This window comes from Cyanistes caeruleus, chromosome 6 (genome assembly GCF_971803275.1).
Source record: "Cyanistes caeruleus chromosome 6, bCyaCae1.hap1.1, whole genome shotgun sequence".
Taxonomy (NCBI): Eukaryota; Metazoa; Chordata; class Aves; order Passeriformes; family Paridae; genus Cyanistes; species Cyanistes caeruleus.
The window spans coordinates 34,348,542-34,411,964 of record NC_141706.1 but is presented as its reverse complement, the minus strand read 5'-3'; the positions used below and the strand labels follow the sequence as shown (position 1 = coordinate 34,411,964).

General features: G+C 39.7%; 1 protein-coding gene across 4 annotated transcripts; it reads right to left on the bottom strand.

Moving 5' to 3' along the window:
- Positions 1-5,024: 5,024 nt before the first annotated feature.
- Positions 5,025-62,808, bottom strand: MAP3K9 (mitogen-activated protein kinase kinase kinase 9). 4 transcript variants are annotated; one of them, XM_086895121.1, is made up of 12 exons: positions 61,994-62,427; positions 56,571-56,984; positions 34,194-34,374; positions 26,845-26,993; positions 23,311-23,486; positions 19,745-19,985; positions 18,485-18,607; positions 17,579-17,732; positions 11,904-12,016; positions 10,431-11,246; positions 9,748-10,085; positions 5,025-5,225 (listed from the first exon to the last, which is right to left on the bottom strand). In XM_086895121.1, the coding sequence occupies exons 1-12, from the start codon at positions 62,292-62,294 to the stop codon at positions 5,214-5,216; spliced, it is 3,018 nt and encodes a 1,005-aa protein (XP_086751247.1). In that variant the 5' UTR covers positions 62,295-62,427; the 3' UTR covers positions 5,025-5,213. The 4 variants fall into 4 exon arrangements, with proteins under 4 accessions (XP_086751247.1, XP_086751248.1, XP_086751249.1 ...); XM_086895122.1 differs by lacking the exons at positions 5,025-5,225; positions 61,994-62,427 and adding an exon at positions 62,753-62,808 and having other exon boundaries at positions 6,007-10,085; XM_086895123.1 differs by lacking the exons at positions 5,025-5,225; positions 61,994-62,427 and adding an exon at positions 62,679-62,747 and having other exon boundaries at positions 6,007-10,085.
- Between the last annotated feature and the right edge of the window lie 615 nt (positions 62,809-63,423).

The window sequence follows — 63,423 nt, the reverse complement described above, 5'->3', positions numbered from 1 at the left end:
TACAGAGTTTGGAGTTCCTTATGAAGTACCCAACACCCTCCACACAGTGATTTCAAAACAAGCAGGAACTATCCCACATCTCAAAGGATCAGACATGGGGGCATGATCTTACACTACAGAAATCTACTCACCTGGTTATTCAGATTTACAACATTGTACCTAGGAAAGTCAGGTCACCGATTTTTGCATCTGGTTTGAAATAGTAGCAGGAGCAAATCCACAATTAATAAGGCAAAAGAAAGAAGTAGCTTATAAAAAGAAGGAGGAAATACATTCTCCGGCTGAGAAATTCTTGGACTTTCAAAGCCACAGAAGAGACATTGTTAAAAGCACAGGTATTTTCCCTGATTTTTCCACCACTGTTGCCTGCTCACTCCATATAAGCCCCCCAAACTTAAGTGAGGCAAAATATCTCAGATATTTCTAGTCTGTCCTGAATTTATGACAAAGAAATCAAATATAGCAGCACAATGTGCTGTGCCAACAGTTGACAGACAAGAATCCTAGAACTCTAGTAAAAGTGGTGGATATTGATCACTGCTGAACTTGTCAGGTCTGTCCACCAGCCTGGAGGGATGCATTTGTAAATTGAGAAGAAACACTTGAGAATAGGCCTCAGGTTAAACTGCCATATGCACACACAGCCTCCAGTCACCACTTACTGTCCCTTTACAGCTAGCAATCTGCTAATGCAGAAGTTGTTGCTCTTTCACCCCAGGTCAGAAAACATTCGCAAAGCTTACCTTTGCTTATGGTTAGAAGTAGCAGTAATAGGCATGGCATGTGCAGCCATGGAAAGGCCACAAGAGTCAGCAATCAAACCAGCATTTACCCAGGGACTTGTTGAGGAACATTTTCCTCAGGTTAACTGACTCCTTACTCTGACAATCAAGGTAAGAACCTGGTCCTTCACCATCAGTCTCTAGACGACAATCCCCCAATTCAGAGTAAAAGAGCTTTGCTCAACTGGGGTCTTGTGCATTTTGACCCACAAATACATTCCACTGACTTCAATGATGTTTAAGTATTTGATGAAGAGCTTTCTGAATTGAGGCCTCTTCCCTTTTAACTTGAAAGGTAATTACCCTTAATACAAACTTTTATTACTAGATGCTCGTGGGTTTATGTGGTATCTTCTTATAACTGCCAAAAGTGATGGGAACCGGTGCCTATGGACTTTAGGTGGATCTAGGTAAATTCTGCAGTTCAAACCTAGCCATCCTCCAAAGAGATCTATGTTGCAAAAGAATCGATCCTACTCTCTGCCTAGATCACTGGCCAAATTCAAGCAGTTCAACTGGCAAACACTCCTAAGTATGCCTTCTTTTTTTACTTTTCCTGTGGCTATATTCTTTACAGTCTAGGGTACCTGGATATTATAGCTGTCAAGACAACCTTGAAAACAGAGCAATGGCAGAACTGATGGAGTAACAACTGCTTGAGATGCAGTGTTAAAAAGTCAGCTCAGAGATATTAGCTGCTCTGCTCAGATACAAATGCTAACCCTGTTGACACTGTAAGAGCTGCTCACTAAAGCATGCAAGACAGAACAAGCCTACTATGAGTATCTGCGCAATCAGTTGAGGGTGACAACTGATTTTGTGACATTGATTGGGCCTGTGAGAAAACAAATTACCCAAGCTGAGAATTGGCCACATTCACAAATTCCAAGGAAGAACCTCTGTTCACCTCCATATAGTTAGACTCAAGAAACTCAGTGTGCAACTGAGCTATGTCAAACAATAATCAGAGGCCAGGTTTGTTCTGTAATTCAATTGCTGCTAGAAGCATTCTTATCAATGAAGCTTGGAAAAAAAAACAACATGTCTTCCTGTGCCATTATAACCTCTCCAGCTAAGATCACAAGACAAAAAAGATCAAGAGCAATGTTTCTTCTCTCAGACCTATATACCTCTCCAAGACAAGGAGTCCAGCTTTATCCAGCCACAACATCTGTTCTTGAGAAAATGCTGAATTGAAACAGTCAAGGTAGAATGGGAGACAGTGTTAATCAGTCTGAAATAGCATATATAAAATTAATTTTTCTTGTCTTAATGTTGAGGTTTCAGCCACATTGAACATTCTCACTAGCTATCCCAGCAACCAAAATTTGAGTATGGACAAGACCTTACAGATCTATTTCTGATTAATGAAGGGCCTTCCCCCTGCCTTTCTCCATGATTATTTTTCAAATTGCTTATTTTAAGCAAATACAACTTTAGCATTGCTCCTGCAGGTTTGTTCTAAGCCCCCTTTTTCTAGCTGTGCATCCATCTGATCCATCAGCTACAGACAGCAGCCCATTTGAAGCTGGGTTAATAAATCCACTATACTTCACACTAAAAATGTGTCACAGTTCCTTAATATTAGTGCTATTATTGGGCTGCTTGCACATTATTAGCATTCAGATACAGTAAGGACTGTATTAGGAGCTAATACACTAAGAAAACAGTACTGCAAATACAGGAAAAACATCAGGATCATGTACAGCTCCACTTTAAGAGCACACGAGATTATAAAAAAAAAAAAAAAAAAAAAGTTTGGAAAAGAGACTATCATTTTTAAATGCAGTAGTGACCAATATGAAATCTCCACCTTTTTGTCTCTGGACAATCAACTCTTCCACGGGTTAGAAAACATTGAGAAAATTGCCCCACTTTGTCGTTTACTGTTTATTTTAGAGACATAAATATCTAAAGCAAGTATAATCTTAACTTCATAAACTGAATAGCTGGTTTTACTTTTCCATCAGGTATTTCCATGTCAAAGAGCCACAGACAAGTTTGCCTCTGCCTTCCCATCTCATTCCAACTTTAACTGTATGCTTAAAGCAATTCTTACCAAAACTTAGACTTTCTGCCCATTCTATCTCTACAAATGAGGTAGTCCAGGGTAAAACAAAACAAACCAACCAGAAACTGGATAAGCTGGATGGGGCTTTGAGTAACCTGATTTAGTGGAAAGTGTCCCTGCCCATAGCAGGGGGACTGGAACTAGATGACCTTTAAGGTCCCTTCCAACCCAAACCATTCTGTCAAATTAAGTAACTATACATTCCTCAAATTCTTCTTTATGACCCAACTTACCTATGATGCTAACAGTTTACCAAGTAGCTAATATCCTTCTGTCCTCTGACTTAGATTAAGAAGGATAATTTCACTGTCTTAATTCCTGCCAACCTCCACTTCCACTTCACCCAGTTGTATCTTAAGCTTTTAGCTTGGAAATCTTTTAAGTCAAAGCACAAAATGAAATGTGTATGGTTTTCTGCCTTACACTTGCTAGTATGGCAACAAGAATAAATAACTGACAAAGATGGAATGGGGCCAAAACCCTAATGGAGAAATAGGGAGAGGCAGTGATAGCGCACGGTTCAGCACAGGGGTGTAAATGGGAGGACACAAAACGTTTCCTGTGATGGTATTTGGCCTCATGTCAGAAAACACAGTACTGAAAGCTACAATTAGGAGGTCCCTCCAAAAAACCAACCTCAAGCCCCAGCAAAGAGACATGTGAGATGGAAGGCACCTCGGCATACAGGATGCACCTAACACACACACACACACACACACACATACATATATATATATATATATATATTATGTATTTGAGAGGCTTAAAAACCAAACCTAAAATAAACAATATCCCCAAACAGAAACTAACAAACAAAACCACAAAGCTCAAGAAGCCATTTTCAGTAGGAAAATAATGTTCCTGATCAGAAAAAGGAAGTTTTTTGACTTCTGTACAAAAAGAACTAAAATGTATTTCTTGTATACAAATGTTGATGAAGACTTTCCAGTTGCAAAAAATGGGAGGTCCTTGTTAGAAAGGAACAATAATAATTCCAGTAGCTACATCAGACCCAATAACCAGTGGCAAGTTACTTGTTAATCAAGCACACAGCTCTTAGCCTGGGAGTGACTACTTCCAATGTAAAAAAATAAAGTTGATGTAGATAATTTCAGAAGTTGTATTCACCTCTGACCAGTGACAAAACTCTTTAAAAAAGCCAAGCATGGGAAAAACCAAAAGCAAATGCACATTTTAACTGCAGCATGATTTTCTACTATTGCGTTCAATAGAGGGAGCACCAGAATAAGCCAAAGATTAATTTCCATAATTTCTCATGAAACTGTGAAAGTGAGGTTATTAACAATAAGTTCTTCTTAAGACTGTATTGTTTGTTTAACACCAAAAAAAGAGAAAAAGTAAAATTTAAACCAAAAACTGGATTGAAAATAAGAGGGAAAAGAAAACAAAATTTGGTTTAAGATCCTTCTTGTCTGGCTAGCTACCATATTAGCTGGTTGTGCAAACCACTGTATTCTAGTATTAAAATAGTAAACTTAGGAAAAAACATAAGAAGGCATTCTTACCTATAGGTACCTTAATTATATCATTAACCAAAGATTCATGAAGTCTAAAAGTTACACTCTATGACAGTGACAGTATATTTTGGTTCTTGTATTTGCTATATTTATTGCTTGTTTGCAAATACGTTTTAACACATGTCTATCTCCTCACTTTTAATGTCCAGCTTTACTCAAATAGTAATCTTAAATGAGTTTTAAACATGGAAGCTAAGAAACCGTTATTCAGTGACAGGATAAGGATCAGAAATCTTTCCAAACGTAAATGCTCTTGTTTCATATTAAAAAAACCCCAAAAAACAAAAACCACAAAGCCAAAAGGAGGATTTAAATCAGTCTGCAAGATATGACCCTTCCTATTCACCAGAGTCGGTAAGAGTTCTTGAGAGTATCTCCAAAATACGTGGAAAAGGTTAGAAAGCAATAAGCATGTTTTCCAAGAAGCATTTAAAAAAACCCAAAAAGAAACAAACCTATATACATTAGCTTAAAATTACTTGCAAAAATAACAGGCTACCACAGAATTTTGGGACATAGGAGTAGATTTGGTTCCATACATCCAATGAGACTCCAGGTCCCATATTCATCCCACAGAGATGAATTAGCTTTCAAATAAAAATTAACCTCAAGATAGAAAGGCGACTCAAGGTCGGAGGTTTCCTGTCATGTTTTATTTAACAAAACATTCCAAAGGCAAAGACCTTTCTTTACTTGACCATTACTGCCTCACCTTCAACAGAATGAGAGATATCCTGTTTTGTGACATATCGAAGCAACATCTCTACGCAGTATTGTCAACAATGTCTTTAAGATAACAGCATGCTATGAAGAGGAAGGCAACTACTCCCATTCCTAGAGGTACAGAAAAATAATTCATCATAAAACCATGCCAAACCAGAATAGGTCTTTCCTCATCAATAACAAAAAATTCACTTTTAAAATACTCATTTTGTTAAAAAATTTTTACAAAAGGAGTATTTTCACCAAGGTTCCCTGCCTCATACTGAATATCAACCCATTGCAATAATAAACTGGAGAGAAAATATGTATAAAAAGTTACATTTGCACCTCTGAAATGACTGAGAGGAGATTAAGACCTATTTGCTGGTTAAACAGACCACTTTGCAGTCTGTAAGAAGCAAGAGTATTCAAAAAGAATCTGTAACTATTTAATCACCTTAGTTTTGATACAAAAGCTTTCTTCTCTCTACTTGTCCCACACTCAATTTCTATGAAACCAGTAGAAATTTATCAAAACATTTGTCATTTTTTGCACTGGTTGCTATGTCTGTGCCTTCCTCCCAACATTACAGGAAAACTAAACAGGCTACAAGGACAGCATACTTTGAAGGGCTGACAAACTTCTATTTCCCAAATCAGCACATCAATTACATAAATAAGCGATACTCACTGCCAGCTGACTAAACAAAAATACAAATATATTTCTAAACCACAAACATTTCTCTCCTATACAATCTCATTATTACTATCAGTTAAAAAACTGCCACTTCCTCTTTGTAAGGCCTGTATTCAAACATATTTTTCTCCATTCTTTTGTCATTGTTTTAGACTGCTCAGTGACTTGCACATGATCTTTTTTTCATTTTCTCAGACAAAATAAAAGTGCAACTTATTCAGACATTTAGAAAACAATACATTTATTAGAATTTTTTTAAAGTAAGATTTTCACCATCTTCCTCAAGAACACTATGAGAAAAGCAGGTCAATGACCAATATTCTGACACTGTTGTTTCCCAGACAAATGGGACTATTGGAAACCAATAGGAAAAAAAAGATTTCTGAGCTGACAGGCCCATACCTTCTAACTGTCTAGTGGACTATAGTCGGCCACTCCTTTGGAGATTTGGAGAACCTCAGCTCCCACAATTGGGAAGGAAAACCTCAACAGATTAAGAAAGCAGGGAATTCAAGACAGGATGGGACAGATGGATATGGAGAGAGGTCTTGACCAAGATTAAATATGCACACAGCCTCTGGGCCTCAGGACACTGGCTTTTGGAGTGTATAAGGTAAAATACCTGACAACTCTTTGTCTTGAGAACCCCCTCTCTGCCTGCCAGAGAATACCCCACCACTACTGAAGTCAGGAGCCTTGTTCCCACAACTGACTCCTCTTGCCTGATACCTCAGGTTGGCCACTGGAAGACAGTTATGGGTGGATGCTCAAAGACTGCCTCAGGTTAATTCACATGCTAGATTTAATGAAGATAATTGCATCTAAGAAAGGTTAAAGAAAAACCCAAAGAAAAACCACAAATTAAACACATACCAACCAATATGCTTCTAACTAGTCTGTCTGGCAGCTTTGTAGTAATAGTATCTAGTTTGGTAACCCTGACCTGGATCCTTGACTCTTGTCATCTGTTCTACCAAGTTATTTGATGTAGCCATGTCCACTTGGTATTAGGGAAGATACTCTTTGAAGCAAAACACTTCTCAAAGTTCAGCTACATAGCTCCTTCACCAAGTGATTATATAAAAGGGGGAGGATCAAGGGGCGATTTAAGTCTTCATCCTCAACTTAAAAAGAAGAGGTGACAGAACAACTTGCCTTTACGTTTGTCTTTCCTGGGAACTTGACAGAAACCTTAGAAGTTCATGTGGTGAAATCAACTGGCCAGCTATTAGAAAGTTTAGCAGGCTGAGTTGTATCAGGTGACCTAGAACAGTGGCCCCCCATTTCTTGCAAATAAATGGATTTTAAAGATTTCTGTTCAAATGGAGCTATTTCAGGTGATGCCTTTGCAGAGCAGATGATACTCCCTATGACATTTATAATGATACCTTTTGGAGAGAAAACATTACATTTCAGAACAGCTGATTCAGTTTTGTTCCAGACTTTTAAAAATTATAAGGAAGACTATGAAAAATAGATTATTTTAATGTCCTTCTTTCAAATCCCTCTGACACAGCCTCTTACTCAGATTACCTTAAGGTTGATTTATAGCACAATCAAAATTAGCAATCCGTTGGATGAGTTTTGTCTTTTTGCTAGTGTCTGGATCACAAATTTAGTTTTCAGGAATGAAAAGCAAAAGGATGCTTAAGAAATCAATAATGCTAAAGGTCTAAATTTAACAAAAGAGTAAGAAATGTAAGTTTTCTTTAAGTATCTGAATCCCACCTTGCCTTATAATACCTTGTCTAAACCAGCTTCAATATCTAGTGTAGCACCATTAAGGCTAGCTCTGGAGCATTTAACAGGGAGGACAGCAGAAAGTAATTCTGCCATTAAGCATTTTCCATGGAATATTATAAACAAGAAATATGTGACCTTTCAAAACAAAACAAACTGTAATTGCTTGAAAAAAATAGGGCACTTGACTAATGGGAACATGCCAGTTTCAGTCCTCACACAGAACTAAAAAGCCTCACATACAGTTCTTCCCCACACATGCTGGTTTTTAAAATGAGGTTCCAAACATCTAAACACACAGGTTCACTGTGCTGACAGCAGCAGGAAGTATTCAGCTCTACTGCCTTCACAGCAGGACTGTGACAGAACAACCTGTAAGGACTGGACTGCCCCAACAGGCTGAGCACTGCACTGGCAGCACTGCACTGGCAGCACTGTCAAACAATTATTTGCAACCAAGTATCAGCAGATTTGCAAAACAAGCACTGATCTGTACAAAAACAGTGAACAGACATGCTGTACCCTGCAATAAAGCAGACTACCCTATTACACTCATATAAAGGCCACATCCCTTATATATAATGCCAAATTTGGGGAAGATTGAAGCTCTCATTACAGCCAGTAAGACATACCTGCAGTGGCACAGACACACTTGAAGTCTTTGTACAGAAAACTCTGAGCATAGGCACACCCTATTTGTGTGACTTCCTCCTTTCAGACAGGGGTCTGTTCTTGCTCTAAATCTAGGAGTGTTTTAAATATTTGAACAAGAATAAAGTTCTACATATCTATAGTGCCTTTCACTCAAAGATCTCAAAGGAGTTTATACCTATAATATATGTCCCAACCCCTCCCCTTGTGAGGTAGGTATTATTCCTATTATTTACAGATGGGGAAATTCAGGCACAGAGGTTACATTATTTGCCCAGGGTCACACAGTGAGTCAGTGACAAAATAAAACAGAATCCAGATGTTCCGATTCCTGTTCGCACAATCCAACTATTAACAACCCTCATTTTCAAAACAGCCTTAAACAAGTACCAGTGTGCATAAGAACAGTCTTGGGTTTCATGGGTCACTCCTACAAGGCATAAGAAAGGAAGAAAAAAAACAGAAAGAAAAAGATCTGGAAACACATAATTTACTTCTGCAAGCCAACACAACTTTAAAGAAAGTTTCTGCTAACTCCCCTCCCAAAGCTGAGGCAACTTGACTATGAGCCTGAGAAACAGGGTGGGGAAAAAAAGAGACTGATGGAATGGAAGTCTGAAAAAAAAAACAAAAACAACAAGCTAAACAGCTATGCCACAGGCCTTCATCTTGAAAGCACAGGGTCATAAAAAAAATAGGGCTGAGAGGGACCTCAAGAGACCACTGAAGTTCATCCAACCTACCCTGAAGCCAGGATCAACTACACCTACTTGTTTCCAACAGTCTGGTTCACCTGCTCTCAAAGACCTCCACTGGTGGAGACGCCGTGCCCTTCCCCTGCCATCTGTTCCACCTTACACTATCACATGAGCAAAAGAGGACAAACAAGTCTTAAGATAGCTACTTCTGCTCTTCCAGTGGGGGTATGATGATTCCCAGGCCTGTCTAATGATCTGAATGTATTTCAGAGAAGGTAGTCTCCAGATACTTATTTGTTTCTGTTCTGGATTCCTTGGGAAAACATCAAACATTGATGTCTGCTGTAGTGTAATAGTTGAATATTATTTGAAAATACTGATTAATACCAGGATAGATACCAGTATACTTACTGCAAGTGCCAAATCCTACAAGGTCAGTAACAAAAGACTTTGATATGATAATTTAAGCTCATTGCAGATTCAAACTGCAATAAGAGGGCAGGGAAGACTACAGAAAAACCCCACAGCAAAAGTCAGCAGCTCAGAGTAGCCAAGTTTCACCCAAATGCAGACAAAAATCAGGCAGTTGACAACACATCTTCAGCAGAGGCAGCACCATATGATCTCTGTAGCATCCCTCCATCTCATCTGTTTTCAAAGTGCATTCTCAGTGCAAAAAGTAGGATTGAATTTAGAGGGGCTCACTGCCCCCAGTGGTTTCATATTAAGACCAGAATTCTTGCTTGAGTTCATATGCTGCAGCTTTGTGTGTGTTAAGTTCACTTCTGCATAGCGGAATGGTGCTGTCCTGGCTCTGCCCCTCAGCATCTATGTCCAATAGTGTCCGCTCCTCTGCAGGAGGACCCACCTGGAAAGGAAGCAGTGCAGGCAGTCCAGGTCTCTCTTCTACAGTGCTGCTGCTACTAGCAAAACAGGAGTCCAGATTGCTTGGAGTATCAGTACTTGAACTGTTGGCAGAAGATTCACCCTTGGCATTGCTGGGTGACACAAACCACCAGGGATCAAGCCGCTGCCGACTGGCTGCAGGACGTGGCCGGGGCAGGAACTCCAGTGTCTTGGGTCTTTCCAGTGTGGGATCCTGCTGTGCATTCCATCGTCTCGGGGTTGGAGGAAAAACAATGTTGGGGTCTGGCAGGCGAGGGACCTCACCGGGATCTCTGCTTGGACTAGGTGTTTTTAACACACCTATCCAAAACAGACAGTGTAAGAGAAGAGGGAAAAATATGTTAGATGTCACTGCTAAGTGGTTCCTACAGGTCTTAGTTTATTGTATATACAGTGCAAAAACATATTCAAAGCAGAAGGCCTCCATTCATAATCTACAAACTCTGTATCTTCAATTATGGCAATCTGAAGATGGTGGAACCAAAACCATTACTGCATTATTCTGTTAACTATCTGTGCAAAAATAACCTCCACAAGCAATTCATGTGGGCTGAATTAATCTGGTCATCTCAACGAATGTATAACCAACCAGTAATCATACTTCTTCTATCTTTATTCTGAGAAGGAAGATGGCTGAAAACCTACCTGCTCCCAGTGCTCCAGTTAAACAGCTGCTGGAAGGGCATCCACTGGTTGGGCACCCATTGACAACCAGTCCACTCCCTTTGATGGCTCCATCAGAAGGTGTACGCCTGTGTCCGCTTTGCTGGGTGTGGGAAGAGACTGTCACGTGTGTGGGAGTCAAGGATTGGTTGGGGTCTTGTTTGAACCTCTCTATCTGGACATTGACCAGTGGGTTTGTAATGGCTGGCAAGGGAGCCTTGACTGTCACTGGGCTGACAGGCATCTCATAAACCACAATCTCATCACTGTCTGAGCGCAGCAGGGACCGGGTGGAATTACATTCAGAAATGGAAGACAGGGAAAGAAGGGTGAGGGATGTGGATGGCTCGCCTAGCAACAACAGGGGATCATCCTTCTTGAAGATCTTCCGGGAAGGGGGACTAGTGCTCCTGCGTGGGCGTCCAGCTCGCTGAAAAATGCTATCACGTTTCTTCTTCTCTTCCTTGGGCACCTCTGGCTCTTCCTCAATCAGCAGCTGACATTTCCCTGCTTCTAACAGGTCAAAACCCAGGCCTGCAGCAGCCAGCACTGCTCCACAACCAAGCAATGCAACCTCACATCGCTTGTGGTGGGAGCTGCTACGTTTGAGGCTGTTGGTGGGTGTCAGCTGTGGGGTACTGGTAGCAGAGTTTACAGGGGTGGATTCCTCATTGGCATCACTAGAAGGGCCATCCCACTCTTCATTCTTCTGAAATGGGATGCAGAGGTATGACTGATTGTGCACAGGTGAAGGGTGCACTTTGCCCTCTCCATTAAAACATTCGCTGTCCTCATCATCTGGAAAACAAATGAAAATAAGGGTTTGTGTCAATGTAACATTTTACTGGTACATTTCATTGTTTCATAAATATACTTCAAAATAAGCTTCTCCTCAGAAGATGCAACTGTTCTCATACACATCATTCATCAACTCCCAAATACAGTCTATTGTTTCCAAATAAGATAGGCTGAGAGAAGTAACTGGAAACACTATCAAGGTGAAAGAAACTAGTGAAGCATTCATCCAGCTGGGATTAACTGCATAACAGCATTTCAAAGGCAACCTACACCTCAGTAACTTCTAGAGTAAATTTATGTGTTTGTGAGTGAGAAGCAAAAGGTAGAAAAATTTTAAGGATTGCTCCTTGTAAGTGAAGGTGTAAGCATGCTGAACATGTAAATATCATTATTCAGGAAAGGAGCTGAGAGACAGCATGGAGCTAGAGGAGAATTAACAGAAGCTTGTTAGCTTGACAGAGGGAGAAGCCCAAGCAGTGAGGAGAACAAAAAGAAAATCATGAAGGAGAAAGTGGACACTTGACAAAGAATAAAAGAAAAGCAGATACCAAACAAAATGAAAACTGTAATTGCTGTAATGTGAAGGTCAGGAAAGAGGTTCATTGAAATGTGAATGAAAGCGGGGATGAGAGTACCAAGTTCAGGGAATTCTTTTACCCATCTCTGCTAAGCTGGTGAATCCTGGGAAAGCAGGTGCAGTTCTCTGGATCTTCCCAAGATTTGGTGCACTGGATGACCACTGCTTGCATCCTTCTACCAGAGCTTTCAGACTGAAAATAGTAGAATGATGTGAGAAAATGTACCATGCTCACAACCAGTTTCCATTCTCCCCTTATATATTCTCTATTAATCTACTTAAGAGTATACATGTATCCATCTTAACTACATAGATCTGATTCTCCTGCAACAAGAAATTTTGTGATGCCTTTACAGCACTTTAAAATAAAAAATAAAGTAAAAAAAAGTAAAAAAAAAAAAAAAAGGTAAAAAGGTCAGTTCCTTGTTTGTTACACTGTGGCGGTCAAAAGGCCTCTGCTGATAACTAACAAGCTAGGAATGCAGAATAATAGAAGGCACCACTACAAAATTCAGATTAAACGTTTTCTTTCTAAATCAAGGCATAATCTTTTTAAATCTTGATTTCTTTTTGCAATCAATCTTACCAGGGCAGGTAAAAAATAAATTGTTCAGCAAGAAGAAGGCAAAACACCTCCAAAAATGTTTTCATGTGAAACACAAATGAACAATGAAATTCAAACATCACTCACTAGGACAAATAAAATAATAAGCTAAAGTCACTGTAAAAGCCATGTCTCTGTATTATAAACCCCAATATTTTTCTTACAAAGAAAATGCTTTACTGAAATACAGTTAAAAGCATAAGTTCTAGATTATGGGGAATAAAGCCCAAGAGAAGAACCCAAACCCAAATCCCTGCTTTGACCTGTATCTAAAGATATGTTACCAGGTTCCTGAACCTATTAGTAATCTCTATTCACAGACTTTCATTATCATCATCCTGCACTAGTTTCATGACATCAGACATGTCAATAACTTTGATTAGCAGCACAACGTCCTGATATATCAATATTCAAAGTTTTATTATTAATTTATCAACATAATCTCAACTGGAAAATTTCTGGTGCCTTTCTCCACAAACTCCAACATGAAACATCAGTGTTGGTGAAAAGCTACACACTTAGGACAGGTAGAAATTACATGGAAGGAATAAAAAGATCTGTGGATAGTCTGAATGATTTCAACTGGACACACAAAAGCATTGATTTGTTATTGAAAGAACAGAAAACTGGAAGATCTCTTCCAGAACCATTACTAACTTGCATTGTTTTTGCTAAGACATGTAATTCACTACCATCATTCCCTTAAAGGGAAGTTCAACCATATGTAAGTTACCTCTCATGATTCTTATTTTCTACCAGAATAATTATGCATTTCTAAGACAGCTTCCATTCCAGGATTTCAAAAAATTATTATATTGGGGTATTTTTTTGCCTTGGTATGAGTTTTTCCTCTGCTCTCTACCCAATTAGAGATACTTGTCACCAAACTATACTGCAGCAATAGCAAGGCCACAAGACCTAAATTTGATTCAGCATGTGATCAGTTGGTTGATGACTGTGGTACAGACATTACAACAAAAGCATCCCCTGCAGTCTTCAACTGCATTGCAAGTCCATCCCCATTAACCATTCTGGCACATGCAGTACCTTGCTGCAATCTTGAATCCAAGCAGCACAGCACTGAACCTTATTTGTCAAGGCAAATAACCACAGGGTTTTATAACAGATATGCCATTCAGTGTGTGGGTCTGTTCTGATTTACTCCCTCCCTAGTATACTCAACTGTATAACACAATACACCAAATAACGTATGTTGGATCTAAATTACTCAGGTACGCAACATGCCTACCTAGGTTACATACTATAAACAGAGATGCATATTAAGGGAAAGCTGGTGAGTGAAAAGGAACCATGTTAGCAGTGTGAACACCTCCAAAACTGAATCTCAAAGCTCTTACAATACAGCTAGAGAACTACTGAAGGAGATGAAATTTCCACAGAACTGGGAAAGCACATACTCAACTTAGTTTCTCAGAACAATCTTCCCTTGCAAAGAACAGACTGAATGTTTGCTGTTACTGTTAAAGTGCAGCTCAATCTGAACAGGAAGATAAATAGCTACCAGAATAATTTCAAGACCTGCTACTTTTGCCTTAAGGTTATAAAATTTTCATCCTTCTCTTTTATTTTTTGCTCCTTCTCTTTCCATTACAATTACAATCCTTCTCTTTCAATTACAAGCAGACCTCAAAGACCTGTCCAGAAAATTGCTGCACATCATTTTAATTAGACAGTGGTGTGCATTTCAAAACAATTCAAAACCTGCTGACTTAGAGAATGTTCCTACTAGAGCAGTATTGTCTGCTACTGCCCTAAGGAAAGAGAAAATGGAACGATTTGAAAGCACTAGTCCTAAAACTAGTATTTTGGTATTTCAATCACCAACATAACAACTCAGGAACCTAAAGACTTCTTACTTGTAATCTATTCATATTAACTAACCAGAAGGTTGTTACTTACTTTTCTATATTATGACTAAGTCACTTTTCTGTTGCCTTTTTCTATTGGGAAGTCAAAGGCACCTCTTTTTAGGAAAGGTAAGATGAAAAGTTTTGTTTGCTCAGCAAATTGCAAAAAGCTTCCCTACAACTGTAAGGCAGCATCTCTGGTGTCTTAATACCATTCTGTAATATCATGTTAAGACATTAATACAATACCGCAGTGAATAAAAAAATGTCTGTTGCCAGGCTCACCCCCTAAAGCTTCCAAGACTTTAAGAGATAACTGCTAAAGGATTTTAAGCCACGTTCACTATCACTTTCCATAAAATTAGTAACCTGTGTGAAAAGCAGGGTGACCATCACCCATGCCATAGTGTGTGACTAACCAATGCCAAGTTTAAAGACAATTAAACTTCACAGTATATCCTTGAGAATATACTGTAAGATCACAACTGAACTGCCACAGAACTAGCCCAACATAAAGCTTCATCCAATCTCTGCAATTCAGCACAAAACCCTTCAGCTGCTGTTCATATTCTTTATGTTCAAACATAAATAGGGAAGTGTGAATAATCACTGTACCATCTTTTCATGACTGCCTTAACTTGGGTTAAGACTAACATCACCAGTTCTGAGGGCTCACAATGCTATTCTAGAATAAAGGTGGAGAATACATGGAAAGTGATAAAAATTATGAAGATAAAAGTTCCATGGATCACTAAGTCCAGTCCCATAAGCAGCAGTAATAGCAGCACTTATGCTACCAGAATGGCTTTATAGAGAATACTTGAACTGGACTTCTCTGTCCTATGTTGAGCTCTTCATTTTACCCCAGTTTTCCCAGGGTTCACTATTTGTGTCGGCCCTGTTTCATATCTTTATCAATTATCTGGATGAGGGGATTGAGAGCACCTTCAGTCAGTTTGCAGTGACACAAAGTCACGTGGAGGTGTTCATCTGCTGGAGGGCAGAAAGGCTCTGCAGAGGGATCTGGACAGGCTGCATTGATGATGAATCAAGGCCGACTGTGTAAGACACAATAAGGTGAAGTGTTGGGTTCTGCACTTCAGTCACAACAACCCCATACAATGCTACTCATCCCCATCAATGGGGATGAGTGGCTGGAAAGCTGCCTGGGGGAAAAGAATCTGGAGATGCTGGTCAACAGGCAGTTGAACATGAGCCAGCAGTGTGCCCAGGTAGCCAAGAAAGCCAAAGGCATCCTGGCAGCGAAGTGATTATTCTCCTGTATTCAGTGCCAGCGAGGCTGCACCTCAAATCCTGTGTTCAGTTCTGGGACTCTCCAGGAAAGACACTGAGGAGCTGGAGCACATTCAGAGAGGAGCAATGGAACTGGGGAAGGGTCTAGAAAGTCACTCATTTGAAGAGCAGCTGAGAGAGGTGGGGCTGTTTAGCTTGCAGGGAGCTGGGGGAGACCTTATCACTGTCTACAACGCCCTGAAAGAAGGGTCTAGGCGGGGGGGCAGGGGGATGTCAGCTTCTTCATCCAAGTTACAAGTGACAGGACAAGAGAAATGGCCTCAAGTTGCCTCAAGTAGACCTCAGGAGAGGTTTAGATTAAGTATTAGGAGAAATTACTTCACTAAAATGTGGTCAGGCATTGGAATAGGCTGCCCAGTAAAATGGTGAAATCACCATCCCTGGAAATGTTCAAAAGGTGTGTGGATGTGACACTCTGGGAAATGGTTTACTTGTGAACATGGTAGAGGCTAGGTTAATGGTTTGACTCAAAGGTCCTTCCCAACCTTAAATATTTAATGAAGTTTTATCTCCTTACCCTGTAAAATTAGAACTTAAAAATACTAAAAAATATAAAGAACTATCTTTTGAGTCACTAATATTTACTGCAACTCTGCTCCCCTTAATTTAAAGTCTGCAGTCTGGCATGATCTCAGCAAGGAGTGGTTCACTGTATGCTAGCCAGACTGCCCTCTCAGCAACACTCTTACATTTCAGATACTCTGCAAAACTCAATATCCATATTGAGTCTCCTAGGAGAGATTCTGAGTACTACAGAACATCTCAGTTGTAGAGAGAGCATGAGCAACCACAGTTTGCAAGCAATTCCTTTCCTGTTGTCTGTGCCCAAAAACAATCAGTGCTTCAGACTGTACAGCAATGAGCAGAAAATGGAAGAGGTCTATTCCCAGAATTCTAAGAATTTGATTTCAAGGTAGAAATGTTTTCTTCCAGCTTCAGTGATCTCCCACCCTTTTACATAAATAAGGATTGTAAAGTGTGACATCTGTTTTAATTCCTTAGAATGCTATCCTATCCTTCAGTTGTACAGTAGGTAAACCACAGGCAGCAGTCAAAGAAGCTTTTTCCATATTGTCCTGACAACCTATCTTGAGTATCTTAGAGAGAGAACATATTTTAGTAGATCCAGGCCATCTTGCAGGGGGCTACAATACTGAGGCACTATGCAAACATCAGTTTTTCAGGCATTTCACACCTGAACACACAATAGGAAAGATAAAGATTATAACCAGCTATTTTATTTTCCCTGCTAAAAACCATGGCAAGAGTCAAACCATCAATTTATCAGGGGGGAAACGTTCAAACTCTACTAAAAATTGCCAAGCATTCTTTTAGAAGGCCAAAACAGCCTTCTGTTTAAAGCAGCATTCCAGCAATGATTCACTGGAGTTCAGGAATAAATAATTCAGACACACAAAGGGGGAAAAAAAAAAACCCAAAAAATGCCACAGAACAATAACCTATAGAAACAGAGGTACAACCTGTATTTCTGCAAAAATCACTTTCAGGATTGATTCACTCAAAGTACATGTCTTTTTCAAAAGACTGAAGAGAAGATATTTGCTTGGCTTTATCAGATACTTTTTATACACTAGCATTTAAAACAAGAAAATGAGAATCATAAGAATCTGAGAATCATAAGAGAGAAGCAGTTTCAGATATTATTTGAAACTACAGAAAGTTGAGCCTTGAAATAAAGAAAACCTACTACAGAGAGTTTTGCACAGCTAAGAAGTTTGACAGCTCACAAATATACCTAACAATGTAATAGCAGATAGTGAAACATCAGTTGCTAACAAATTAACTGAATGCAATTTTGTAAACTCCTCTGAATCTCTAACATCTCTGGTACAGGAAAGAAGTTTGTGAGCAGAAAGGTGTTTGCAAGCAGGTAGGCAAATCTCCTGTGAGCCAGCTCATGACCCGTTTTAGAACCTGGACATGAGTCTTCCTCCAGTCCCTCTCTTACCCCTCTTCTCCTGCACCTAGCTCCTTGTGACAAAGTGAGCTTGGTCCCCAGGTGCGTCCCTTTTTCTTCTGGCCTCTCTTCTCTTCTTCCTCTCCTTCCTCCTTTGGAAGGACTGAGCTTCGTCCCCATGTTTTACTGCTTTCAGCAGGTGTCACTTCACAAGCAGAAAGAACAGTGGAAAATGGGAAGGAAAAACAGATACACAAATTAAAAGAATTGATTCCACAGCCGCATAAAGAATAAAACATAGGCCAGAACAGGAATAGTAACAAAAAAAATTCCCATAATTCTGACCATTTATAAACACAAATCTAACAACCAAATGCCAAATTAAGCATTCCCTAATCCTTCAAGTATAGGTAGCCTCTCATAGAATAGCTTTATTCTATCACTGGTTTCTCTTTAGAACTACCACTTTGAAACCAAACACACAAGTGCTGTGATATCCAATACAAACACTAAACATTAGTTAACACAATTTTCATAATTTTAAGACATGCATGTCTGCCTAATTCTGTGTTATTATGGGAACACTATTTGCATGACAAGTGCTCTTGTTCTCATTTCCTTAAAACAGTAACTTAATACACTACAGCAATGCTTACAGATCTACTCTGCAAATTACTATTTCTTAAAACTAACTTGTACACCTAAGGAATGTATTTTCTATAGAAACAGCAGTATTTCAAGAACTTGGGTAAGAGTGATTTTAACTCTGAAGGAGGTGATACTCCCTCCATCACCATGACACTCCCATTTTTCTCTCTAAATGCATACATGCAAGGCACAAGGCAAACATTTTAGGTACTTTCTTTAACAGTCCTGTCCTAGATATGGAATCTTGGCATCTTACCACGCTGACAGACTGCACATTTCCCAAATTCAATACTACATTGAGCTCCTTACACTGTATGGCCCTGAGTCTGGGAATAATGGTAGGACTTGCAGGAGGGCTGGAGCAGCTACTGATCAAGCTTTTCCTTTTGTCCATCGTTGGAGAAGCCTGCACAGTGAATTTATGCTGAAAATCTGTTTAGCAAAAGAAAAAAAAAAAAAAAAGCAGAAAGACACAGTTAAAAGTCTCTCTTCTTTTAATACAAGAAAAAAAGAAATAATAATAATTTATGTTAACTTTCAAAGAGCACAACTTACAGGATCTATGTAGAAATTAAGTTTTAGAGGTAATTGCTATTTGCCCATTGTACACACTGAGAAGTCAGAGTGAAGATGTGCATTCAGAGCCCTGAAAATGTATCTTCTGCGTGTATGTGTGAAGCACATACACATACATTGTGTTGACTGACATGCCAAATTACATCCCTGTATGAATCCTCGCACCTTACCTCTCAGTTTCTTAAGCACCACCAAAGATAGGTGTTTGCAGACCTAAACAAAGGCATAAGTAACACACATATAATCATAATTTATTTTCTGAACAGCTAATGTCTCCCTGAAAACAAAGAATATAGTACAAGTCATCATCTCTGATGTAATGATGAGCACTAGGTGATTTTCAAATCCCACACTTCTGTTTTTTTGACAAATTTGAATCTCATAAAGAACATGCAGTAGAAATGCTAAGGATTCAGTGTTTCTGAACATCACCATCTTAGCTCTTAAGAGTGACTTTGCCAACACCTTAGTAATGTTTAACATTTTTTCCAGAAGTCGCTTCTGTGTTAATAGTTCACCTATGAACTAGCAATCTAGGGCTTTAGTCTCACAGCTATCAGTGTATTTTTGGTAATTTTTAGATTCCTACACCAAAAAATCCAGTAGATTATAGTTTCTCCTGCAGCATTATGTAAAATATTCCCTGAGCATGAACCTCCATCATCTTGTACATACATCCTTAAAAAACTGATTATTTTGAGTACTAACATGTTAAACTGCAACACCACATTTTTACAATAAGCCATATATAGCCAATGGCTAACAAACACATAACATTTCAAATTTAATTCTGGCCTTCATCTTGGAACTTTGGGCAATGCTAGCCACAAGATTTAAATTTAAAATTAAAATTTAGTTTATTGATCTCAAAGAGCCACGTTTTTCCTGAAGTACCTCAAATCCTTTCTTATGTCTAGGGGTCTAGTAGTAAGCAACTATCAAACCTACAGGTTTGCTCCCATTTCACTTGGCACAGCCTAACACATCACCAACCTGAAGGCAAGCTGATATGATTGCCATCTTTTAACTTGAGCCGGCTCCTCTTGAACTTCCCCATGCGTTTCTTGACCCGAGGCTTCTCCTGACACAGCTGGTGGATGATGATGTTGAGCTCTCTTTCCAGGATGTCAATCTCACGTTCTGCCAGTTCCTGTTCGCGCCTTCGTAGCAGCTCCTCATGGTTCTTCTGTTCAACAGCAGCACGAGTCAGCTCTTCTTCCCATGTGCGCAGCTCCTGCAGGGAGATAAGAAAGTAGAAACAAAAGCCTACTGTGTGACCTGTGGGTAAAGACTAACATCACCGGCTCTGAAGGCACAACTTCAATGGCTTGTGCCCACAGAACCGAAAACACCACTGGTTAAAGGCTCAGCTGAGAGCCAAAAACAACCCTCAAGGACTTCAATGCTTGCCATTCAAGGCCCCTCGTACCAGAATTAAAATTCAGACATAAGCACTTGTGAGGTCACACCTGAAATCCTGTGTCAAATTCTAGGCTCTCCAGTACAAGACAGACATGGACATACTGGAAAGGGTCCAATGAAGGGCCATGGAGGTGATTAACAGACTGGAGCATCTCTCCTACGAGAAAGGGCTGAGATACATGGGTCTGTTCACCCTAGCACAGATAAGGTTTGGGTGGGGTGAAGGGGGATACTACCAGTGTATATAAAAACCTGAGGGAGGGGTGGAAAAAAGATAAAGCCAGCCTCTCTTCAGCAGCGCCCAGTGACAGAACAAGAGGCAACAGGTACACACTGAAACACAGGGGACACTCTGAACACTTCTTTACTGCATTCTAAGCACTGGCACAGATTGCCCACAGAGGCTGTGGAGTCTCTCTCCTTGGGGATATTCAAAAGCCATCTCGACATGGTCCTGGCAAAAGCACATAAGGCAAACCTTTCGATCTATCCCTTGCTGACAAAACAAATTAACTGAAACTGTCCTTGAAATCCCAAAATCCCACTGTGCTCCTCTCCTCTCACCACAAGGACAAAAGAATTCAGCACTTAGAATAATTCTCTCCAGATAGCCAATTCTAGTGCAGAAGGCAAAAACTGAAGAATTCAAGTTAAACATCAGCTAGATAATCAGACAGATTTTAATTTAGATGGTTTTAATAATGACACTGTTACCCGGCTCATCACCAGGGAGACTTGATACATTTTACTCAAAAAGTGAACAGCATATAAAATTATTTTCCCATTGTTAAAGAGGAATACGGTACTCAGCCTGAAGGCAGTGTAGTTAGTACTGTTTAGCTGTTTGTCTGTTGAAGTTTCTGGTTTTCAAAAACTGTTCCTACACAGTTACGCCATGGGACAATGGTAGGAAGGAAATGCCTATCAGCTAATTTATTTTCCCCAAAAGGTACTAAAATAGGTGAATAGAAATGTTTTAAGTATTTTGTAGAAGTTGACTTCTTTCCTCTGACTCAAAGTCTTCTTTTCCTTCTCTCTGCCTCCTAAACCCAACCTCTGAACCCAGATCAAGACAGCTGCTTATTATGAGTTTACTTTCAGGCAAGAGACTGTGAACTTACAAATATATCATTGCACTAGTGATTTTGGTTCTGCTGCAGTTTTTCTTTCCAACAACAAAAGACAAACTCTGTTAGGACCTTAAATTAGACACAGCAAGCTATGCTTTCTGCAAACATGCTTGAAGAAAACTAAAGTTTTTTCACATCTTCTTTTTGAGGCTCATGGTCACCATTCCTGTTATTCCTGCTAGCATTTTTGTTTCCTGCTATTTGCCCAGATGGACTTCAGTTATAGCAGTTACTGGACCCTTCCCCTGGTAGCACTCATGATTATTATAGTCTGTGCATTTTGGCTGTGATCAAAACCTTGAAAACACAAACCCAGCAGAACCAAAGCTGCAATGTTACTGAACTACCTACCTACTAATGCTGAAACTACCCCTCCCACATTTCCTGTTAATAGTTTTCATCTGGTTTCACAATTAAGATGTGAATAGTGAAACAGTTACCAAATGCAATAAACAACTCATCACAGCAATTTGCACAGAGTATAATGGAAGCTCACAACAATATCAGAAGAAGTAGCAACTCAGGATGTGGATATTTATTTTTCTCATTGTCATGGGGTAGCTTTACCTTTAAGACAGCTTGGAGGGAGAGGAAGTTGAAGCTGCTGGTGGCTGATGGGAGTTTTTCCCTCCTGACCAATTATCGGTCATTTTCAAGAATTGACAGCAGATCTGACCATTAAAAAGTGAATTCAACTTGTAAACACCCCCTTAAGAAGTACAGACAGAATTCTCTTGCCCTCTTTGGTTTCCGGCTTCGGACAAGGTAGCAGGCTCTGTCTCGGCCTCCTCCCCCCCTCTCCAGGCCTACAAGGCCGCGGGGTGGAGGGGGGGGGAGGGAGAAGAGAAGCAGCGCTGGTCAGCCGAGCTTGGTTTTCAGTTTTTGCTGCTAGACTGAAACTTAACACCATGAACTCTTGCAGTTTTCTTAAAGCTTTTAATTCTTTTACTACCTGGATAAACATACAGATCACTCCTTTTCTCAGAAAGACAGAGAGAGAGACAATCAACATAGAGGAGACATCATAGAACCACCAAAAACAGTGAAGAAAAGAGTTAAGTTTAAATAAGAAAGAGAGAATAAGGAGATGCTTTACAGCTGAAATATCTTTCTGTTAAAGCTATGGAGATGGACAATAATAGTATAAAAAGACTCCTTTAATTCATGATAAGAGTATTAGGAGGAATGAGATATTCAAAGTGTAACTTTTGAGCAGAAGAGAGAGAGAGTACTTGTGATACTGTGAGTTGCTGGAATTGAGTTGAGTGAAGATTTTGAAGCTTTGGGGGCAAAGAGAAAACTGTTTTCCAGGAAGGCTCACAGAGACAAATGAAGAAGACTTCTGCCTTTGAATAACTTATCCTTAAAAATAAGATTCCTAAACTCTGTGACCCATACACACCTTGGAGATGTGAAATGGGAGGAGAAGATCTAATGACAGATTTCCGGGCAGCTGGCATTAGAGAAATAGAAAACTATGATGAAAAAATAGTTTTCTCGTGAGAAACTCCGTAAGCTAACAGAAAGAGACTTCTGTTTCTCTGCAAAGACTGATGAAAGACTGTAGCAAGAACTAAGACTGTTTTTAACCACCAGAATCCTAAAGTTATTTGTCTCTATGTTGTCATGTGTATAGAGAAATGGTTAAGATGTGAAAGATAAAGGGGTTTTCTGAAAGTTTATTCTGATATTCTTATTCTTGTAGTTTGTTAATAAACTGTCTTTATTCCTTTTAAGTCTTAAGCCTGTTTTGCTCTTGTTCTAATCCATATCTCACAACAAGAAATAAGTAGGTTTTTTTAGTTACTGGTTTAAAACCACGACACTCATGATTCTACCCTTGTGTGTATCAGAACCTACCATTAATCTGGGGACTTAATACAAGCTCCAGTAAAGCACAGACAAAATTAGCTCTGGGATGCACTAAACAGTGATCCCCATTTGAACTATGAAATGGGAAAATTACAATCCAGACAGCACAATCAAGGAGCATTGCTCTCTACTTACCTTTTCTTTGGCTCTGAGCTGATCAAACATCTCTTGGATCTCTTGTTTCCAGTCTTCCTGCAGGGAGTGGAAGGAATCTTTGGGCATTTCAAAAAAACCAGACTCTTCTATGGCAGTAAGATGGTCTAGGATAGTGGCAAAGGAAGGTCGTGAGTGTGGGTCAGGGTTCCAGCAATCTAGAAGAGAATAAAGACAAACAGCTGTCAAGCATCTCTAAGTATGGAGGTCTGAGAGGATGGGTAGTGCTTTACTGATCCCCAGTGGCTAAGAGTGGCATACACACTACCTGTGTTACCCTCGCCTTCCCACTGCCCATTTGCACTATCGTCAAGTATGGAATTCATGCTTGTACAATATCCAACAGCACTTGAAATCTTGAACTACCTAACTACCTAGGTCTCTAGGTTCTACTGCAATAACATGTCAAGTAAAATACAGATGTATTAATTTTACAGGTTACACCTTAAAGCATTTTTTAAAAAAAAACCAAGTAATTTCCTTAAATATTTTGCTTTAAGATACACATGTGTTCACAGAGTAGAAATACTATGTAAGGCTCTTGCAAATACTTATTTTATAATAAGAGTTAACAGCCATACTGTAGGAAGATATCTATCAAGAGATTTTCCTGATGCCAAATTCTAATACTAAGCTGAGTCATTATGAATCTTTTCTCAGAATGGAAAACCTCTCCTGCAAAGCAAACTGTGTGAAAATGGGAGATTACAGACATCCAATTGTGCATTTGAAGTTCTCCTATTTTTACAGGTTCTTTTTATTATTTGAGAGAAAAGTAATCAGACATTTTTCTTTTGCTTTTAGGAGAAAACACAGATAAACAAGTTTTTTTTAAATTTACAATCTAATGCAATTATTCAGCCAATTACTGAGCTCTAAAAACACAGAAATGAAGGTAGCCATCTTAACACATAAGGCAACTCAATGAGCAACAGTACAAAAGCCAATGTTTTACAGTGATGGGAATTGAGCACAGAAAACAGAAACAGAAAAAAGGATGAAGTAACCCCTCAAGCTACAAACAACCCCCCAAACCATTTTGATTTAACAACACTTTTGAATAGGAAATCTGCACTCATTCAGTCCTATCTCTTCCTTTCCCCTCATTTCTACTCCAGCAGAAAAAAAATCACTTTCTCATTCTGTGTTGTCCTGTACCAGCATTTACATGGGTTCTTGTTCAGCAAGTGTCCTTATTCTCTTCAGTACTGCTGGATGCCTGCATGCCAAAATTCCAGAGCAACCAAATAGAAAAGCTTCATATTCACACGTATTTGTAAGGAATACAGCTTTTCTGTGTGAATGGAAGTAACTAACACGTGGGTCTCTCTCATCATATAGCATTGCTCCACATGGTCACTGGACTTAAAACACACATTACTGCAGCACAAGGAATTATAAAAATGTTCTAAAAGTTTTCTAGACCTTGAAGTCAGAAAAAAGGGAACATTCTTAAAAATATTAGATGATGTCCTAAAAGACATTCATCAAGGCATGATGAAAGTTCATTCATCAGTTTTGTGGACTGAAGTACACCAAAGGGCAGCTGTAATTAAAAATAAAAATCACTTCACAAAACCTGTGCAACAGCCAAGGCTTGGTTCTGCAGTTCCTTTCTTGGATTTTAGCATTACTGAGATTTTGCATTTGGGAGTTGTGCTTTCAAAATTGTGGGTTCCATGCTGGAACACATTTGTGTTTATGGCTTTTCATTTGCTTCTTTTATGAAAGCAGAGAACTGAGGATGTCGAAGAATGCTCTGATGATCCCCTGCTGCTGGCCAATTAGTAGCAATGGGTGTTACAGCTGGATTGTCAGTGCCATAATCCCTGTTTCTTTACCTCAGGTTTTAAGCATGGCAAAGCAAACATGACCCGAAGTAAAACAAAATGCTGCAGCCAGCCAAACGCATGAATGAGTGAACAGGATAACTAGCAGGTGGCCCGTGGCTTTTATTTTCCCAGGCCTAGATCAGCTATTATTTGCACTAATGAGGACATTGTAACATATAACTATTTTCTGTGAAGAGCAAAAGTTCAGCTTTGTTGTCTCAGTGAAGACCACCATGGCAGTAATTCAAAAGTAAAAGCAGCATTAGAGGAAGAAGAGTTCACCCGAGATGGGAAACAGCCTGTTTGAAAAACTGCTTTGGTGAAGGGGCAGAAAGTAATTGGGTTTTTTTGTTCTCATCTTCACTCTGCACAGGGAGAAGCCAAGTATTCCAAAGCCACGAGGGTGCTCACCCCTGTGCTGCTGGGTTCAGGCACTGGCCATATGCCTCTACCTAACTTTCCCAATAGAGGGCATTATTTTGAAACCCTCGCTTACAATTATGAAATCCAGGAAACCATGTAAAAATAAACTACCTGGCATAACACTGAGCTGGTAGTTTCATCACCTCTTTCAGATGTAGTTTCTCACTTTACACTGCCTCCAAGCTACTCTACCTGCAACTCTATTGTTTACTATCCAGTAGGATATTTCTTTTTCAGCAGAATATACAATAAATTTTTACTTTAAATTAACTGAAGCCTAAAGACCAGTGAAAGGCAAAAGCATTCCAAAAGCAGGAAAAAAAATCCATCAGAAACATTTTCTTCATGATTCTTATTCATTTCTTGAGGCTAAAAGTACCACCAGAGGCCACAGAGTATCAGTTCTACGTCAAGACTTATTCTTTGCTCACCAAGACTATAAACCAAGCTCTTTATCTTGTTTTCCTTCCTGCCAGATAGGTACAAAAATGTTTAGCACATATAAACACCTAGAAATCCTTGGGAATAGGGACACTGAAAAAAATACTGAAGGTAAGGAAGTGAGAGAGAGGGCAGGAGAGAGGAAGGCAGAAAGGGAGGGAGGAACAGCTGAAGCTCAGGACACACAAAAGTAGTTTCAATGGCCAGCAGACCACGTCACATGAGTACACTTAACTACCTCACACGATCCTTTTCAGTAACTATGGCAGCTCTGATGACTAACTTCTGTATTTTTTTCACCTCTCTGTAGCCCACCTTGGGTATGAAATACCTCCACAGACAAAGCAGAAAAATCACGTAATTCTGACTGAAAATATGGGTTGTTTTGGAATGTCAAAGCCATATTTAAACCCTCTCCCTCAAATATCAATAGGACGAAGTTTCATTTCAAACCAATCTGCCACTACTATAAGATGTTCGAGCTATGAATTTTAAAACAAGTTAAAGACTTCAAAAAGGATCAAAATATGTGAGGTTTTGGTGTTGGCGAGTTCACACTACTAGAAAACAAGCTAAGTGATGACAGCAATAGCCCCCCTTTTCCTATAAAGCCAGTTGATAAAAAAAATCTCTTTCATTATTCTGGTAGCAGACTGACTGTCACAGTACACTAACAGCCAGGCCTGGCTCCCACAATAACCTGCACCACTGAATGAAGCCACTGGAAAGGTCAGTGCTCTTAGGTAACAAAGACAAAGTGGCCATGCTCAACAGCACTCTTAAAACAGCACAAACCACACTCACACCACAGCTGGCTTACCTTCCATGAGTTTGGCAAAAGGCTCAGGACACGTGGAAGGGATTGGCAGGGCAAGCTTATTCATAGCAACACCGTACGCTACTGCAAGACCATCGATTCCTCGGAATGGTACTTCTCCTGTTAGCAGTTCCCAAAGCAGCACACCATAACTATTGGGAAGAAAACAAAATGGAGAATAGGTGTTCGACTCTAACACAGCCTTTGTTAAGCAACAAGGTACCTGAACCTGGGAGTCTGGTATACTAAAGAAATTGCAGTTTGCAGGACAAGCTTATCATGAATGCCAAGCTGGTGATCTGCCCTATTTTACCTGCTTTTTTTTTTATGAGTATGAAATAAGATGGCATTTTCACCTTTTAGGCAAAAATAATTTTCTCTCTGAAACTGGAAACAATCTGAAAACCATAGATCTTCTAATTTAGTTTCAAACCAGGACCTCTCAAAACACCCAAAAATATGAAGAAGGCTTGTATGGTGGCTTGCAATTTCTAAAAGCAAAAAATACTTCTTCAGAATTAAGTTGTCATCTTCAGATGTTCTACAAAACACTACCTATGAAGTTATGGAAATAGTTCCAGGACTGTTATCCCCCAAGTATATGATGAAAAACACAACCTCAGGGTATTTTTTTCTGCTTCTGGGAAACCCCAGAGAGAAACTGCTTCTTCATACTTGGTGACCCGACAGTTTTTTCTTCCATTGTTCTTACTCTTTTGTGAACCCATTTACCACCCATTGTGTTCTGCAGTAGCAAACTCCACAAATTGAATGATGAATTGACAAAAAATACGTCTGTGTATGTGTTTTGAGCTTGTCACTTGGTAATTTCATTGGCTTCCCTGTAGTTCTTTCAGTACAGGAAAATGTGACATATGTTCCCGATTAGCTCCTTCCATGCTGCCCATGATTTCACAGGCTCCCATACATCCTGCCTAAATCATCATCTTTCCAGACCCCCAAATGCTAATCTAGCTAAATTCTAATCTAGTTACTATCCTGAACAGAAGCCATTTCATATCTTTCACTGACCTTGACATCTTCTGTTGTCTGCTCATACCAGCAAAATCACAAAGTTTTAAAGATGTGGGAAGAGGCATAAATGGTATTGCGTGTTTTGTTTCTTTCCTATTAAATTTTCATTTGCCAGTTGCCTTTCTTACTCTTTACAAAATACAAAAATGAAATAAGTTATCCATAGTAGCTCCAATGTGTTTTTACTGAATCGCAATAGTAAAATTTAGAGCCCATAAACTGTACATATGAAATTCTCCTATAGGTACTACTTTGTATTTATTACCAGTACCATCTATTTTAGCATTTATTATAGTAAAACGTTTCCTCATCTCTCTGCAGTAGATTAATTTTTCTTATCCTGAATAAATTTGTATCATCAACCATGCTACCTAACCATTTATTTTTTCCAAATCACTTATGACTGTGTTGAACAAAGAATTCCCCACCAAGAAAAATTATTTATTCCTTTAGTAATTAAGAATTGATTAAATGATGGGGAAAAGACTTGCCCTCTTTTCCCACATCAATTTACTTCATTTAAAAGCTTATGATGACCAATTTTGCTTTAAGTCTATAAATCCAAACATAGCATAAGCAATCTCATCACTTATCCATATATTCCGTGTCTCCTTCAAGCATTTTCACTTTTTACAAGGTATTACATTTTCTTCTATAAAAGTTGACTCTTCCCCAGATATGCTCACAGTTCTACCAGCTCCCTGCTCTTTAGTGCTGCTTTTACCATTGAGAAGAACTCTAGATCATACTTGCTAATCCTCAGGAAGCTCTTTTAAGACCTGCCACCACGTCTGCTGCCTTCCATTTCTCTGGTACTACACCAGCTTTAAGCAACAGATTACACAGCACAGCTGTTAACTCAGCTGATTTTCATGTTCTTGTAGAAATCTTGGATATTACTGTAAATCTCAGGAATAATTACTGCTCATTTCATCAGTCAGTTTTAACACCTCTGTGAATTTTACTTCAGGAAGATACGTCCTCCAGGTTTGACTCCCTTAAAGAGAAATTTTCAGCTTTAAAATGCCTCTTTTCTGGCAGACACAAGTCACTGAGTTTTTTTTCCTGGTAAAACCTTATCTTCTCTGCATTCCCATATTTTGCTCACCTCTGGGCTGTTATGCTCTCCTGCAGGGTTCTCACCTGTGCTGTGTTTGAAAGCAAGGGATTTGGTTTTATGCTTTTAGAAGACTCTCCTCAGAACCCTTTTATCTCTTCATTTTATGTTCAACTAGACAGAGCTCATGTCAATACATAATCTTCCTCATTTGGATACAGACTTTTTAAAAAGATGTCTTTCAGTAGTCTTTTCTACACTGTCTTCTTTGTTCTTTTAAAGGATTTCCCATACATTCACTCAGAGCTTTAAAAGTGTCCTTGAAAGATATCTGTGTTGAGTGTTCCCCTTCTGCTGTTTTCACACAAAATTCCCATTGTTGACAATAATCTTGAGATTACACTACTGTAATGGACTAATTTTTCTTAACTGTGCTTGCAAAGATATAAAATCTAAGTATACATATATTTGGACCATGTCCTACTGTACAACCTTGAAGGCCTCCTGAGCACACCTGAAGACCAAATGAAAAACTGCTTCTCTTCCTACAAGCTCCTTAAATAGCTGCTCCATGGAAAAGTCTGAAGCTAAAATATCAAGTTTTTCTTGTTTCAAAACAACAATTTCCCTATCCATTTGGGGTACATTATCACAAACTCTGGCAATCTCCCTTCCACCCTATCACATCTTTAACACTCACTGTTGAAGTTGCTGCTGCTACCTTAGTTGGACACCCTTAACAGCACTTTCCCTACTTATATAAAGGATTTTAATCACTAAAGATCCAACCTTTGCTGCTAACATAGCTGTTTTACTTCACTAAGCAGATGATAGTATTTTTTGACCTACATGATCTTTTGCTTTTTTCTTATGTAATTCACACTCTTGGTATTATAAATTATTACTTCTTACTGTCTCAAGACCATTATTTGAAAGAAATATAGAGTCTAGGGAGTTCCCATTTTCTTTTTGGCCTTCAAGGATTTATAGAACACTTGAAAAAATGAAAACTGAACTGAATGTATATTTAGACTGTCTAAATCTGACTGATCATTCATGGTACTCTTCTGTTTGGATTTAACTGTTGATAGTAAAAGGTAGTAAAATCTACCAAAGAGCTGTATTATTACTTTAAAACTAGTATTGGATAAAGCACTACTGATGTGCTCAAAGCACTTCTTCTGCAGGGTAATTTTTAAAGGAAAAAGGAATAGACAGATTGGCATTTCTTGTAATGTGACACTAGAAGTGTATATTGCAGGAAAGGTCACTTTGCTTCTGACAAAACTCAACGCCACTAATACTTACAGTTCATTACTGAGAATACTGCTTCCACAGAACTAGGGAATACTGTTTTGTGGCACTTGAACAATAATCCCAAGTGAATAAACACCAAGAGAGGTGCTGAACAGAGTGTTTTCCTATTAACTCTCAAGCAGAAGATTGGGAAGTACAAAGGAAAAAGCTAGATCAGAAGACTTCACAAAAAAAGGCATAGAAAGAAAGAAACAAGGGCCTCTAGTCATTCTCAGTGGGGAAAAAGAAAAAGTGATCGAGTTCATTTATTTTTCCAGCACCTAGTAGTAATTTTTGGACTTTAATTACGAAATGAACCATGTGACACAACCCATGCATCCAAGTCAACTGACACTTGTGTGAATAATTAACCATCTTTCAGTGATCCAGTAATCCCTTAAGCCATTTAACATCAGGTTCAATCCTACTCGCTGGATTTTCAGGGCAAGGGAGGCTGGAGGTCTGCAGGATTTCACATGTGATTTTGCCACCTCCCTCATTAGTCTGTCAGCTTTTTAAAAACAAGTCTTTTATTCTCACTGGTACTGTTCCATAGTATTTGTACCATAGACTTCTCTTATCCATTTCCCCAGGCTCAACACTTTCCATAAGGAAGGAATTATCAGCCCAACAAAGAGATCCCAGTTCCAACAGAAACTAAAACATGACTTTCATTAAGAAAAAAACCCCGAACTTAATTACATTTTTACATCTATTAACAGCTGGCATTTTGCATGTTAATGAATTGACAGTTCCAGAGATGACCATTTCTTCCCATTTCACAACAATCAGTAGCATGTGCTTCTCCCAGGGGAGTTTCTCCTAATATTGCCAGTCAGCACTGATCTGTCAGGTACTGAAGTCTTGCCAGTGCTTCATTACACACAGAAAACTACAGAAGCCTACAAGTGGTCAGCTGTGGATGGAAGTGCTTGACCAACACTAGATTAAAACTATTTATTCTAATGACTGAAGTTTCTAGACCCAGCACTGAATGCCTGAAACTTTCTCATCTGCTAATCTGATTGTTTTAGCTGGTATTCCATTCCTAAATGGAAATTAAATTCCCAATTATTTCACTGGTCTCAAAACACATATAGCTTAAAAAAATCCAAATTGAGGACCATAGAGAACTCAGATGAAGGTTGTATGATGCATTTATATTCCACATACCAATAGTACTGACAATATGACTGTTTTTTAAGCAGCACAAGTAAAAAATACAAGTGTGCCGCAAACAAGAAATATATTTAAACTGCCAAATGACAGAAAAATTTTATTTATATGCCTGCTAACATTAGCGTACAGTACCAGATGAGCTGCAATACCCATGCTTCAACTTTATCCCTGTAAATCCAAAGCAAATACAAACACATAACAGATTTACAGGAATGGACTTATTTAAATAAAACTGTAGTTTCATTGTCCTCTGTGCAGTATAAGCACAAGGCTTCTACTGTACATCTACAGCCTGTGGGTACAGCACAGCAAAATTCACAGCAACAAGTTTTCACTAGCAAGATTTACTAAGTACTGGTACTATGAACAAGCTTCACAGTGGCCCAGACCCTGGTGATAAATACTGTGTGTGGCCATTCCTCACTCTTTTTAAGTTCTTTGCCAACCCTACTCTAGAGTAAACAGATGGAGCTTTTTAAATGGACCTTGAAACATGTTTTGAAAAGATGAAGCAGTCAGTTACGATAAGACTGACTCAGGAAATTTCAGTCCTAGCACTCATCTTCTTCACCCTGCTTGTGCAGTGAAAATGCAAGCAGAACAAGATCCTTGTTCAAAGGCTGGGCAACAGTTCAGCCAGCAGTATGATTCTAATAAGCTTTAAAGAAAAGGTGTTGAAATAAAAGGGCTTGTGAATATTAGAGACAATTCTGTTGATGCTGCATAGTCCAACTGGAAGGTTGTCAGGCAAAAAAAAAAACCCTTTGACTCCAGTGATTAACCAAGTGGTTGAACTGGACAAGAGGTGGGGCAAGTCTAATAGGATAAAAAACTTCATCCTGTTAAGAATTTCAGGTTGCATCTTTGGGTGGGGACAGGATTTATTACACAAGTCCATGACTGCTTTTGTAAAATCTAGGGCTTACAATCATTGACAGACTAGTAGTGATTGCACTGGCAAGCATTTGTCCTCTGCACACATGTTCTTTTCAGCTTGTTTAACTATGAATATAGGTTTTAGCCACAAAAAAGAAAAGGATTATTCAGAGACAATACAGAAGTTCTCTTAATGGTGATAACTCTGTTTAAGGGAGAGTACTGTGAGGAACTCAACTTATTTTCAAGGGAAGACTGGTAACTTTAACAACAGAAAGTGATGAAGGAATCTTAAAAGCAGAAATAAAGTATTCTGAAAAATGAACAAATAATTTCAGTTAGTTACAGTCCTTAAGTGATTCACAGTCCTTAAATCAATGACCAAATTGGTACTTTTGCACAAGTATTGAGGCACTTGTGTTATCTTCATGAAAATCACCAACCAATTGAATAATTCTTAACTTCTTAAAACAAATTCATACTGGTACAGAACATTTACTGATCTGTTCATAGAATGCCTGGATTAGTAAAGTAACAATTTCAGGATAACTGCTCCCCCTTTCCCTCAGGTTACCCTTAAAGATCCTTCCTGGCACTGTTTCAGAGAACAGCAAGTTTAGGTTTGAGCTTGACAAGCTGTGTACAAACCAGTACCATCACCACGTGCACAGAAAAGGTGCATAGCTTTAAGATTTTAATTTCTGACAGACTTCACTCCAAATAAAAGCCTAGTTCTTGCTCAATTTGTCTCAGATTAGCTGCTACATTTAATTACACAGTCAGAATTTTATCCATGCTATTAGAGTGCAAAATACAAGTTCACAGACTTGTCACAAGGCAATACATTATCTACATTATCTATTCAGCAAAACTGGACAAGGAAAATGAAATTTCCCACACCAAACAGCTGCCATAAAAGCTAGACAAGTCTACCTGCTGGGCTATTTCTTTATCCTGACAGGTTTTACAGAATGCACTCACTTGTGGAGAAGCATTAGTGGCCAGTGACAGAATCTTACTGCTAAGACAAAGATCCTGACATTTCAACACCTTTTTCACCACAAAGAAACCAAAATTCTCTCTATTTCATTTGTTTCAGATGCTCAGTACTAATTCTAAGTCATCCAGCATCCAGAAAAGTCACCATCCTGGAGCCATTTACTGAATTCTGTATTTACCAATCCACTTAACAGTGGTATTCAAACTCAATTTCTGGAAGTATACAGGCCAACCCCTACACTCCTCCCCACATAATTAGCTCATTCACAAAAATTCCAGTGCATGAATGAAAAAGACAATATACACATGCAAGTTACTATTTATGGATTACATACTAAGATGGACCCAGATAAGAGATTATCCTATGTAAAAGGCTAGAAGGATGGAAATAATTAATGAAATAATTAATGAAATTATTATAAAAGCAAAAAACATAGTATTCAGATTGAAACAGCAAGGGGAATTCAATTAAGTGTGTTTGTGTACACATATATTAGTGACAGATTACTAACAAAACAAAATATTTCAGCATTATCTTGTACGTAAAACAGCAAAAAAATAAAGTACTTCTCAGATTGTATTATGGCCTTTGATTATGTCAGTTAATAGCCAAATAAGCACAAAAAGGTTGGTTTAGATAAAGCAGAGGAGATTTGGATTATAAATCCCAAAATAATCTGAATGAAAATTTATAGAACAATGAAAATTTGAAGGCATGCAGTAACTGGTCCACCACTTACTTTCTACAGCAACGAGGCAAGTCTGACAGACGGAAAGCTGGTGGATAAAGTTTTCTTAAGACCTGAATTTTAATATTCGGTTCACTATTACTCATTCTTATATATAAAAGAAACTTCCTGGCAGGTCTAGTTACTCCTTAGTTTCCAATCACTTAATGCCAAATCAATACCTCCAAACATCGCTGCCTTTGGAGAACATGGAAGAGCGGATGACCTCAGGAGCCATCCAGGCATATGTCCCAGCTGCGCTCATTTTGGTAGTTTTATGCCATTCCCTGGCCAAGCCGAAATCCGTGATCTTCAACATCTTGTTGCTCAGATCTCCATTTTCCACCTTTTCGAGTATCAGTACTGGAGAAAAGTGGGGGAGGAAGGGGAATAAAAGGTATGCAGAGTAAAGCTAGTATTTATGCAAAAAAGATTTTCCTGGAGATCCCCCAAATTTTAAGATTTTCCCTGGCTTTTTGTTATTCAAACATACCATCCTATTATATATATTATTTCGGGCTGATCCCTTCATCTGACAGCTGAACAGTTCTCTAACAAATAACTTCAAATTTAACCAAAGTACCGAGCCCCAGAGAAGAAATACATAATAACATCATTATTTAATATAGTGTCTAGTGTCATTCTGTATAATGCTCTGCTAAGAGGAAGTGAACCACTGTAACTTCTAGAAATCCAGATAAGGGAAGACATTTCCTAATTAATCCTCTCTCAGCAAGCCAGTAATAGCAGCTTTTTCTTGAACTGCTTAGAAGACTTTTTTGTAAATCCAGATACACACATAGGCTGGATATACCCTTCATGTAAATATGTTAGGAGTAGAAGCTCTATGCACAATTTTTTAAAGTTACTATTGAAAAAATATCTTTTTGATCAGTAATAACATGCCAAATTCCAGAATGCATATAGACCCCCACAGACTCCCTCATCCATCATTATTAAACTACTTTTTTCTGCTCTGTTTCAGTGGCAAAGGAGTCCCAAGAACTTTAAAAGAACCAAAATACCCAAGAACTTTAAAAACACCTTGAGGCAAAACTCAAGAATGCTGTGATGTAAGACATATTCTTCTGTAGCTGGGGAGTTGTACTGTTACACCACCAAGTGTAAACCAGAACCCACAAGTATACATCCTGCTTTAGCAGCATCTAATTATCCTCTCTCTTTATATTAGTGCAAAGTGACACCATGAGTTGAACCAGCAATGCAACATAAAACTACAGAATATGAGGGCACTAGACTTCCAGAACTAATGGAACCATAAGCCCCTGGACCGATTTTAACCCACTTTGTAACGCACCACAAAGAAAAAAAATATTTGTATTACTATTAAAAGAAAACTATATTTGTATTGCTATTATTCCAAAGACTTCACATCAAAAATCACCAAGCCAGTTACATACCATCATTATGCAGCTACTCTGTTTTTAATGTCATTACAGACACTACAGACAGAGGGTCTTACAAAAACATTCTTCTTTTTCTATGGATGCATCAATTGCAAAAAAACCAAACCAAACCCCAACCAGACAAAAAAAAAACCCCACAACCTCCGTAATCAAACAATCATGGATTATAATAAAATGTATAAAAGGCAAATGTGCTGCAAAAATTACAGAAAATAATCTTCAGGACAATTTTCAGCAGTCCATTAAAAGACTCAAGTGTCAGCCTCAAGCTAACACAGCTTTTTTTATTTGAGTCAGGGAGAATCATTCCTTCTAATAACTAAAATGGGGGTTCCCACTAAATAAAACCCAAAAGTGTTATTTGAACCCTTCCACATTATAAGCAACACACATTTACAATGTTAAAATACTGCTTTTAGTTCAATAATAAAGAAATTGTTCATTCTTTGAAAATTTTAAAAAAAATCATTTACCCTTTTACAGGGCTTCAGAATTCACAAAATACTACTTCAAAGATTTTTGTGGGACAGCTCAAGGTGGGAAGAAATTAGACCAATGGTTAAGCTCCCGGTTCTTGTTTCTTTTGCAAAATTTTTAACATGACCAAATGCCTCATTTTCCTGATCACAGAGAAAAGAGATTGAGGCCTAGAGTTACTGTTCTCTTCATTTTGGCAAAAGCATATGCATTTTTAGAGCAATACTTCAGTGCACAACAGACGCACCACAAGAAACCAAGGTACAGAAGGTTCCTTCCTTTGGGCCTCTTCAAATAAGTCTAACTTATTTACTTCTTTCTAGCGGATGAACAAGTGCTAAAAGGAATTGCTCACAAGTCACTCATTGATTGCAAAGTGAAAAGCTTCTTAGAATGTATATAGTGTTTCTTTTTCTAGCTTGTACCCATTCTGCCTAAAGAACTGGCAGAATAACAAAATGTAATTTGAAATCTAAATGTAGTAATTTAGAGATGTACAGTGTTGTTGTAAAGGTAAAGTAAAACTTTGAGACAAGAAAGTATGAGTTTAGGGGATTTTGGGTTGGGTTTTTTTTGCTTCCCTCCATAACAAATGAGGAACATTATGATTTGATTGTTCCACAATGAGGAAGAAACAAATTTATTGTTCACATATCATATTCTGTCTGAATGAGCTCAATAGCAGGACAGAGCACCATGTATCACAGCTGATACATACTTTGTACATACCTTCCTGGTAAGAGGCTATTTAAATCTAATTACCATGATTTGTGTTCAGTTCTAACAAAATAATTAGTACTTACATAGATCTTTTGTATCCAGAACTTGTTCTTTTGTCAGATGCAGGGTAGTAAGAAAAATTATCGTGACAAAAGACCACTGAGAAGGACAACAAAAGAGACTGAGTTATTGCAAGTCTTTGACTCTTTAGTTACAACCTTGGCTCCTTTTCTATTTCTTTGTAATAACTGCTTGGGATAGTAATCTTACAATCCAAATTTCTGAAAATTAATTTTAAAAATTGTATCTCTTTCCAGCATCTGTTTCAGTTCTCTTTATCATATTATTCAGTATCAACGGCCTCACTTGTAACTGCCAAGAGTCACCCTTGTCCATCTGTCAGATTTTCAAACCAAAAACCTTACTCTCCCCTCTTGTTTTTACCTGAATTTCAATGAAGAACTTGTAAATAGGTGAAATATTAATTAATTTCAATCTCCTCCTCAAAAAAAAAAATCTTTTAAGCAGAACACACGGAAGGTTGCTAGGACACTGCAAAAGCATTTTGCTTATGCTAATCAACATGGTTTCACTTGCTTCTGAGTTTCACCTACAATTATTACACCTTGTTTAATACTCTCAGTGTAAGTTCTCTTCTGCAAGTACTACTTCTGCACTTGTATTAGTCCATGACAAACAAACAGGCAACATGTTCTCTACAGTTAGAGAGTTAATGAGAGAGTTAACTTCTCCCTCTTTTAAATTTCGATCACTCAGGACTGAGGTAACAAGAGCCAGATGATCAATATTTGGCCTAACTACATTGAGTTTGCATGGCCAGGTTTTGGTAGTAGGAGGGTGGAAGATGCTAGAAGCTTTTCCCATGTCCAGCACAGCTGGATGTGCCACTGGCCAAGGGTGAGCCAATCAGAAGTGACGGTAACACCCTTGTGACAACATATTTCAAAAGAATAATTAAAAAACCAAATAGTTATTGTGCAGATGTAACTGCATCAAGAGAAGAGTGGAGTGAGAATATGTGAGAGGAACAACTGACACCAATGTCAGTGCAGAAGGAAGGGGAGGAAGTGCTCCAGGCACCAGAGCTGAGCTTTCTCTGCAATCTGTGGAGGACCACATGGATGCAGAGATTCACCTGTATCACATGGAGGAGACCCATTCCAGAAGAGGTGGATGCCTGAGGAGGCTGTGACCCTGTGGGAGGCTCACACTGGAACAGGCTCCTGACATGGACCTGCAGACCTGTGCGAAGGTTTTCTGGCAAGACTTGTGACTGCTTGAGGGACCCACGCTGTGCTTGAAGGACTGCAGCCTGTGAGGGAAAAGTGCAGGAAGAGTGACCCATGTTGCAGGAGTTTCGTTGACTGTGGGATAGACTCAGGCTGGAGAAGTCCATGTCTCCTGTGGGAGGGACCCCACACCAGAGCAGTGGAAATACTCCTCTCCCTGAGCAGCAGCAGGAACCATGTGTGATGAACTGAGCATAACCCTAATTCCCTGTCTCCCTGTGCTGGTGGGGAGAGGAAATAAAGCTGGGGAGAAGGGAAGATGTGTTTTTTTTAAGGTCTTTTACTTCTCATTATCCTGCTCTGACTTTTTACTACTAAATTAAGTTGATATTTCTAATTCAAGTCTGTTTTTGTCTGTGATGGTATTTGATGAGTGATCTCTCCTGGTCCTTGCCGCAACTGATGAACCATATGTTATATTTTCTCTCCCCAGTGCAGGTACAGAGGGGACTGACAGAGGGGCTTGGTGGGTGCCTGGAATCCAGCCAGGCTGAACCTACCAAACACTACCAAAACAAGTTCAGGCACAGATACAGAGTACCAAAGCAGAGCCAATATACCAAGGAAGTAAATACCAATCTTGTCTGCTGATGTTAAAGCTCTGTGAGTGATACAGGATGATACAGAGGTTTAAAATAGGTAGAAAATTTAATAGAAAGTCTTTCATATTCCTAGTCTTCAAAAGAGAGACTGTTTGGCAGCAAAGACACTGGACCTAGTCTGCAAGCAACCAGGGAAGAACAAGTGCCAAACCAGCAGGAACATGAAGAATGTGTGTCAGCTTGTTAGGGGCGGATCAGCCTTTCCCGGTTTCAGCAAGGCTCATGCAAGAAATCTCTTCCTGTGTGCGTGCACAGAGCCAGCCAAATTGTAGATGAAGGTCTGCTATGCACTACTGCTCCTCTTTTTCCTCTGTAGCACAGGCTAAAAGCTGATCTTAAGTAGCATGGTAAAAACCAACCAGCAGTGTGCAAAGGGGACTGGTACCAAATCAGGTATTAAGAGCACATTCAAACAGCTTTCACCATCCAAATGCTGCAGCAAAACAACTTAACATAGGAAATCATCACATTCTTTGAAAGTGCAAGTGCAAAGGAAAGCAGGGTGGCTTAAGGCAACACTAAAATAGTTAGCAATCTCCAGTGAAGTGTACCATGCATGCGTGTCCTTACAGGAGTAATAATCCATTAGTGCTCATGTATGTTTTCATGCAATCCTGAAAGATTTGGAACTTGTCCTATGGAAAATAACCATCTGACAATGAGAAATTAATTACAGCTCACAGAAATTCTGTCCAGCAAGACAGGATTAATGAAACTTTATTACCACATGGACTTTCAAGAGTCATTACTGACCCTTGATTTGACCTCACTGTTTTATTCCTTGAGAGCCAGGCAGACTGCAAGTACTGAAAGACAACAGTCAATCAAGACATGTTAAAAAGCTGAGATATAAAGGTAGAAATTAAATACTGGGCCTCCTCTTATCTAGGTTATGATGAGACAGTCCTTTTTCTGTGAAATGAAAATATTTCCATTAAATATGGGCTTCTTCCATATTCTTCAAGAATATCTTTGGTGCAATACAAGAAGCATCAAGGTATTTCGCTATCAGACTCTTGTGAAAAATTTCCTAATTTGTGATTGTTATATTTTCAGTACTTTTTGATAGATGTTTCCATCTGTGTGATGCTTTGTCTTCTGCTCTGGCCAAAACAAGTTGCAGTAGCAAAGAGGAAAGGCAACACTGCATGGAATAGCAGTTTCAGTCTGTACAAAGAGTGACAGAGCATTAACTCTGTACCATTTAAAGATGGTTTCTTACTTAGTATGGAAATGGATGAACAGATAATGTACCCAGGATCCTCTTATGCTTGTCTGTGATTTGAGCTAGCAGCTTTTCTAGCAGAGTTGAAAGCAATGGAAACCAACTTCTTGAGGTCAGGTGAAGCCAATTTACCTTCCCCAGTATTAGCACCATTCTGCATGTACATTAATAGCTAGCAGGCTTTCTACAGATTCCAACGTCAATCTTAATGGAACTCATTAAACCTGTGGAAGCACCCAGATCCCAGTGATAACAGATCTCATAGGTTTTGATTCTCAGTTTCATGAGCCACAGTTGTTTATCAGTGGTTTCAAGAAGAATGAGAGTTTATTTTCTAGAGCCAGGGCCAACTTAGATGCTTTTGTTGCTTAAACAAAGATTTTTACTGAAAACAAACATCAAAGGAACAGATCCACCAAAGTACGACTGACACAGTATTATCTGACACTGAGTCAGCTCTTCCTCCTGTTCCACCGAATTCCAAGTTATTATGCTTTACTAGAAAGACCAAAAACATCTGCCTTAGTATTCAAAGCAATACAAAAACCATATTGGTTAAGATTTCTAAAATGCCATCATATCCTTCAGCCTTCATGTAGTTCCTACTGCTGAATCTTCAATTCTGTCTCACCATCACAAGTTACTATGAAGATAGATGTCTTTCAGAAGGAGAAATCACTGCAGTGAAAATACTGACAACTGAAGCTCCAAAACTAAGTTACTTGTTACTAAGGACGTCGTGTACGGTACCAAAACAATTGGTTAGTTCTAAGTAGCAAAACAGAAGATCAAATGATTAAATGAATTCGGAAGGAATACAAACTGATCATACAATAATTAACAGTTTAAATGCTAGCCAAGTTACAACTCTGCCATAAATTAGTCAATAAAACTACAGAAGGGTTGCCCTGGAGTAAGGAAACATTTCTATGGAGATGAAATTCTGTCTTGCATGTTTGCAACAGATGCACACCTGCCACAGCCTCACATGTTCAAAAGGTGAATGAATGTCTTCTCCTTCCCATTCTCCCCCCTCTATTGCCATGGATCATTACAATGAAAGCTGGCTTACATGAAACCAAGCCACAGCATTTCAGAAGGCAGTCTTCCCAGGCTCCAAACAGTCAGAGAAAAGACAAAGCCCCTACGGAAGGGGATTCCAAGAGTAAGTCTAATATACATGTCTGAATTACCCTCCACAGGAGCCTGTCATGACTAGAGGCACACCTGTGCTAAGTGCTTACTCAAGCCACGTAAATCTCTGTGGTCTGGTATAAACAACCTATTTCAATTATAGAAGTTCCCCTACACACAAGATGGTAAGAGAGACATCTGGTGAAAACCAATTTACTTATCGTTCCAAGATTCCCTCAGTGTCTAAACATCTTTAAAATTAAGTTGTCAGAAATATATTGTTCTATTAGTATGACAGCTAATGTAAACCAAACTGGTACTACTATAAAATAAGTCTGAAGTATAACTGTCCCTTTGCCCACAAAGGCAGCTGAAGACCATCTCTCATTGCATCTTGCACCATTCACCTTAATAATCATCAAAGCTGAAAAGTCAATGGTGACCATCACTGACAAACACCCAAAGCCTTAATGCAAAAGTAGTCATTTCCAGATATTATACAGCTGTGTTTCCACTACTCATGTATCTATCAGAAAGCCATAGAAGCAGATATACCAATACACCAAAACAAGATAAATATAGGGGGATAAAGATGCAAAACCTCTGAGGGACAAAGTTATATATATACATCCTTCGATCTACTCATACCTGTATTTTAAAACACCCTAAAAGATTGGGTAAACAACATCTAATATGTATCACTTCTACTTCTTAGCCACTGCCTTGGGAACTCTGCTGAACAAATTTTGTTTTGAGAATATTTTGAACTTTGATATAGTGTTGCAATGCAAATAACTTATTGTTGATAAACTCTTCATCCTGCCTAACCCAACTTAATTGTATTACAATGCTTTTCCTCCTTCCAATGATGCTAGAAACTCTAAATTTGAATCTCTTTCCTTCTGCCAGAATATACATTTCTATCCCTTTCCTTCAATTTTCTTCTTCTTGAACCCATCTACTCTCCTCCTAAACATGCTCCTCTATCCTACACAAACAAAAAAACCACCTGCAGCAAATCTTTCAATCCGATCATTAAAACAAATATAATGGATCTTTACTTAAGTTTCAAGTTGGTCGCTACAAAACTTCAGTCATGAACTTCCTATTTTTAATCCAATGCTACAGTACCTCCAGTATGCACAAAAATGATAGTTGAAAGAGGTAGATTGCTTTCACCAAAGGAAATTTTTCACAAGGTAAATTAAGAAAAAAAAATTGGCAACAAAATTAACAGCTGCTGTTTTAATTCTCTGTTCTGCTCACATTACACCAGCAGAATGAGAAAATTTATTATAACCTCCTTTCACAAACAGATGCTCCCCCTGGAAGACAGTAACACTGTCAGATTTTTGCTTGTTTCTTTTGGAATGATTGTTTTAGTTTTCAGATATGCTTCTGAACAGTTTGGACAACATTTTTAGCACCCAGTGGGGCAATGCAATGGGGAACAGCAAGTAAGGAAAAATAATCACTTTAACATATTTTGATCCAGTTGCTAGCAATGTGGGAACTGACAATGGTTGAACAAGAGATTTTTAGGCTTCAGGCACTAGCTTGAGCCTGTGAGAAAGTTGAGTACACAACTTTCTCACTCTGGCCTGGGAAATCATAAGGAGGAATCCAAACAGTCCTTAGAGAAGGAAAACAACCTTTGCAGGTGTTGTTTGTTGCCTTGTTGTTTTCTTGCAAGAAACAGTCGAGGGGTGTTGTTCCCAACAATCAATGTCCAATGATGGTGATGCATTAGTTTGATGACCAATGAAAGTTTTATCTCTTTGGACCTTCTCAGAACTGTCTATAAAAGATCTGGAAGAATAAAACTTGCTCTCTTTTGCAACCAAGGCTATAGAGTCTGTGTCGTCACTGCACCATTCCTAATACAGTGCAACACTAACATCATCAAAGAACTGGTAGAAAATGGCTTCTCAGCTGTCAACATTAAGTGTCAAGGCAGCAAAACATGGTCAAAATTGCCTTTTTCTGGTTTCTGAGCCTAGAGAAAGGATTAGGTTAATCTGCATAGTTTAGTGCTGAACAGAATACTCCTTTGCTTTGCTTGTATTACAAGCTGACTCATCACTTCAGAAGTAGGACAACATTCGGGAAGGAACTACTACAGTGTGATCTTCCACAGCAAAAATATTCCACTTTTATCTATCAAAGTAGGAGAAAGGGGCTGCTGTCTACTGCACAAAATAGTATGAATGGCCAGGTATACCAAAAGCTGGCTTCAGCTTTTTTTACTATTCTGCTGTTGTATTCCCAGTTTATTTGACACACAGCATACCAAGAAAATAAAGAAGTTCCTGACTTAAAAGGCAAAGGGTGGTAACAACCATACCAAGGAAATTAGGATTACCCTGCAATACCACTACAAGAGCTAACCACCAAACTGCCTACTGTCCCTGTACTTCATGACAACAGCTGTATCAACAACTTCATGCTCTATTTCCTAGTCCAGAGAATGTGTGTGTGTATTAAGAAATGTGAAAAAAATTGAAAAAATTCTGTCTCTTGTATAGTCCAGCTCACAGTTCACACCAAGTCAATTATCTGTGCGTAATGCTACTCAGTAAACCTGGCACACAAGAATAGAAAGCTATTAGCTAATGAATGTCAGGCTTGATGGAAATGGTCACAATAATGAGGTGAAGGAGAAATACAAAAACAAGTAAGAGCAGGACCGTGTGTAATGAAAACTGAAAGCATACAGAAAGATGTAATATGTAAGGAAGAAGGTTAGAAGACAAGGAAACCTACTGTGGGGGAAAAGAGGTGGATTTGTCATCTGAGGTATACCAGGATATAATTCTAACTTGATGGATGATTGCTGACTTCATACTCAACTTCCATATCACTTCTCCTGAGAGGAGACAATATGGTCAGATTTTAGTGCCAGAGTAACTACTATTCTTTTATTGAAATACAACAGTTCTAGGCAGACCATGAAAAAAATTACTACCTAGTGATAAAGCAGCATTAACTCATGTATTTTACTATTATATTTGTAAGCTTTATCAATTTTTCATAGAGACATGTACCATTTAATAGTGTTTCTTGCATGCTAGGGTGGTTATCAGTGCTTTGAAATAGGTTGGGAGAACAAGGTATCAGAAGCTCTTTTGCCACAAATGTAAGAAAAAACTGACTATAAAGATACTTCAAGCAAGCCTGAGCTGAAAGGGAGCTCCTGCACCTGGAGACAAAGCCAGTGGTGGATGTCCCAGGTCCTCACCTGACTGCTGGCTACCAAACAGACATAGCACCTGGATGATGTAAAGTTGAGAAGGCCTGAAACCCTCAAGGGTGCTGGAAATACCCAAACACCTGTAAGAGTCAGCGTACTTGAGTAGTTCTGTTTCAGTCTCCACTAACATTAGCATTTCTGTGGGTCAAATGCTTTGCCACCCAACATTGCAGAAAGCAGTCACATCAAAACAAGAGGAAAATCTCCAGCAAAAGCACTCAGCCTGTAAATGTATCCCCACCAATCTCACATCCATTCCCAGGAGCCACTACCCATTACTTTGTGTAGTGCTTTTGTCTCCTTAGGGCCACATCAGCTGCTGACATAGGCCAAGAGCTAGATGGCAGCAACAGCAATGGGTGGGAGTGACAACAGGAAGGACTATAAATAAGATAAATGTCATTGTTATTTTACTTGCAGTAGAAACATTAAATTCTTATATTTAAATCATTAACTAGCTGCATGGACTCGGTGAAGTCCCATTTTATCTGGACTCTGAATAAGATTTCTGCTTTACTTCCAATGCTTCACCACATCTGTTGTCATTTTGTTAAGATTGAAGAGAGGTGAAAAGACCATTAGTTATGACCTCAAAGGCTGAAAAATGGCAAGGGAAGTCAAACTCACATGAAATTACATTATTTTGCCTGACTTATCTCTCCCAGAATAACACCACACTTTTTTGACACAGTTGGGTGTTTTTGCAAATCATTCCAGAGCAACTGAAGCACCAATGGACAACAGCCTAGTACCAGATGTTTTTTCCCACAAGCTTTTGCTCATCTGCTACTGTACAATCACTGTTTTCAACATCACTAAGGCCAACTGGAAACCATAAAGGAGGGAATGCTTACTCTATCATAGCTGGAATGTGAAAGACCACTGGCTGGATGGAGTACTATTGTGGGTGGGAATATTGGACACATTTTATTTCTTCCTCCATCATGTAAACAGAACAGCCTACTGTGGCTTTACTGACCAAAATGCAAACTACCAAAAGCGGTCAGATGGTGAATAAGCATCAGCCCATGTACCTCCTCCGTTTAGATAATTCGGGTACTATATAGAGATAAATCACCTAATGAGACCACCAAATCCCAGGTACAGGAATTTAATGAAAGAACAAAGTAAAACCTTTATGAAAACCAATGCTGTTTCACTTCAAGATCCTTAAATGCAAAACATGAGCAGGGTTTCAGTTCTAAATAATGCAAGTCTTTTCTGTGGTATGATTTAAGAGCAATCCAGGCCCATACAGGGAAGTGCTACCATTAAAACCTCTTGCTGCCACCAATACAGAAGTCTCAAATGCAAGCATTGAAGGAAACAGAAAATATTTCTATTTCCAAACAAATCCAAATTTATCAAAAAATTGCTTAATATAAATTTCACAAGAAAGCTAAAGGCTTACTGAAGTCGAAGGTTTGCCAGAACAGATAAAAGACTGAGTAATATCACAGGATCCAGACTCTGCCATCCACCCACGGCAGAATATGTCCAAAACTGAGCCAATCTGTTACAGGAAACTTTGTTTTGAACAAAGAATCTTTTCATTCAACCACATATGTTTTCTAAGGGATGTTTTTCAGACCACGGAATACTTAGGCAAGCGAGGAGAGCTCTAAAGGAGCTTTATTTTAATTTTAATTTCTTCTCTGACACACAGGGACCCTGGAATTTCACAACTGGGACAGACAATTTCAGCCCTCATTTTTCATTCGTCTCCCCACAATATAGGTATAATTTGCACTTTGTACAAATCCCTTTCACTCTCTTCTAGATCTATTTCCAGACCAAATACTTGCAACTACTGCAAGGCTGTGAAAATCATGCAATTGTGGATTAATATTTTTAAATGAAGACTAATTCAGAAAAATCAGATAAGCATCTTCTGCTTTTTGCATAGGCCAATTACTACTTTTTCTACTTGCTTTTATCTGAAAAAATAATTATAAGTTCCACTGTGAAGAAATGCAATGCATTCTGAAATCTTCAGGGTTCTTATTGAAGGTACTATAATAATACAAGTATTAACCATTCTCCTCTAGCTTTTGAACAGTCCTTATTTAAAGGAGACAAGTATTCATAGATGAAACAAAAATATTCTTGCCTAGAGGATGGTTTCACTGAACTTACTCTTGATTGCTTCAAATCTATTTTTCCCCCTATAAATAAGCAAAACTTCCCAATATACATGTCAGCTCAGATTCTGGAGGTGGTAAATACTGGATATTAGATAAAAAGATAGCCTTAATATACTGCTTCATACTGCTGCATTGTCCCAGAGAGACAGAAGATATTAAGTCTGCAGTTTGCCTAACAAGTCAAAAAAAGCAGTGCTATTACAAAGGGAACAAGGGACTGAGGTTGCCAGCCAATCCTTTTTTTTAATTATTAAGTTCTATTGGCAGTACACTGGCATTCTGTCTTGAGGACAGAACAAAGCATTTGTGAAAGGATTTCAAAAATTTGCTCCAAAATGAGACCTAGTATTTTAGCAGTTCACCAAAATCTAATTTGCAGTTTTAGCTCTACCTTCCATAGTCAGCCAGCACAGCTTTGCTTCACAAGTATCCAGATAATGAGCAATCTGCTCTTGATCCTGCATTCAAAGTACTTAAAGTGATTAACAGATCTGCACATGGAATAAGTCTGGGCTTTCCGCTTGTAGCCTTTACCTACCTTCTGTTGGGCATTCTGCCATTCATTTCAGTAGGACTGCATCTTTACTCTAATATCTGTTTGAGGTGCAGAAGGCTAAGTGTTGCATAAGATCCTGGAGAGGATAAAATTTAGGACCCACTCACAATGTCACATCTTAGAAGAAAAACCAAAACCCACAAATATCATCTCTAGTAATAAGCAAGTATTTTCCCTCTTATAACTAACCATTCAGCAACAGTACATTAAAAAAATAGCTATGTTCACCTTGGAACCAATACCTTCTTAATTACTGGGTATGAGGCAGGGTTCAGCAAATCCATAAAGCTGCATGACTGTCCTCTTCTATCAACCTAGAGGAGGTGATGGATGTGACAGCACAGCAGTTCTTGGATTTTAAGCCATGCAGTACAGTAACTCTAAAGAGCTAATGCATAATGGGGGAGGGGAGAGGAAAGGCCTCCAAAGCCCCGATATATTTAGAATCGATCCTTTCACCTAGCCAGGCTGTAAAAAGTCTTATCGCTTTAGTGATCTGTACAAAACACTTTGAATGCTCCTGGAGAATGCTCAGGTGAGTTTCTGGGAAAAACAGAGCTGTTCAGCTCTGGTTTCAGACTAAATCCTACCATACTGCTGACATTGGAACAACCTCTAGCTCAGGCATGGATTATTGTACTCTTCATAATCAGTTAAATGCTCCAAGGGGAAAAAAAAAATTACCTCTGTACTCAACACAGGGCATTGCCAAACCATGACAGTTTGAAAGCCTGCAACGAATCAAGAATGTATTAGGCAACAACACAAAAGGAAAGGGAGGAATAAAATCACGTGAATAACATTCATCATTCGTCACTCAAGAGACTGAAAAGAGCTTTAATAATAATGCTGGTTCAGTGGGAGCTGTTTCCAGGCAAATATAAACATGAAATTCATGATGGAAAAAGGTAGCCCAAACGGTTTTGTTTTGGTTTCAATTAAGACATTTTTATGAAACAGTAAATAACACCAACACCAACTCATTCATGGAATAAGCTGGTACTCCAAAATCTAGACGGTAAGAAAGACAGAAGAACTTCACAGGCAACAGCATGATCCACACCAGAAGCTGGGGTGTTTCATGAGGCTTTTAAAATCAGATTTAATTTAAAATATTTTAAAAATGTAGAGAGATGTATTTTCATTCATCAGAACAAATGTTAAAAGGCTCTTATAGATGCACAATCAACACCAAGCCACATCTGACAACAGTCAAAAGAGTTTCTTGAATACTGCAGTTTTACTTTAAGGTGAGCAGAACAAGTTGCCAGCTGCTGAGAAAGAGGGCATTCTTGCACTGTGGTGCATGAAAGTCCACACAGGATAACAACTCATTCAATAGAGCTATCAAAAAGCTAATCACTTTTTGATGTGCTACATTTCTGTTAGATTTTTTTTGATCCAGCTTACCCTGTAATAAAAGATTCTAACTACACAATAACCTGATGAAGTGTTAGGAATATTCTGTGGTTACCAGATGACCATAATCATATCAAAACCACACATTATGGGGCTGATTACATCAAATAAGAATAAGCTAATCAATAAACCCAGGGCAAGACTGATAACACTTCAACAACCAGGATTAGGCATATTGAGATCTATTAACCAAAGTTACAGGGTTTTTCTTATTCTCAGGATCCTTGAACAATGCAAAGTCAAAAGGAACTAAAGACTATTCTCTAACATCTTTCCATAGGCTCATACTCAAAGGAGAAACAGGAAATGCAATGTTTTTTGTGGTGGGTGGACCACATGGCCTGGTTCCCATACATCCTACCACCCTTACATGTACCATCCTTACAGCAATTATTCATAATAGCTTTTCTTTATAGTATACCAGGAACCTCCCAGGAATCCCCAATTTAAGCACAGAAATTGCTGTGATAAACAAAATCTTAGTGGTAAAAGTATTTACCTGTAATTTGTAAGTGGAACTGCTGGCACACTATCATTCACTACACATCTCAACAATTAGTCTATACATAGGCAAAGAGGAAACCATGCTTGCATTTTAGATTTTTCCAGTTATAATACAAACAGGAGATCTTAATATTTTTCAATGGCCAAAGAAAAACCCAGGAGCCTGTTTCACAACATATCAGAGATGGATGTACAGAAAACTGGGAGCTTGGCTTGTAGAGTAAAAATTATCCCAGACGTAAGACATACAGCATTCAAAGCATATACAGAATTTCAGAGACAATTTGGAATCCATATGTGCACAAGATAATACTTTTTCTTTTGGGAGGGTATTTTTGTTTTTAATAAAAAAAATGGCGTTATAATAAAGGCATAAGCAATACAACATTGCTTCTAGAAAGCCAAGTGGAAGGTCTGTGCGTGGCAGTAATACAAATGATTTATAGGAAGGCTGTGTGTCCTCTGGCTACTTCCTTCCCAAGAGGACCCTGAGTGATGCTGCAACACATTGCCATTGCCATCATAATGATTATTCTACAGATTGAGACACAAAGATTTACTGTTCTGTGGGCAAGAGCTCTTCTTTCTGATCGTAAGAAACAGTGATGAAACCAAACAATATAATTCTGAATTGTTATGCATTGGAACAGTTTCTCTTCTTGGTGCATGAGGTTCTATTATTATTTCTTTTTCATATCTGCAACAAGCTTGGGTCTGAGGAAGACTTTCCATTAGCAGTTGGACAACTAAGCAATCAGGAGACATGCCAATCAACTTTGGCAACTTTTTGGCAATCGAAGTTACACCAACATGACAAACTACCCTAGAATCTAAGAGCAAACGTACAAAAAAGCAGCTACTTAAAACCATGTGCTATATCCCAAATTCTTTCAAATAGCTTAAGGTTTCCCTTGTCCTGTCATAAGGAAATATACAAAGTCTTCAAAATGGGATCTGACCTAAAACTAAGGAATCATCTTGGGTGATGAATCATCACTTCAAAGAGCAAGACTATGTTTAATGAGCTAGTTTCAGATATGTTGAAATTCTGAATGGAATTGCTTGATAGGAAAGGCAAACGTGAAGTTCCTGACAGAAGTCAGTCAAAATTAAAATTAAGTTTACTGATGTGGAAGAAACACCCAAAAAATTGTAATCAAGGAATTATTCCAGTTTCCCAAAAACACCACAAGGCTACTCTCACTCTTAACTGGCTCCTTAGAAATTTCAGAAGAACACAGGTCTTTCCTAGCTCTGTTGCAGATGGTCAGACGGTGAATTCAGGGCATGCCTACAGACACCTGCTGCATGACAGTGCTTAGGTCTGCTCTGTGCTTTCATATGCACAATTTGAATAAAGTGCCTAACACCACAACTCTAAGTTATTTTTTATTAGGAGCAGAGAGAACCCTGCAAAAAATGAACACAGCGGCTCAATTACATGAAAGGATATTAGCTAGGTTTTCATATGTAATAGACACAATTTAATTTCTTAAAAACAAGAGGTAGCACTCTTTCTATACTTGTCTATGAAGGTAATAGATTCCATCTGTGAAGTCACCTTTTTAACTACTTAGTGTGGGCAGGAGGATACCAAAGTGTTCTTGTGGACATCAAACTTATTTCATAAAGACTTCATATTTTTGACTTGCACTTAACAGTGAAGATATCAATCCATATCCAACTAAAACAAACCATTTACAGAAGATGCATTTCATTTTGGAATTCTCAGAAATCTACTCAGACACAAGAATAAGACTGCAACATGAAACCACTCAGAGGAAAATAGCTACACTAACTTACAAAAGCTAAGGAAGGAAAAACCCAACAAAGTACGACATACAAAACTGCCAGCCTACTTCTGTGAATTCCTAGTGTTTTAACATCTTAAAATTAACAACACTTTCGGCACAATTTACATCTTCTGTACTAAAAGTACATATTTTTTTTTTTCATTCTTTTCAGTGCAAATGTGTAGTATTAATGGCATCCATTTCCTCACCGTATTACCACATGCAAAAAATGATAGCTATTTAGAATTTTTTTTTTTAATTGCAATACAAGTGACCAGGATATCAGCACAAATGCTTATACTCTGGGGAGAAAGAGAGTAACCAGAACTAGGAGTTATGCCCCATCAGCAATATCTTATCTGATTCTATCAACAAGCTATAATTGCATAAGGGCCAAACCTGAAGTCATCTTCCATCAGCCTTAGGAGTATATTCAGGCTGTTTGAAAGCCGTGATTTCCACTGTACACATATTTTAATCTTAGAAGAAAGGAAAGAAAAAAAGTAATTTTTGCTCCCTGAAAATTCATCTCCCAGTTGTTATCTTTCACACCACCACTCCGCCCCCAGAAAATTCACCTTTTCACCACATTCCTCTTACAGGCCAAGGGACTACCCAACTAAGGCCAGATCAATATTCACCCAGTGATATCACTGAAACAGCTTCACTGTATTCTGCAATCTACAAGCATTACTCAGTCATTTAATTGCACTGACAAAGGAAATCCATTCTGATAGAAAGTACAACATTGAAGAGTAAGTCAGCAAATTACACTGGAGTACCAGAAGCAGCAATAATAACAGCGCAGACTTCCAAACTACTCTGCCGACATCCGTTCAGCAGACCCTGGAAAAATTCTCTACCCCTCTGCCAGACAGAGGAAGAGGTTTACAAATACTTTTCCGTCTCTGAAAAGACCAACAGAAGGGTGTCAGCTATGACTGGATTAAAATAAAAACACTAGAAATATTGTGAGTCCCAGGAACAGTTATCCATAGAACATGTGGAAAGTCAGCTCTACTGGCATCTTTACTGAGAGATAAAGGCATAACTACATTAAATAAGCAAAGCTAGAGCAGAGTTTGGAATCCTTTTAGAAAGCTAGAGCTTTGAATCTCAAGAAACAACAAGCTTGCATTGGTGGTCCAAAAAGTAGGAGAGGTAAAGGCTTGTAATAACTTGAAAGGAAGAACTGCTGACTTGGTTGAATCAGAATTGGTGGGGTATATTTTGACCTCTGTCCTGTCTTCTTTCTTTGACCTTGGTGATGTCACTTTGCTGCTAATCTTCTGTGCCACTTTGTGAAACACAACCATGGTGACTTTTAAAAAGCACTTTGCTAACTGACATGAACACCCTTAGAAAGATCTTCAATGCAGTGCAAATAACAAACATATTTTGTTGAGACAGTAAAAAAGAAAATCAAATATGCTTTTGCTATTTCTCCACAGTATTAATTACTGGCTTTATTCCTATAGCAATGTTGGCATGACTAACATTGACAGACCAACTTTGTTATTTACACTACTTCACTAAAACCAACAGGACTGTCCCTTTTTGATCCTAAGCATTGTATGCCATGCGCTTTTCTCTTGCCAGAAATAAGTGTTGAATCACAGATGAAAGGTAAAAGAACAGGGAACTATTAAGAGCTATTCTAAGTGCGGTGATGTTGACTTCAGTGGGCATTCCTAGCTGGTTTATTTTTCCTATAGCTCAGCATTTAGATTATTTATAGATATTATTATTATTATTATTAATGGATACTATTATTTTATTACTATATTTAGATTATTTATAGATAACATTTAGACTATTTATAGCTGCTTTCACCTTGGGAAAAGCCTACTAAGGATTGCATAAACATATGCTCAATGGCTCACCAACATGCAGCTGAAGAAGGAAAAGCTGGAAATATCACCAGATGAAGAGAAGCAGCAGCAGCCACTGAGGATTCTGTCAGATTAATAAGATTAATTTTCATATGGAATAACTTTAATCCCTTAAATTCCCAAAATAAAAAGAAAAATACTTATCTCTTCACACAGCGGAACCAAACAGTTTCCTAAATTTTTTTTTCTCTCATGTGACTGATATATGAGTTGGTAATGCCATTGGAACACTTGTCTACCAGACTTACTGCCAGCTGAACACAGACTCAGCAAAATAATTTCAGGGTCTCTAAAACTAAATCACAGGTGTACAATTCATTCTGTAATGACCTTTCTGTATTCACTTCCTGATTGCACCCCCAAAGCAATAAAACAAGCAGCCCTCAGAACCTCAAAGATTTACAATAAATCTTCCGCAAACAAACATGGTACTAAACATACAGAGCACTTTTCCTACACTCTAAATGTATTAGCATTAAATGTAAAGGTATGAAAATGTAAAGAAGAAAAAAAAGTAAGGAAAACTTTAGAACAGAAAAAATTTCCTTCTTTTAACCAAAAAAGATGGATGACAGACAATTGATTTGGAGTGCTTCTTGATGAGGAGTATCTCAAGAAAGAGATACCTACTGGAACCTTCAAATTATCACCTGAAGTTCAGTTCAGATGAACCAAACTGAAGTTATCTCCCAAAGTAATCAAAACCCTATGGTCTTTATTAGACTACCAGAAATGCTGACAGCTATTCTGAGCATTGTTTTGGTACATACTATCAGAGTCCACCAAGCTGCAATAGTTTAAATCAAAACAGGATTTTTTTTCCCAAATCCTTATATAATGGGGTAATTCTCAGACTTGCATTAGGGTGCCCACTTGATATGTTCAAAATGTAATGTGACCTCCTTAAAAGATTCATCATGAAGTACTGTCCTTATGCATTCTGTGCCTGCCTAAATATAAGCAGACATCCAACAACAAGGCACTCTGATTTTCTTCTATTCTAGTCTAAAAATCAATTTTAAGTAAGGCAATCCTGCCCTTTCCCACTGCCTTATCTTGTTCCCTAACTCTCAAACTAACTCATTTTGCAGCTTCAGATGCACAGTGTACATCCCAGCTGGTGCTTGAAGGCAAGATGAGATGTACAAGAATCACGATCTATTACTCAACGTAGGCAGTACCAATCAGTAGATCAATACAGCTGATGCTCCCATGTCATCTCTACAGCTTATATACATCTACTTATAGATGTTTAGTATACGTAAAAAATGTGTCTGCAAGAATCCTTTCCAAGTTCTTGCAAGCAGAAGCTCTTTCCTCACCACAGACACATCACCGCCTGTCACCTGGTGGGTGGTAACTTGTGCAAAGAAAATGCTACATCCTTGTAATTCTACAGGCACAAAGCTAATGAGATGACCTGCTCTCCATTATCCACAGTAATTGAGAAAACTAAGTTCATCAGAAAAACAGACAATATGCAAGCTATATATTAATCAGGATGCAATAATATACTTAGTCCACTAATCTTTACAAAACTAATAAAAAGCCTTCCACAGGAAACAGCAGAAAAATTTCTAAGATGCTTATTATATATAAGAGAACAGGGATTTCAGCAATGCAGTGACAGAGTAATCAAGAAATACATGACTTAGCCAGCTCAAAGTTGTTTATCCTACAATCCCTTATCCCCATAAAAAAGCTCCACCATTGTCATAATCTAATATTTATGATGGTTGTTCTGTAGATACACTCAGAAAAGAACATGTATTTCAGATGTTTAAAATAGCATATATTCTTTTAAATTCCTCTTCAACCACATAGCACAGAACAAAGAACTCCATTTTGTTTAATAAACAGCTGTTGCAATATGTCAAGCCCATACCCGAGGTTACTAATTTATCCTACTTCAAAAGAGAAAAACAAACCAATAATTTTTCCTTAAAGTATCTTAAGTCCTTTCCTCCAGTACCAGCTCCTACATTTGTTTAGTTTCCCAAATGTAACACTGCTTGCTCCAGCCTTAGATTCTGGGATAGAATTTTCCTGTACCCATAATTTCTCTACTAGATCTGATGCTATCTTTGTCATGACCACCATGTAAATTCTCCATCTTACCCCTTCAAACACAGAACATCTCTGAATCCTTTCAGAGACATTCCCAGTCATCCTCCCTTTTTCTTTACTACTGCTTCCTCCCAAATGAGGGAAATTACAGTAATACATGTAGCAACTTGTCACTGACCATTCACAGTGCAGCACAATTACACTCTGCTGATTCATTGTGACAAGAGACATTTACTCTTGCTGCTGACAGTCCAGATATTTTCTAGCATCCCTATCTGTTTGGATGGCGCACTGGGTGTCCCTCTGGTTGGGCTGATTCCCTTGTTGATGCTTTTCCCTTTTACAACTAGAAGTCTCTGGTCTGAATAAAACAATGAAGTACTAGAAGCAAATAGATTTCTATCTTAAAAATAACTTTCATTCTAAACCTCAAAAATGTTCAACTAGCACTTAGCAAGGAAATCTTAATGGCCTGTTAGCAAAACAAGCAAGTAAATATTTTCTTAGGTAAGGAGGAAAGGCACAACACTGAAAGGCAATTATTTCATCTTCACAGATGCAGCCACACATTCATTAACTAAGCAAATCATTCCTTAATTTTACAGCATTTATCAACATGCCCATATATTTGCCATCTGTGAGGGAAGGGTTTAGATAGCATGAAATCTTTATCGACATTAAGATTGCCCTACTCTAACAAAATGGGAAACTATAAGAATGGGTTACTATAAGAACAATACTGTAGAAACTAACTTGAAGGCTCTTATAGTTCCTATTTGCAAACTCACCAACCAGAATTAATAATACTTTTTTTACTCTTTCACAACCAAGTAAATTCATGGTCACAACGTTTGAGGCCAAAAACACATAGGAAAGTACTGCAAGGCCTGGAAATTTACAGTATTGCAATGCTTACTGCTAGTGAATCTATTTAAAATATTAAAATTTCCATCTGTCAGACCTCTTTGCTAATGCCCCTGCCCTCAAAGCAAAAGGGAATGTATGCCTGCATCCCAGCCATCCAGTTCATAAAGCTTCTTATTAACTCAAGCCATAAATGACAATGAGTTCACACTAACATACCAATCTAAACCACCACAGCCAACACTCAGGTCCATGTTTGCTCTTGCCATCTAGGCAAAGACAAGCAGAGAGAAAGGCTAAACAGCAGCATACAGGCATCAGGAAAGGAGATTATGATCTTTAAACCACTACAGCACTTTGCTCCCACACTCATAAATAATGTTCTACGTGTCCTTAATTTTGAGAAGCTAAAGTTTGTGAAAAGAGACATGCTACAAGAACAACCCAAGCAACACGTAGTAATGCTGTCAGTATTGCAGAGCAGCCGAAATCACCATGATTTACACAATCCTAACCACCAAAGTTCAGTCCCCCTTGCTCTCTAATGGGTGAGCTGTATCATGTAAAGCACCACGAATATCAGCTAAGTCCTGGGTGTACAAGGACATTTTATTCAAGTGAGTTAATGTTTCTGTCAACACCAGCTCTATGATGGATAAAGAGAAGACCCAATTCAGCTGGGATGGGTTAAATCTCCCAAGAGAAAAACAGGCTTGCATCTATTCTATACAGCAAAATCTAGCAAGTATAATGAAAGCTTAGGAGCATTTACCTTTACAAAGAAGCATTTATTCTTCCAAAAAGTGAAAGAATAATACACATTTTAAATTCAATAAGGCTTTTTAACATACAGAAGTCTACTGAAATGCCAATAAAACCTAGACACTATATGAATATGAACTACTAGCAAAGCATGCTTCATTCACAGTTGCTTTTGCATCCAATCATTTAAGTTGCTTCTACAGAGTGAAAGCATTTACATGTTTCCTGTGATCTGAAGCATTATACTGTATAAAAATAAACCCTTCTGGGATTGAATTAGAGGATACAGTGGTTCACAAGAAAGGGTCACTAAATGAACATTAGTTCATGACATAAATGAACTCTTTTCGTTGTATTATTTTTTCCCCAAAACCATACCCCAGCACCCTGACTGTTCACTGTGTAGCACTTACTGTTGCTGGACTTGAGGTCACGGTGAATTATGGGTACAATTGCTTCCTCGTGCAGGTAGTTCATTCCCCTGGCAATCTGCACTGCCCAATTCACCAGTATGTCAGGAGGTATCCTTTTACCAGACAACACCCTATTGAGCGATCCTCCACGGGCAAACTCCATGATCAGGCAAAGATTAGGTTCCTTCAGACACACGCCCCTGAGGGCAATGATGTTGGGATGTTTCAACATCGCAAAGAGCTTGGCCTCTTGGCGGACATTCTCAATGGTCTGGCTGATGTCCTCATCAGGGTCATAGCGAGCTGCCTTGACAGCAACCTCATCTCCTATCCATACAGCTCGATACACTTTTCCGAAGCCCCCTATGCCAATGATTTCTTCCAGAACAAGCTCTGAGAAGTCGATCTCTAGGACTAGGGAAAAAGGAAAAAAAAGATGTAAGCATTTAGCAGCTATGCAGCCTGTACATCAGCTGAAGGTGCGTGCTGGGCAACCTCACCCTTTCCCTTGGAGGAAGGGCCAATTTTCACTCCAAAACAATACAAAGGAAAGCAGTGGGCCTTTCTGACAACCTTTTAGTGCCGAATAGTATGGTAAAACAGATCATGCAGTGTCATAAGACCTGACATAAATAGTAAAAGATAAATAGTAAAACAATAAAATAGCCTCCTCTAACCACAGTTAAATCCTTATAATACTGATGCTCCTGCCCCTACCCCTACTCCCCTTAAGGATAAGCTCTCAGTGACAGTACAATATTCTGAAAATGAAAAACACACCAACTAATCTTCACTGTGTTCACAATACAGTGCTTAACGTAAAATAGCTAAAACTCAACACAAAACGCATCTGCTTCTCCATTTGTCCCTTATTTGAGTGTTTCTTGTTGAACTGCCATGACAGTCTTTTAGTCCTTCCCAAATCGCACTTATTCTTCCACACCTCTCCAGGCTTTGCAGATTTGTTCCCCACAAGAGATCTGTTAACCAGTTCTGACGTTACCAACAACAGTGTGACAAACAGATGGATCAAACCACATACTAAGTGTACAGAGCAAGCAATAAGAAAAATATTTCTTGGTTAATGCATACTACATTTTTGTTACAAAAACTTCCTATTCCCATACACTGACAGCTACACTTCACAGACTGACACAGTGACTCGTGGCTAATTGACATCATATAGGAAAAAAAATAGAGATGCAGCTGTCTCAATTCAGCACACAAATTGCACCTGGAGCAAAAGCAAGGAGAAAATGTATCCTGTACAGCTGCACACTAAACACAGTTTATATGGGTAGCCAAAAGAACCCATCCAACACTGACTAATGTAGAATGAAAATTCCACATACTGACTAACAAAAACGTGTTGACACAGTTTAATTCACAGCAGTGATAGGCTACTACCAATGCTACTCTGTCTGACATTTGCATGGTTACCAATTACAGTCAATGAAATTTTTAAAAGTTTTAAAGGAAGAATACCATAATGCAAGATTTAAACAAAAAGTCACCGAGTCTTTTAATACTTTCCTGCATTTGAAATGCCAAATCTGACATGGTTCCCCTGCCTTGTCTAGTAGGACATTAGACAGGAAATTAAGTTTGTAAGGGAGCAGGTTAGATCCCACTTAAATAAACTAGTCTCCTTATACCAATTAAATTCCTTTCCTATGTAAAAGCCTATAGTATAAGACTGTGACAAAACTGTATGGAGTTACTACAAACTCTTCTGTCCACAGCTGCAGGCTTTTATTTTGTCTGAGCTCTACCTTTCCTGAATATGATTCTTAGAAGTTGGCTTCCTTTTGTAAGTTACTCAAACCTATGAGTTAGTTTAAAAAGGATGCCTTTGCTGCTTTTCCTAGTGTTCCATGAACAAAAGATTAATGGAAACAAGACAGAAAACTGACCAAGAAAGTCTGCCAGAAGGAGAAAAGGTCTCTTTCAGGCCAGAACACAAAGAGTATTTTTCTGCTACTGTGAATACATATTTTGGGTAACACTCTGAGCTTCAAGGATTTGCACAACAAAGAAGATTTCAGTACTACAATAGCAACCTTGGTGTTCAAATGCTTGAGACAGAGATTACTAGAAAACATGAAAGGAATAGATTCTGACCAGAATTAAAACAAGACTATAACGACAATAACTCCAGATGTGAGACTACCCTGTCACTGAGAATACACGAAGAGTCACTCTTGTATTTCTCACTAATAAAAGACCTAAAGAAATCAGATGTTAAGTCCTATCTCTTCAATCAATAGAATTTCAGCACTGCGAGAATCCTCAATTAACCTGCTCCTAGGGACAAGGTCACCTAAAAGACTGAAAATGAACAAACACACACCCCACAACGCCAGGGTGACTGCCTGCCCTGCCAACTCTGGACAGACAGCATTCAGGTGCTGTTCGCAGCGGGTGTTCTGCTCGGGCATTTCACGGATTAAGAAGACAGCAACGAGGAGCTGAGCGAGCCGCCCGCGGGCCCGCAGGTGCTGAAGGGACAGCTCCGGCGGCAGCGGGGACGGGACGGCACGGGACCGGGACAGCCCCAAGGGCAGCGCCTCGGCCTTCCCCCCTCCACCCGCCCCGACGCTGGGAAAAAGCGCCATAGGAAGGTGGCAGGCAGGAGAACAAGATGGGCAAAGGAAACCGAAGGGCTGGAAAGTAGAGCACTTCGTGTGCCGCCACACATTTTCCATCAGAAAAAGCACATCCCTCCTGGAGACACAAATTAATAGGGGTGGGATGTAAAACCGAGACACTTCAGCTTTCACATAAAATCTAATGCATGACATTGAATGTTCTTTTATCTGGAAGACCTTAGGTTAGTTTGAAAATGTGAATTTCTATATGGCAAACTGACCAGCTCACCCTCGTGGGTAGGTAGCCTCTTCAAAAAAAAAAAACTCATTTAAAAAAAAAAAAATGTTGTTTAGGGTTTTTAAGAGGTATTTTCTGCTGAATGAGTTTATTCATTTTCATAGTTTGAGTTATACAGCTATGTTAGGGCACAAAATACTTGTTTTTCTTCACATTTCTAAACTAACTCTGGTGTCATTTGGCAGATGTGCAGGATTCAAGAACTAAAGTCCTGTCATTCCTCTGTGGCCAGCAAGGAATTACAGAGCCTGTACACCACGAACCAGTGGCCATGTTGATAACTGAAAAGTAGGTGCCGTTTAATCAGTCCTTATTAGACCATATAATTAAACTGTTCAATTCAGTCTGAAGTGTTTAAGAGCCCACAGCACAGATAAGAGTCACTCAAGTTGGCCCACTCCTGACAGCCTCTACAGGCTTTTATCATTCACCGTATCCTCACCAAAGCAAGACTCAAGTAGTACATGTTTGATGGCTAAAATTACCAGCTCAACTATTACAGCTCTCAGTAGAACCAGAATCTCTAAGACTTAGACTTCCAGATTTTCATTGTATATATAGATCAACTTTAAGAAAGCAAGTAAAAATAGGTTCTCTGCCAATGTGCATGTTCAGAATGCCACTTTGCATCACTCCTGCAAAACTGGACTTACTGGACTATGAAGTATTAAACAGTAGACAGTAATTCCTATTCCAAACAGCTATCAAACTAACCTCACCAGCTCTAAAAGTGGATAGTGTTCCTTGCAAACGATTTCTAATACTCAACTTGAAAATCCAATTCAATGGCAAACAATTTTAACTCCTGCCGAAACAGCATTGTTTCTTTTAAAAAAACCCATACTGCTTAAGCATTATACAAACCTCTGGAGGGCAATAAATTCTACTTTGTCATGAACATATGGTTGGTGACTTGACAGTGGAGAAGTAGTGGAGGTATGGGAAGAGTAAGGCAAAGACAAAGGGGGAAGATACAACCCCACAACTGTTTGTGAACTACCAAACCATGGAAGAGGCAGAAAGATAGGAAAATCCACAGTTACACAGCCTATACATGGACACTCAAAACAGAATGGAAGCCAAGGGTTCAAAAAGGTCTCTTAGAACTAGTGCTCCATAGAAATGGCATTTTTAGGCATCTCAAAAGCAAAACCTAATAAGCATTAATCCACAGCTTTTTCTGTGTGTGGGGAAAAAAAATAACTTACATGCATGAAAAATAACTTACTTGCAGCATGAAAGAAAGGAACAGCACCTACTCCTTTCACGAGCCCAAGGGCAATGCTACAAATTACTGAGTTTTACCTAAATACTTTCAAGCAGAATACAAAGTAAGACAAAAGCTATTAGTTCTATTCCTTGGAGATACGGCCTAGATTGGACAAAGCATCTTTCCACTCCTTTATTTTCTAGAAAAGCCTATTAGTCTGAAGATTTTTCTCTGCCCCTCCAAAAAAAAGCACCTTGCCTGAATTGCCAATGGTGATAAACAAGATCTAGAAAGTAATTCCATGCTGTTTCTCTTTCCACATTGTACACAGTGACTAAAAAAATGTAGAGATGAAACAGCCCTATTCTCCATCTCCAACAAAGGCTTTGATACTGCACTGAAATTCAGGGAAACAAACCAATGCCTCAGTGCCTTCAGCATCACAACACTGTCAAATGACCCTCAGGCAGGCCCAGATATCCAAACATGGATACAACACATTCACAGGTATTTTAGGACAGAATTTGTAAGAGGGCAGAAGAACCTGGTAGCACAAGTCAATTTAGGACTTTTTCAGTCAGAAATAATAAGCTTTTAGTCAGTAAGTAGGGTAAGACTGATCAAGTATTAGCAGTGAATCAACACTTCAGAAAACAACTGCTTCCCCTCTGGCAACATTTCTTTAAGAATATTCTTAAAGGCAGAATGACCAGAGCCCTGGTGACTCCACTACTGCCCAGCCGCCAGGATTCTGTCGCTTGATGAAAATTTATCAGCCCCTGGAAACACAGGTCCTAACAATGGGAAACTGCTCCCGGCGTCGCTGAAACGCTAACAACACACTGAGGGAGGCTCTGCCTCCCAGGGAGCGGCGCGCTAGCCTGGAACACAGAAGGGCACTGGAGCAGCAGGAATACCTCCGCGGGTGGGAATGGGAACACACCGGGGCCTGCGGAGGCCCCAGGGCGGGGGAGACTGAGACGCTGTAGCCCCTCCGCTCGCTGCCGAAGGCCATTGCAGGCCCCCCGCCGCCGGCTGGGCCCGCGGCCTCCCACAGCCGCTGGCCACCGGGATGGGCCTTCCCTTCCCCCTCAGCGGCAGCACCGGCTTCCAAAAGGACCCAGTCGGACCGGGCCAAGCCTCCCCTCAGGCACATCGGGTGGGCCGAGCCTCGGCTCGCCCACAACCTCGGCAGTTCCGCCGGTCTTGTCCCCGCTCTTTTACCCAGCCCAAGCCCGCGGTAGGGGGGCAGGAACGAGCCTGTCCCCTGGCCCCCTCCCTCTCGGCGGAGTGGCCGCGCCGAGCCCCCGGGCCCGGGCTCCCTTACGCTGTATGGCGGGGGGCGGCGGGTATCGGGCGCGCAGCTCCGGGCCGCCCCCCTGCACGCCGCTGCTCACGTAGTTGCTGGGGAAGATGCCGACGCGCTGGTCGATCTTGCCCGTCCACCAGCCCTCGTCGCCGGACACGTGTGAGTCCCGGGACAGCACCTGCACCACGTCCCCCGGCCGCAGGCTCAGCTCGTCCTCGCCGCACGCCTCGTATTCGAAGACAGCGGTCCAGAGAGGCCCGTCGCCCGGCGGCTCCCCGCCGCCCGCACCCTCCTGGCTGAGCTCGGTGAGGGGCTCCATGGCGAGGCTGCTCCATAGGGGGAGGCGCCCGCGGCAGCCGGGCGCTGCGGGGGACGGCGGGGCCGGGACCGCCGCCTATTGTTCATGCGGCCCGGCGCCCGCCGGCACCAGGTGCCGCCGCCGCTGCCGGGACTTCCCGGCGCGGGGCCGCCTCAGCCCAGCGCGGGCAGGGGCGAGACCAGGCAGCTTGTGCCGTGGAGGAGCCGCCGCATCCCCCCCATCCGCCGCCTCCTCCGCGCCCGCCTCCGCCTCCTGCCGCCGCCGCCGCGCATCCCGGAGCCACCTGACTCTCTGGCAGCTTCGGCGGCGCGAGGGGAGGGCAGGAAAAACCCCGCCCCCGCGCCGCCATTGGCCACCGCCGCCGCCAGTCAGCACCGCCCTCACCTGATTGAGGGTCCGCGCCCCCTTGGCCGCGCCCCCTCCCCGCCCGGCCCCCGGGCCCGGAGTCGCGCACTCACCGGTGCGCCTCCGATTGGCCCCCGCCTGCTCAGCTCTCGCTTCCCATTGGGCCGCGCGCTCCGAGCTCCTCCTTCTCCACGGCTTCTCATTGGCTGGGGAAAGGGGCATGACACGGGCCGAGGGCGGGGTGGGGCGGGGCGGGCCGAGGGCGGAGCCGGCGGGCGCCACCTGGTGGCGGGCGGAGGCGGCGCCCCCCGGGGCCGGCCCGAGCCCGGGATCCCCCCGGCCCCGGCGGGACCGCGCTGCCGGGCCCGGAGCGCCGCAACCGGGCAGCGTCTCTCTTTGCTCCTAGGCCTCGGCCTGCCATAACCGGCCCAAACTTATGCACGGGTGTTAGATGGTTTCTGCACGAGGTTATCGTGGGTGTATCCCTGCTGAATGCCTTTGTTAAAAATTAACAGAATTTACTTCCTCACTCTCGCAATCAGCTTGTAGCCGCTCGATCGTGAAAATCCAAATTCCTCCTCCCTGCTACCGCGTTTTCACAGCTTGTGGAGACAGCAGATCTTGTCAATGGAATTTGTTTGCGTTTGGTGATATTACTGGGAGATTTTCTTTGCATTTTCACTCCATTCTTTTTTTTTTTTTTTTTTTTTAATACTCATTTGAATTTCAGTGGTAAAACTGGAAATGAAAATTCTATGTTCATGCTTCATCATAACAACTGTCA

Coding starts and splice junctions, on each gene's coding strand:
- MAP3K9 (XM_023929191.2), bottom strand. CDS start 62,294: ATGGAGCCCCTCACCGAGCTCAGCCAGGAGGGTGCGGGCGGCGGGGAG. Junction 26,994..34,193: donor AAAGGCAGCGATGTTTGGAG/GTATTGATTTGG, acceptor TCTTCCCAATAG/TTATGGTGTGCTGCTTTGGG. Junction 19,986..23,310: donor AGCTCAGAGCCAAAGAAAAG/GTAAGTAGAGAG, acceptor ATCTCCCTGCAG/GAGCTGCGCACATGGGAAGA.